The 72,089-nt window shown below is 38.5% G+C and overlaps 2 protein-coding genes and 1 pseudogene across 2 annotated transcripts; 1 reads left to right on the top strand and 2 right to left on the bottom strand.

Moving 5' to 3' along the window:
• Positions 1–17,982: 17,982 nt before the first annotated feature.
• On the bottom strand, positions 17,983–20,430 carry LOC147530688 (peroxidase 12-like). The gene is made up of 3 exons (XM_086647602.1): positions 19,963–20,430; positions 19,323–19,520; positions 17,983–18,827 (listed from the first exon to the last, which is right to left on the bottom strand). The coding sequence occupies exons 1-3, from the start codon at positions 20,212–20,214 to the stop codon at positions 18,186–18,188; spliced, it is 1,092 nt and encodes a 363-aa protein (XP_086503728.1). The 5' UTR covers positions 20,215–20,430; the 3' UTR covers positions 17,983–18,185.
• Positions 20,431–36,530: 16,100 nt separating this feature from the next.
• On the top strand, positions 36,531–37,259 carry LOC147530687 (secreted RxLR effector protein 161 pseudogene; annotated as a pseudogene).
• A 1,062-nt stretch (positions 37,260–38,321) lies between these two features.
• On the bottom strand, positions 38,322–40,638 carry LOC147530686 (peroxidase 12-like). The gene is made up of 3 exons (XM_086649526.1): positions 40,239–40,638; positions 39,590–39,787; positions 38,322–39,165 (listed from the first exon to the last, which is right to left on the bottom strand). Exons 1-3 carry the CDS (start codon positions 40,488–40,490, stop codon positions 38,524–38,526), a joined length of 1,092 nt encoding a protein of 363 aa, XP_086505652.1. The 5' UTR covers positions 40,491–40,638; the 3' UTR covers positions 38,322–38,523.
• Between the last annotated feature and the right edge of the window lie 31,451 nt (positions 40,639–72,089).

The following is a 72,089-nucleotide window of genomic DNA, read 5'->3' as shown; positions in this document are numbered from 1 at the left end:
ACCCTAATAAGAATCCACCTCCTTTTAGGTTTCCTAAAACACCCTTTAGAATAAGATTTAGGGAAATAGTCGAAAATAGCAACTATTGGTATTTTCTCAATTCCCTAAGGAGGAGGTGTCCAAACACCACGAAAATTGGCAGATATAATGTTTATTATATCAGCAACTAACCCTCCAAAATTCAGCCCAATCCGAGTCCTAGAAGTACCCGAACCGGTCTAGGCCCAAAAACCCTTTTTTTGGCCTTTTTGTACTATCTTTGCCTAATTCCTTTTAGGCCTATGAGATATGTTTATGGGACACTCCCATGATTATATCTCACTCCCACTAGTCATATCCTAGATCAATTTGTCACTCTTATGTGTAACCCGTTGTAGGATCCGATCGAAGTTAGCCGCGAATTACTTCGTAATTCGACGATCGTAGTTGGTCTCTAGCTACAACTCTACGATCCCTAAATCAATTGGACTTGATGATCTTCCACATCAATTGTCCTATCCGAAAAATTGTTCGCATTGTCACCTTGGTCGAAGGACATCTCCTTCAACTCCTTCAGACTCCCACTTGGACTTAGAACAAGTGCAATGCCTCGATTCCCGTGTCAATTTAGTATCCCATCTGATACGTCACATCATTCAGACTTTCTTGATATCCGAGTACAACTGTAAAAGACAAACGATTAACTTTTAATCCGTTTGAGCGCGGCCACGCATTTTCAGTTGCTACTCATCAAGTGGCCTTGAGACACTTTGTACCTAATGTGATTAGGGTGACACAATCCATTCTTGCGCTCCCACTTAACTTCATGTCTATCCTGTCCTTCCCAGTATCCGTCTTTATAACCTCCTTTTACGGCGCGGCGTTTAACGGAACCAAAGTCGGGCATTCCTTACATAAGATGAGTGGAGCACTCATGTTTTGAGGAATCTCTCCAATTGTCTTTATGAGAAGTATTGACGTTCATCACGGATGATGTACTTCTCATTTGAGGGTTATCCAGTGTATAAACCTTTTACACACCCACGTAGTCGAATAGAATATACCATTCATATAGCCCATGAAACTGCGCTATCCCATCGACTCCCGTGCTAGTCTTCGTGAGTCATTGTTGTCCATGCAATGACCTGGACCAAGGATTTTTTATAATAATTATTCCAAGTTCACTTAATAGGGTTTCATTCATCAGATCACGTATCTGACAAACTTATTCGGAACGTTTTATTATCGATGGACTGTCGTTTAAACACTAAACCAAGTTTAGACGACTGGTGAAATAATTCTTATTATTTCTGATAACGAGAGTTGTAAATCTGAGCCTCTTCCGTAAAACTCCTTTTACCCACTCAGTTTTACTTGTCGAGGTTTAAAATTTATACCTCATGCCTTAGACTGTGTATGAATCTCATACTATGTCTTAGGTGACAGTTTAGTTTGACTACCGTGGTAGTCGGTTTTAAACTTTGCTTATTATCAATTAATTTGAAGATTACTATCTTCAACCTTGATAATATCTAGTAATCTTTACTAGGGTTAAGGCCTTTAATTCTTTGTGTAGTATTTGCAGCAGTTCCCGGCTTAAAACACTTTTAGCCTACTTTCCTTCCATGTCTGGAAGTTTGCTACGATGACATGTTCAATTTTGTACTACTTCATCCTTTAGCCTTCTAGGATGTACTAAGTAGTGTTTCGGTTTTCCAATCCGAATTCGGATGTTTAAATGCTAATCATGTCCAACATGATTGACTTTATGTTTTCGAACATAAATGTCTCTCTCATGCGTGCTAGCTCATCGGTGTCTTTTAGACTCCGAGTTTTGCAACGCCCTCTGTCATGAGTTTTTGGGTCGAAATTCTTTTAGACTTTCCGAGTCTTAGATTTTCTGTTTCGGATCTCAAGCATCTCAGCGTACTGAGTCTCTCTAATCCTATCATCCTTTTGATCTATGCTTATAGATCTTCAGATGCCCAAAATGGCATTTTATCCTTTTGTGTGTGGTCCTTTATTGAGTCAGTTCGTTACTGTTATACAACACCTTATGTCGTACTCAATCTTTTGTATGTACTCTGCATACGGACCCGGAAGGTTTGTTTACTCCCACTTACCTTCTTGAAACTCGTGATTCAAGATTTTCTTCATTCTCCAGGAATCAAATTTCTCTGATTGCCTTTTGAATCGAAGATTCTAACTCTTGCGTGCTTTTAATCCGTCGATAGATTTCTGAAGCATGCTTGTGGACATAACTTGATTGGAAGAATCTTTATTCTTCTTGTCTCGTTTCGGGAAACACGAATGTTTCTATCCTTCTCAGTTTTCTATTTTGGAAAACCAATTTAGGTCTTTTGTTGACTTAAATTATCAAGCTTCATGTCTTGACGAGATATGGATTCCACGATGATTTTGGGTTCTAGCCAAAATCTAGAGTCAGTTTCCGTTTCTGCGCAGGTCTTTTATCTCTTCAGAAATAACCTTTATTTTCTGTGTCTTTGAGATTTGACCTTTTAGGGCTTTTGAACAACAATTTGGAATTTTCTCAATTACTTTAAGATATTCCTTTAGAGACACTTTCACTTGTTTTGAGAGTTCTCCGGCGAATGACATTCGCTTTTGTGCGGTGGGTTTATAAGATCATGTCTTTAACCTTTCCTTTTCCGAGGAGCCGCAGTTTGTTGCTCTTGGTCGACTTTAATCGTCTTGTACAAGTTTCATGATTGTTCTTCATGACCCTCCATGATTTTTCTCATGATCGAATTAAATCGACTTGTACTTTTCTCCCACTTATTCTTGTAATAATTAGTGTTTTTCTCCCAGACGACCAGGTGTGCTAATTATTAGAAGAATACTATCATGAGCAACAAACACTTTGTTCTCTTGATTGGTTGTGGAAGAAGCCCAAATTTCTTTCAAAAGAAATTGCGTCAGATATTAGCTAGTTTTGTAATGCTTTTACAAGCTTAGCTGTTAGACGGACTTTGGTAAGTGTGAAAACAATCGTTTATAGAATATGTCCCAAAATATTCGGAAGACTGGCTTAAACCCATCTTTGATCGAATTATGCATAGCAATGTTCGATTACTCCCACTGAATCCACCATCCCTCAGATGTGTTCCATGGAGCGAGTTGGGAAACGTTTTCTCAACTCCTTTGATGGTTATTTAGTATTTGACTCAAGTTTTCATCACTCCAATTTAATCGGATGACTTAAACTCTCTTGTCAAAATGATTCTTTTACTTCGGTTTGTACTTTGTTTGAACCTTTCAAACATTCCGACTTATACTTTATGATTTGTACGTTTCCATACTTCATGAAGTTGTCAGAGTACGTATTTGAAGTTTCTCTCGTTAGCTTCTGCAAGTAAACTTATAGGTCTGCATAACACTGTATGAGTCCTAATAGATTACCAGTCTCTATGCCTTTTGAAAAGGGTGACTTTGTCAATTCAGTCCTTAAGACCTAATTGACAATGCTGAAGTTTAATGAGTTTGAATCTCTTGATTTTAGCCATTATCAATGTTAACCTTCAGTTAATTTTACCACTGGTTTAAAACATCATATGTTTCTAGAAGAACAAAATAATCACTATTAAGTTCTAAGCTAGATCAGTGTCTAAAAGAAGACTTTGATCCCTTTCAGCATCCCTAGCATTACTGCTTCTGCTCCCTCTTGGATCTTTACTTCTTTTAGTCAAGTATGTGATTTCCTTGAGCTTTACGGAGCCGCACATCCGGTTTAAAATACCTGATGAAGGAATTTTACGATACTTGTTTTTAACTTTGTTAACAAGGATACGGAACCGGAATTCATAATTCCATTCCTTTTGTCCTGCAGGTGCTAAAGGTAGTTTCCTTTTAAATGGTCTAGCCATTATTTTAGAAACATTCACAGTAATGAGGAATACTCTTGATCATGTACTCGGCAACTGCTTTTCTTTGACCAAATGTTTGTCTCACTTGACTGATCCTTTTGCCCTTTTGAATCTCAAGATCTCTTTCTTAGATTCTTTGTACCAAATCTCAAGAACCTTTCTTAGACTGGATATTCCCGTATGTTCTGCTCAGTTTGTTTGTAACAACCTGAGTGACTCATCTAAGGTCTTTATCAATCTTTGTTCAATCGATATTGAATTGGGTGATAGATGTATTCTGTTGTCTTCCCTTAGGATGACTTTCAGATTGCCTTGAAGGTCTCGTACCTCTCCATTTATGACTTCTGTAAGAATTTCTTCCTTAGTTTGTCTTAATGGTTATGCTAGCATTCAAAGAGAATGTTATACGATTGCTTGCAAATGGCTTTTGACCTTCTCTTGTATGAGTCAACATTGGGATTGGGTATTCTAGTGACCTTCCTTTTGAATCTGAGAACTATTCTCGGATTCATTCTTCCATTCTAGGAAGTGGATCAACACCTCCCTTAGGTGTGATTCAATGTTGAAATCGTTTGTCATCTTAAAACTACATAAAGAAATGGCAAAGTTTTAAAACTCGTTATCGTTTTTGAAAAACTTAGTTTTCCCACATTATTCAATAAAAATCGTCCCCGATTGAATAAGTGATTCCAAGACCCCAGTTCTTCGGAGTAAAGCGGACGAAGGCCCTACCCTTTGACTCCGTCGTTCCGGGTGAGTGAACTACTTCACTGATCATACCTTATGACTCTTGGTTGATAGATTTCATTAATGAATGACTAATCTATCCTTTTGCCTCGAGTATCCAAGACTCTCTTGCTGATCTCGTTGAGTAGAACCATTTAGACGTGTAGGCCTCTTCTATAGACCTACCCGCATTGTCCCAAGGTAGAGGAGGTACTCTGCGAAGGCCGACCCACCTTCCTCGAACAAGGGCGCAACGAGTGTCTTAATCTGGATAGGCGATTACTCAAGATTACTTTTGGGGACTTTTACGCTAGTCTGGCGTTTGTTATAGTGAACTATTTAGCCTAACTAACATCCACGACATAAAGCGTAAATAAGTAAGTAAATGCGCGCGAGAAAGTAAATCAAGCAGACATGGATCCTAGTATGGCCCCTAACCTAGAAGATCTAATCACCCTTGGTTTTCTTCTTGTTTCGCCTTTTGGTTCGTCTTAGATCGCCATCTTTGAACCTCCATTGATTTCTCCCACTCGCCTTTGGATTTCATCCTCGAGTTTCTTCAATGGACTCATAGACCCTAAACTCTAATTACAAGACTCTAACGATTCGCAGATCGTATAAACTTGAAATTAAAATTAATTACAAAGCATGCACCCATCCGTGCTTAAAACAAGAATAAAGAAATAAATCTATGGCCATACTAGTTTCCCGCATTCACATCACATGCAATCATATAATATATCAAGGCTAAGAATTATATATGCATGATTATCTTGGGAGATACTTTTGTTGACATCACATGTCAAATTACGGACCTTAAGTCTAAATTCGAAGAATTCTACTAATGGTGCTTTCCGGTTTTATCTTTTATGATTTCTAAACTCATCTTTAAGAAAAAATCCGTTTTGGGCTCGAGAAAGCCCGGGTCAATTTCGGAAAAAATATTGGTTCGATTCTTAATGATTTCATAAATCAATTTAAAGAGAAATCCGTTTTGGGCTATTGGATGGCCCGGATTGATTTTGGAATTATTTGGTTGGAATCGGAAAAATTTTTGGCAAAAACTCCCACTCGAATGATGGTCCCTTTTCGTGGTCCGAAAAGCCTCGAAAAAGCCCGGGACAAGTCCTAGACAAGTCCCGGCCCAAGCCCAAAAAGGGCTCGGACAAGGTCCGGACATAGCACGGCCCATAGGGCCGGCATGTCCTGCCCGAGGCCTATCAAGGCCTGGTCTCGTCCTGGCCGGAGCCAGGACGCTAGTCCATGTACCAGACGCGTCCTAGACGTGTCTGGTACTGGACCGGACCAGCACTAGGTGTCTCGGACTAGTCCGAGACACCCAGAACCTCCCAGACGCGTCTCCAAGACGCGTCTGGTCGAGTGCTCTGGACGCGTCCTAGACGCGTCCAGGAAGCTCCTTCGCAGCTGCTGGTCGCGTCTTCAAGACGCGTCCTTAGTAGCTGCTCTGGACGCGTCTCAAAAGACGCGTCCAGAAGCTTCTGTCGCAGCTGCTGGTCGCGTCTTCAAGACGCGTCTCAGCAGCTGCTCTGGACGCGTCCAGAGGACGCATCCAGGAGCTTCTGGTCCGGCCAGGACGCTTCCTGGCCGGACACTAGGGTTTTTCAAAACCCTAGTTTCCAAAAAGAAAAAAAAAAAAAAAATTTCTTATGCAACTTTAAGTTGCTATTTTCCAATTTTAAAACTTTTCTTAAATTTTTGAAATTCCTTTTAGAACACTTCTAAAAATTTTCAAAACTTTTAGAAACTTTTTAAATTTTTCCAAATTTGTTTTGAGAGTTTCCCAAACTCAAAACTACTCCTTTTAGAACACTTCTAAAATTCCAAATCTTTGTTTTTCAAAAGTTTCCAAAATTTAAAAAACAACTCTTAATCAAACCAATTTTGGATCAAAATCTAGGTTTTTGAAATTTTTCAAAGAACAATTTTGAAATCAATTTGAAAAATCTTTGAATCCAATTCATAATTAATCAAATTTTATGTTTAAAACCTTTTTAAATATAACTATCAACATAATCAAGCATGGATTAGTTTGAAATTCAATGAAATTGAGTCTTTTAAAACACTTTTAATCATCAATTTGATTCTCAATTTGAAAATTTATTGAATCCCATCAAATTATGAGTTTAAAATACTTTTAAAAAACATCTTTTAAAATACTTTTATAAACTCAATTTTCAAACTATTAAGCATATTAATTAGTTCGATTCTTAGCAAAAACTAGTTAATGGCAAGAGGCTCTGACGCCACTGTAAGGATTTACACCCTTCTACTAGTGTTTATAGCGGAAATATGACATCTAATGTCTACACTAGTATTCCCATGATCACATGCAAAACTAGTAATTAATCTAATGGAGATAGTAGATTACCTTAATCGCTTTTGCCTCGAACTAGTTGAATTGATTGAAGAAGACCAAGAGCTTCAAGTGTAGCTCCTCTACTTGGGACACGAGCAATCAATTTGATCTCCCACCTTGTTGTATAGCTAGCACACCAATGGTGGTTGGATAATAAGAAGACCTTCTTCTTGCTTGACTAGAAGATAGCTTGGGAATTAGCTCACTTTCTCCTCTCTACTTGATGTGGTAGAGTAAGAAAGCTTAGAGAGAAATTCCACACCTTATTCTCTGCCCTAAGAGTGTTTATATAGAACCCTAATAAGAATCCACCTCCTTTTAGGTTTCCTAAAACACCCTTTAGAATAAGATTTAGGGAAATAGTCGAAAATAGCAACTATTGATATTTTCTCAATTCCCTAAGGAGGAGGTGCCCAAACACCACGAAAATTGGCATATATAATGTTTATTATATCAGCAACTAACCCTCCAAAATTCAGCCCAATCCGAGTCCTAGAAGTACCCGAACCAATCTAGGCCCAAAAACCCTGTTTTTGGCCTTTTTGTACTATCTTTGCCTAATTCCTTTTTAGGCCTATGAGATATGTTTATGGGACACTCCCATGATTATATCTCACTCCCACTAGTCATATCCTAGATCAATTTGTCACTCTTATGTGTAACCCGTTGTAGGATCCGATCGAAGTTAGCCGCGAATTACTTCGTAATTCGACGATCGTAGTTGGTCTCTAGCTACAACTCTACGATCCCTAAATCAATCGGACTTGATGATCTTCCACATCAATTGTCCTATCCGACAAATTGTTCGCATTGTCACCTTGGTCGAAGGACATCTCCTTCAACTCCTTCACTCCCTTGCTAGACCATAGAGGCTACTGAAGGCACCCCTCTTATGTTATACGCGGGTGGGCGCATAAGGAAGGCCCAATGCTGTTTTTTGCCAATACAGTATTTATTGCAGAAACCAAACTCTAATTATGTATATACGTAATACTTAGAGTTGTTTATAGATTGTGTCGATGTTTATGAGGCTTTTATATTTTTGTGGTTCGGGTTTCGAACCGAAACGAAGTTGAGTTGTTTAGCTTCTGCTCTATAGTATATTTCTGTGTATGCGAATGTATGGTTTGCATGACAGGTTTACAAGTGTGACCGATTCGATTTATAGAGGAGACTCTGTCTTTTGTTTTGTCTCGTATGTGAATTGTCGGGGCGTGGTCGTGTCTATTTTGGCACACGGGGCGTTACAATGGGCTTGGTAATCGAGTCAGCCCATTATGTATTTTGACCCATACATATATGAGATTCATTTTTAAGGTCGAATCTATGTTTTCTATAATCTAAACGACTATTCGGAAGAAAATATTGACATCTATATACCAAACGGGCCCTAAGTCTATTTTCGTAAATTCAGACTAATGGCGAGTTTCGGTTTTATCCGTAGAGCCTGTTTAATACGTGTGAAAACATTTCGCGTGAAGATCGATTTTTTTCTCGTGGAAAAGAAAATCAAGTTTTTCTTAACATAAAGTCATTTTTGGTGTTTGAGAAAATTGGAGGAAAATGTTTAAGGGCGCCCATCATTGTTTCTATTTACACTTTCTTTTAACATTAAGATAGGCGCCAACCGAAATAATTTTGGTCACCTTCAGAAAATCCTAAAATTAATTACTTCCTCCGTCTCAAAATGAAAGTCCTTTATTCCTTTTTTGGTTGTCTCAAAATGAAAGTCCCATACTATATAGCATATAATATTCAATATTTTAACAAATATACCCCTCCTTAATTCTATCGATATCGAGTACATTTATTAGGAAAGATAATGCATGTACTACTTCTGTCCAATAAAATTAACTGGATTGAAAGACAATAAAGGCTCACATTCTTATAAGAACAATATGGGAACACACAAAACAAATATAAATCGCGTGAGTTTCGATAATGGACTATGAATATGAGACGGAGGGAATAATACCCAATATCCAAATGAACGAGGAAGCAATCTATCATCCATCTCTCGTTTATCTCCCTCTTTTTTCGTCAATCCCGTTCACTCTCTCTCTCTCTTCGAATTAGGTTACTAAGGTTAAGAGAATCAAGCAAATCGGAATGGGAAAATTGAGATTAAAATAAAACTCCATCAAGATACTTACAAATTTATTGTGTATTATGGCTTTGAATATTAGGGTTTAAGGGTGTTTAATCCGACCATGAAATCAAAGGTTTGTTGAAGATGTCCTCTTTCAATTTAATTTGTTCTGGGATGTTTCTTCTTGGGATGATTCTTGTTTTGGAATGATTCTTGTTTTAGTAATGATTCTATCTAGATTATTTTGGGATGATTTTTTAGAATATTCTCTCTACATCGACCTCCTTTGTCAATTTCAATTCTCGTGGGGCTAATTTTGCATCACGTGACAAAGTTCGATTTCCTTTTTTAATTTGATTCTTAAATTGATCTCGTATCAATTAGAATAATGGTGACTGGATCCTAATTAAAAATATTGGTTTAGGTTATATTTTTGGGATTTAATCATCAAAACATGATAATGGTGACTGAACCCTAATAAAAGATATTGGGTTGGGTTACACTTTAATGATTGAATCATCAGACAATAGGTAGTAATCACCCTTTCAGGAGGCAGAGAGAATAAAGGTTGAGAAAGAAACACGGGCGGAAAAAGAGCGTGAAAGTGAAGAGGGTGGAAAATTGATTTCCGACCTATCAAACAGCGGAAAATTGATTTCCGACCTACCAAACAGTGGAAAATCGATTTCCAAAATCAATTTTGAGGAAAACTTTATTTGGGCCTTTAGACGGTCCGGGTCAATTTTGGAAAAATTTGTGTGGAACTGGGAGAAAAATCGATAAAAAGACGAAAAACCTCCCACTCAGGTCAAGGCCCGAAAAATTTAGCCCGTAGTCTGACACGACTCTCGGAATGGTCTGGGACAAGCCTGTATCAAGGACCGAGACGTTCTCGAGTCAAGGCCCATGGGCTTGGTCCGGGCTAGGTCAAGGCATGCCTTGGAATGAGCTGGACATGTTCTGGCCCGTGCCAAGTGCACCTTGTCCTAGACCAGACTAGTTCTGGCCCATTATGGTTGGGATGGGATGCGTTTGGTCATGTGCTGGTGTTCGCGTCTCCGCCTTAGGCCGAGACGCACACAGAATTTCCAGACGCGTCCTTACGCGCACGGACGGAGTCCGAGAGGACTCGGGCTTCCGCCCGAGACGCGCACGGTCGGCCCAGACGCGTCCTGGCCGGCCAGAACACCATCTTCTTCAAAAAAAATTTTGTTCTTGTTCCAGCTACTGTATTATGATGATTCAATCATCCAAAAACTAAAAATTTATGGTCAAATATTTTGAAAACTCTTTCCAAATTGGGATTTGAGACCAATTTGATGAAATTTGAATCTTATTCAAAACAATCAAATTTATGCCCGAAATCTAATTCAAACTCATCTATCTTACAAGGTCGAATTTAGTCCGTCTAGCCAAAATTAGCTCGTGCAAGAGGTTTTGATACCATTGTTAGGTGTTGGTGTCATCTAGTGTCCTAAGCGGAATCTCAAACATCTAATATGCCTAACACTAATTTTCAGGATCACATGCAAGAATTGAAGATGAACTCGATTGGAATAAAAGATTACCTTAATCGCCTTCCCTAAAACTAAAGCCGATGTGTTTATCCCGAGGATGAAAGCTTCAATTGTAGCTCCTCTACTTGAGACATCCGAGCAAGTTGACTTGATTTCCCTTCTTTAATGCCAGCTAGGAGCCTAGGACCTTATTGAAGGTTGAGAAGAAGAAATCTTCTTCTTTTGACTAGATAGACTGGTTGGGAGCCATTTCTTAAAAATCTCTCTCTCCGTTTGATTGCTGTAGAGATTGATTTTCTCTAGAGAAAATTCCACACCTTTTTTGTTCTATAATGATCCTTATATAGAAACCCCTAGAGTCAGAATCATATTCAAAGATTCAACATGGACCACAAAAAAGATAAAGTCAGAAACCCTTTCTGAATGGTATTCCTAGATGGAAGAGATTTCCATCTATAGTTTTCCCTTGATGTGGCTGGCCAGATAAGCCCCTTTATTGGGCTTTGAAGGATATAGTCCTTTGGTCTGAAGGAGATGTCCTTCCGAAGGAGTGTCCTTCGACAAAGATGGCAATGGGTACAATTTGTCAGTTAGGATAACGATGACTTTACCCGGAAGATCATCTAGTCTGGTCAAATTACGGTCGTAATGCTTAGCTAGACGCAGCTTACGATCGTCTGATAACTTCAGTAATCCGCAACTAACATAGACCGGATCCTACAATGGGTTACACTAAAGAATGGTAGATTGATCAGAGAGAGTTGACTTGTGGGAGCTTGCCTATAGATGGATATGATCCAGTTTGATAGTGCCAAAAAGATAGAAAGAATCGGGCTCGAAAGAGAAGCCCGAAAAGTAGTAAAACCCACTTATAGGGTGTCCCGATTAAGCCCAAAGGGGCATTGATCAGGACCATCCATATAAGGTGGGTGGGCCGGCTAGGGTAAGCCCATAATGGGCTTAAGTGGCCGGCCACGCCATATTAGGGTGGAAACCCTAATTCGGGTCAGAAGGAGTTCTGACAGTTTATCTTCTCTACGACACTTTAGATAACCTAATTGGACCCAAGTTCTAATTAGGGTTTGTCTATATAAGGGTCATTATAGAAGAAGAAAAGGTTGTTAGATTTTTCTCAAGAGAAATTAGCTTCTCTCTCATAATATACAACTAAATGGAGTGAGAGGGTTTTAGAGAAAAAGCTGCCAATCTATCTAATTAGTCAAAAGAAGAATGGTTCTTCTTCTCAACCTTCAATGGAGTTCTAGCAGACAAGAAATAAGGGAAATCAAGTTATTTACTCGGGTGTCTCGAGTAGAGGAGCGAGAATTGGAGCTCTCATCTTATTCGGGATAAAGTCATTGGAATCTTATTCGGGAAAGCGAATCCAGGTATTCTTCTTTAGTTTCTGGTTCGTTATTAAATCTTGCATGCAATCCTGGATAACTAGTGTTAATCATATGATGATTGAGAGTCCACTTACAACAATAGTTAGATGATTATGGTAGTCTTAGAGACATGTAATTCCCTACAGTGGCATCACGAGCCGTTTGCATGTAACTAGTTTTGACTAAAACGAAATAGATTCATATTTGATTTATTAGATATATAAGTCATAATAAAGATTCGGACACGTTCTTGATTAGTTTGAATAGTATTTGAACTTAATCAAAACACATATTTGAAAGAGTTTCAATGCGTAGAATCATTAGGTTTTGAGTTTTTTGAAAAGGGTTTTTGAAAACGGATCTAATGGATGATAGATTTTGAAGAACAAGCTTCAAAATCATGAGTTTTGATGATGAAACATCACAAAACAACAATTTTCTTGATGAAAACAGCAGGTTGGATAAGAAAGAAGAAGTTTGGAATAGCAGTTTCCCAAAAATTTGGGAAACTACACATTCTGTCCGGCCAGGACACCTTTGGCCGGTACCGCAAGTCTCGGAAAGCTTCCAGAGACGCGGGAATCTCGGACCGCGATGGAATCCCAGTCCGAGTACTACTGGTAGTCCGAGATGCGAACATCTCGGACATACCAGACGCGTCTGGGAATCCCAGCGCGTCTCCGACCGAGACCTGGACCCGAGAGTGCAGACGCGTCTAGGACGCGTTTGGCTCGTCTCGAAAATCTCGGACACTTATTGTCCGAGATGATCTCCACTCGAGGGACGCGTTTGAGGCATCGAGACGCGACAGGGACGCAACTGATCCATCGAGACGCGTCTTAGTCTACGAGACGCAAAAGATATGCGTCCTTGGTATCGAGACGCGTCTGTGACGCGCTTGTAGAACAAAGACGCGTCCTAGACACATCTGTTGCACCAGGACGCGTTTTGCCTAAGCCAGGGCGCGTCTGGGCCGAGGGTCACAACACGTTATGAACGTGTTGTCCCTTAGTCCGAGAGGTACCAAACCTTGTCTATGGGCCTAATTGGGCTTACCCGCGACTGGCCTATGAATATTTTGACCAAGTTTGACTTGGGTCTTTTGGTTTTATCTCGGGCTCTTTATGGGCCTTGACTCGAGTGGGAGGTCTTGGATTTTCTTCTTCCGATATTAACAAAAAAATTTCGACATCGACCCGGACCATCCGAGGGCCCAAACGAGGTTTTTCTTTGAATCGATTTTAGAAATCATTAAGGAAGAAACGTAACGTGCCATTAGTCCATATTTTACGAAAATAGACTTAGAAGCCCGTTAGACATAAAGATGTCACAATTTCCCACAAAATAGCTATATGGAAGATAGTGAACCTAGAAACGAATCAAAGATACATACTTTATCTTATGAATGTCATATTTTTGTATGTATGTATGTATGTATGTATGTATGTATATGTGAATGCTTAGAATAGTGCTTTAAATAAGTTACTGGTTCTTGTTTCTAAGCACAACTGAGTATGTGCATGAATAATACTTAGAGTATAGGGTTATAGAATCAATTGATGAACCAAACGATGAGATCATGGTTTAAATGAGAATAATCATTGGAGGTTCAAGGACAGAAATCCAAACGAACCATAGGCGAACAAGAAGTAACCTAAAATAATAGATCTTTTAGGGGCTATACTAGGAACTAATTAATAGTTTTCCAACCTTAGTTCATTCCATCAGAAGGAATAAAATGAAACTTATTTCGTTGATTGGATTAGAATTCGAGAAACACTCTCGAATTCGAAACAAATAAAACGTCCGAGAATATCCCATTCTTAATGTTCGCTGCTACTTTAGTTAGTAAAGATAGCTGAAAAGAACATTAAGGAACATTGAATCCAAGAAGCAAGTTCTTAAGATTCAGCAACCAAAGGAACATAAGAAGGGTTCTTATGATTCATACGGACAAAGGGTCAGAGTTTTTAAAAGCAATGGCTAGGCCATTGAAGGAAACTACCCTAAGTACTCGGAAGACAGAAGAAACGGAATTGAAATTTCCATTTCTTGCATCTTTGTTAACAAAGTTAATTTGGCAAGTATAGTAGACTCTCTTCATCAGGTGTTTAACATCAGATGTGCGGCTCAGTAGGAGCTCAAGGGAATTGAATACTTGACTAAAAGGAGAAAAGATCCAAGAGGGAGCAGAAGCAAGTAATTGCTAGGCATGCTAAATTGGATCAAAGTCTTCTTTTAGACACTGGTCTAGCTTAGAAGTTAATAAGTGTTATTATGTTCTTCTAGAAACGTCAAATGTTTTAAACCAGTGCTAAATTAACAAAGTCGGTTCTAGGAGAACTGAAACGTTAGCAATGATACTATAGGCTACGATCAAAGGATTCAAACCGGTCAGCTCTGTATTGTGATTGCGTTAAATTGACATAAAACACATGAAGAAGATCCATTGGTATGGACTTCTAAGTTCAATGATTTATAATCATACGACACATGTGAATTTTGCTCAAGAGGACTATTTGACAAAGTCACCTTTTGGGAAGGAAGATATGACTAGTGAACTAATAGTCTTCATACATACGGATGTATGTAAAACTATTAATACACTAACTAGAGTTAACCGGAATTCACTTGACAAAAATATAAGTCATTTGATTGGATCGATATGATGAATATTTGAGTCAAGAATTTGATAACCATCAAAAAAGTTGAGAAATAGTTTCTCACCTTTCTCCAACAAACACATCATATGGGTGATGAGTCCAGTGGGAGTGATCGAACATGTTAGACATGAGTCGATCAATGATGGGTATAGGCCAATCTTTCGAACACTTTGCCGGATATATTCTCAACACGGTCGTTCTTCCTACCTAACCACGTTATGTCGATAGCTGAAAAGACACCATAAGAGTATGGGGTTGGAATGGTTCCAAAGAGGTATTTTCTCAAGGTCTAGAGATATGAAACTTACGTACATGGTTTCCGAGAACCAAGTTGTCATATTAGACAAAATATTTCTTTATGGGATAAAGAAATATTGAGATTCTGCCACAAACAATCAGAGAACAAGCTAGTTGTTGCTTATGATAGTGTCTTGCTTAAAATAAGAGTTATTTCAAGAAAACAAGTGAGGGAAATTTAGGATATCGAAGATATTCGATATGAGCAACAAACTGACAGTGTTGTACGAATGTCCAAAATCGGGGTTCCTATCTATTTATTGCCAATAGACAAGGAATGAGAGGTAAATCCTCCCGCATAAGTCAAATTAGATTCGAAGGATAGCCCTCAAGAAGTTGAGAGCGTCTCAAAGTTGTTCAAACCCCTCATAGGCCTTGAAGACACATAGATCTGTCTCAAAGGGTTGAAAACCTGTTGAAGAAGAAAATGATCTACCTACACAAAAGCTATGAAGGAATCACTCCGAAATATGGCTTAGAGCCATAACATCAAAATGGAATCCATGTCTGAAATCAAGTTTGGAACTTGATCTATTTGCTTAAAGGAATAGTTCATGTTAAGTTCAAATAGGCTTCTCATAGTGAAAAACAGACAAGGATGTAAATATTGGTGTTTTCCAAAGCAAGACTACGAAAGAAGGTGCACATGACACATTCCGAAGAATGTGCACATGACACATTCCGAAGGAGAGTTGACCTTCCTGAAAGCTAAGTGACAATTGCAAGCTTTAGAAATCCATCGAAGGATTGAAGCATGCAAGTAGGAATCTTCGATTCTGCAAAGTAATCAAAAGTTAGTTTCTTTAAGAATGAAGAGAAATCTTGAATTCAGAGAGTTCAAGAAGGTTAGTGGGAGTAACCCAGTTTTCTTTGGTCCGGTATAAAGACGACATACTAAAAGTTGAGATCAACCTATGGATGTTGAAAGCAGTTTAGAACGGGCTCAACAAAAAGGACCACACACAAAGGTGAAAGGCTTTTGGGCATCAAAGATCTATAGGAATAGAATGAGAACATGATAAGGCTTTTGAGTCATAAAAGCGGTCTCATCTTACGTAAGGAGTGTCAAACTTTGGTACCGCCAAACGCTGTGACGTAAAAAGAGGATATAAAAGTGGATTACCGGGAATGACACGATAGTCTTGAAGTTAAGTGGGAGTACAAGACTGGAATATGTCCTCCTAACTAGGTTAGGATTAGTATCTCCGAGCCACTTGAGGAGAAGCAACTGAAAATGTACGTCGTACTGTAATAGATTAATAGAATCATTAGTTGTCACAATTGTTCTCCAGATCAGGAAAGTCTGAAAAGATATGACGTATCAGATGACATGCGAAGTGACATGGCAATCGAGCATTGCACTTGTTCTAAGTATCAGTGGGAGACTGAAGGATATAGTCCTTACGTCTGAAGCAGATGTCCTTCCAAAAGAGTGTCCTTCGACCAAGATGGCAATGCATACAATTTGTCAGTTAGGATAACGATAACTTTATCCAGAAGATCATCTAGTCCGGTCGAATTAGAGGTCGTAATGCTTAGCTTGAAGCCGCTTACGATCGTCGGATCACTTCGGTAATCCGCGGCTAACCTAGACCGGATCCTACAACGGGTTACACCAAAGAGTGGTAGCTTGATCGGAGAGAGTTGACTCGTTAGAGCTTGCCTATAGATGGATATGATCCAGTCTGATAGTGCCAAAAAGATAGAAAGAATCCGGCTCGAAAGAGAAGCCCGAAAAGTGGTAAAACCCACTAATAGGGTGTCCTGATCAAGCCCAAAGGGGCATTGATCAGGACCGTCCATATAAGGTGGGTGGGCCGGCCAGGGTAAGCCCATAATGGGCTTAAATGGCCGGCCACACCATATTAGGGTGGAAACCCTAATTTGGGTCAAAAGGACTTCTGATCGTTTATCTTCTCAAGGACTCCTTAGGCAACCTAATTGGACCCAAGTTCTAATTAGGGTTTCTCTATATAAGGGTCATTATAATAGAATCAGAAAAGAGTTGGATTTTTTTCAAGAGAAAACAGCTTCTCTCTTGCAATATACAGCTAAGTGGAGAGAGAGAGTTTTAGAGAAAAAGCTCCAATCTATCTATGGAGTCAAAAGAAGAATGGTTCTTCTTATTAACCTTCAATGGAGTTCTAGCAGATAACAAAGAAGGGATATCAAGTTATTTACTCAGGTGTCTCAAGTAGAGGAGTGACAATCGGAGCTCTCATCTTTTTCGGGATAAAGTCATTGGAATCTTATTCGGGAAAGCGAATCCACATATTCTTCTTTAGTTTCTAATTCATTATTAGTTCTTGCATGCCATCTTGGATAACTAGTGTTAATCATATTATGATTGAGATTCCGCTTACAACATTAGTGAGATGATTAGGGTAGTCTTAAAGGCATGTAATTCCCTACAAGCTTGGCCTGGCTGGCCCAGTGCTCCACCCGACCATCACATGTCGACCCATTTAGCTTGTTATGGGCTTCCTTTCTGGCCAGGTTCTTCATATCTTTGTCCGGATCCTATCCGAACCATTTGGGCCTATTTAGTTGGGTCTAATCCAACCTTTTTCCATGTTCCCTCTAGTCAACTCTCTCTCTGATCAAGCCACCACTCTTTGGTGTAACCCGTTGTAGGATCCGGTCTATGTTATCGCGAATCACTGAAGTGACCCGACGATCGTAGTTGGTTTCTAACTAAGCATTACGATCCCTAATTTGAGCGGACTAGATGATCTTCTAGATAGAGTCATCATAATCCTATTTGACGAATTGAGCGCATTGTCATCTTGGTCGAAGGACAATCCTTCAAGAAGGACATCTCATTCAGACCGAAATGACATATCCTTCAATCATGTCATCAACCGCAACGCGAAATCATTGAATCAAAGGTGACGAGGACAATTTTCTGGAAGATAATTGGAAGCCTCTTTCCCACATCACCATTATTAATGTGGAATATAAACCTCATAATCTTATAATCCTTCATCTAATCATTAGTCTCTCCTATTCGGTAAATTTGAATATCGATCTTATAATCTTTCACGAAATAAATAGATTTCGCAACAGATGAAAACCTTCATTTTTTTTATTCATGAACGAAAAAAAGTAAGACATACATATAAACCAAATAACTCTCTTTTACACGGTAATAACCTTAACATGCATTAATTGAAGCTGCATTTTCTCGCCTTTCCAACTCTTGATAATCATCCTTGCAGAACAGATGACGATAAAAATATATATAAGATTCAGTCCAAAGGTTAGTTTTTCAAAAAGCTGCAGCGTGAGCTTCTGTTTGTTCTTGGTCGACAACAACAGATGATAAGAAGGTTGTGGAGGTGTTAGCCGGAGCTGGGTTACGGGCGGAACAGTTTAGCCGAATCTCCCCTTGGGTACCACTCAACACACCCAACTGTGTCAACTTAATCATAGCCGAAGCAAATTTCTCGAAAAACAAAGTCTGGTTCTCAGCATAGGTGGTGACAATTGACCTGGTCCTGTTATCAATAAACAAATCTTGATCCGAAGTAAAGAGACCTTGTCTGTTGACTAGATCGACGTAGTATTGGTTGTCAAAGACATTGGGAGTTCGGACGTCGTTAGGAGCAGTGTTGGTGGAGTTGGAGGTTGGGCAGGTGATTTTGAGGTTGGTTGCTAAGGTTGGGTCCATGGTTGGGTCTTGAGTTGGGGTTAGTCGATCGGTGAAGGAGGGACAATGGGCGCGACCTATGGTGTGAGCACCAGAGAGTGTGACGAGATCATCGGCGTCGAAATTCTTGGCTGACATACCGTCGAGAAGGAAGGTGACATTAGCAAAGGGAGGGAAGAGGTTGTTTAGTGTGTCATCAAGAGTAGCGAATGTTGTTCCGTCACGTCTACCCAGAGGGACTTTGTAATCAGGTCCTCCGGACTGCAAGCGAACATAAATTAATTGTTATTACAAATAACCAATTCAACTTTCTCTTTAGTTTCCGTCGTCTTGTCTTTTTACCTAAAAGTAGATATGACTAATTTAGGCAGATTATGATGGAATTTTCACTCACTACCGTTGAAAACTTTTCATGAACTGAAGGGAGAGGAAAGCTTAGTCATGGTAACATTAGAGTAAACTTGTCTAGCAACAATCTATGTAAAGGGAAACGTCTCTTTATCCCGATAATTGTGTTCAAGAATTAACCTATGTAGCACCATACTAGCCGAATACATACTCTTATCAACTACTTCTTGAAAATCTCAATGATTATGTCCTATCATTCCTATAAGTAAAAGACCAAGAATGAAATTATGGGTGATGTATAATTTTTCTTATTTAAAGGCATCCCCCACTCAAAGAGCTAGGAAAACGCGATACCCTCGTAGATGATGACAGTAGACAAAAAGAGAAAAAGAATATTAGCATATATACCAAGAAAACGGCATCACGAGTAGCAATAGCAATGATGTCTGAACAAGAGACTATAGGGGAGCCACAAGCATTTTGTGCAAGATCACGGAGACTGTTTATGATAGTGAATACTTCTGGCTTCAGAGTGAGATTTGGGATGGCTGACTTCTCACTTGGCCCACTAGTTGATCCATCTAGCAAAACAGACCCATCACAACCCTGCACATGTATGTATATATGATCAAATTACATTACAATCGCGATGAAACCACCGAAAGGTGAGACAGACTCTGGGAAGAAAATGATATCAACGGCCAGGATATCCTCGGGGTCTAATACACGAATCTCAAGAGAGTTGACACTCATATCCTGGCCGTTTATTTCATCTTTTGCCTAGAGTCTGTTTTGACTTTTGGGGCCCAAATCGTTCTCCATAGAAAAACCTTGAAGTTTGTGAATAATGATAGAGAACAAGAAAACTAGGCAGACTCTGGGCAGAAATCTAATGTGGCTTGCAGTGATTTTTTGTTCCCTATCATTTTTGGACCTTTATTCTCCATGGTTGGGCTGGTGGCTTGGCGTGAAACCAGTCCGCCGCAATCCTTCTCCCACCTCTCATTAGTCATTGTCTGAAATTAAGGGAAAAGGGTGGATGGAGTACCTGAACCATACAGTCATGGAACTGGAGACGAAGAATGCCAGCAGCAAGGGAGGTATCACTGTTAAAAACAGTCCTTAGCCGATCCCTAAGTACGGTTTCTAAATTTGGACAGCTTGTGTTGTAGAAACTGAATGACACCCCTGGTACTAGAGCTGGTGTTGCCTGTCCCTCTGTTTTCCCAATTAAAACATTGGATGAACATATCAATACTAAAACCCACATAGGCATACCCAAAAACGAAGAAGAACCCATTCTAGAGAGAGAGAAACAGAGACAGAAATCGAGAGAGAGAAAGAGCTTGCTTCCTATAGCTAGATTGCTCTGTATTAACTAAGTGTTAGATTAAGTGATGATGAAACTGATGAACAAGTAACCTCTCTATTTATAAGTAAAGATATAGGAGATGGGATAATTAGATTATCCATTTTAATTCATCAAGTGGGTGGGACTAAAATATTACACTTAGCCATCTCTTTTCTTTATTGAACTAAAGCTGCCATTAATTGAATCTGGTTTAAGGATAGCCAGCTCCAAAAATCAAAGCCCAAATGAATAATTAGGATGTTAGAAAATGCAAATTGTACAAAATATTTTTAATTAATTTGTGACATAACGACTCACTCAAATAAAAGAACAGTTCAGGTAATAGATTTTTAATCAAAATTTGAATATTTATCTTTTAGTAAAAGTGAGACATGAAGTAACAAACTAAATCAAAATCTTTTATCTACATAATTCTCTCATTATACATTTAGGTCAACATCTACCAAAAATTATGACCGTTCCTGACAAATTTCAGTCAGAGATATCGGCCCACAATTTTGCCCGACCCTAATTTGGCACCACTCTTTGTTTAGGTACAATTTGAGAAGAACCCATTTTTATTGCTGTTGCCAAGTGTTTGAATTTCTTGCGAAAAAAAAAAAAGTGTTTGAATTTCATTTAAAACAGAGAAGTTGATCTTAAAAAACTAATTTATGCTCAAATCATTAGCGTCTTGTTTGCACTATTGTATTACTTCTAATATGAAGAAGTATTTTATTTTTTTGGAGTTTTCTTTACCCACTTTAATTTAAAAAATGGGACTAATCTGGCAGTCTTAACTTATTTTATTTTTATTTTTTTTGTTGAAAGAGGCAGTCTTAACTTCGGTAAGGGTTAATTTATAAATAATGTTCAGTTTTGCCTTTCAACAACTCTATTTTGCTTAGGTGAATACGGAGTCGTTATTTAATGTATATACCATTTTCAGCACAAATGTCAGCAAATGGTGATTCATATTCACCACCTTTATCACTTCGCAAATTTTGATCTTTTTATCGAGTTGATTCTCAACTTCACTCACATATATTTTAAATCTTCTACGGCTTCATCTTTACTTCTTAACAAGTAAAATCTAGTACTATCGTCTATAAACATCGTCGAAGTATTTTTTTTTTCTCACGTCTTGTTTGAATGTTTTTAAGTCACATATGTCACTATATATCAATTCTAACGGTTCTGCATCTCTTTCAACTGAATGAAAAGACGATTTAGTCATTTTAGATTCGACACAAACTTCACATTTATGGTTGGAATTTAAATCGGATTTAGGTATCAGGTCCATGTTAATTGATCTTCTTAATTGACATGTCAACCTCTCATGCCACTTAATACAAGAATCAATAATATAAGCGGAATTATTAATTTTCTTAATCTTAGGAATAACAGTCGTTACATTCATCTTGAATGGACCTTCACTTAAATACCCTTTTCCCACGTACATTCCATATTCTTCGTAAGAATAAAATTATCAGATTCAAATACAAGTTTAAAACCATTCTTACTTAATAAAGAACCAGAAACTAAATTCTTTCGTATGTCGGGTACATGAAGCATATTTTTCAGAGTTACTTCATTGCCATATGTGAATTTGAGTATATTGTCCCCTTGCCTTCAACTTCCGATGTTGCGAACTTTCCGTAAATAATGGTTCAGCATTTTCTATCTTTTTATAAGATGAGAATACTACTTAATTTATCTGAAAATATGACGAGTAGCACCACTGTTTACCCACCATTCTCTTGGATTATTTACCAAGTTTACTTTAGAAATAACGGCACATAAATTAATCTCTTTAACACCATCAGAAAAGTTATCTTTCACTTTGTCTTCCGTCTTTCTCTTCTTGTAATTCTTTTTTCATGTTTTGGAGCAACAATCTTTGTCAAGATGTCCTTTCTTGTTGCAATTATAACAAGTCCATTTGAACTTCTTAGAGTTCCCGTGATATTTTTCTTTACCAGAAAATTTTCTTTTCTTTCTTAGTCCTCCTTCAACCACAATTCACTTTTGAGATTTTAGAAGACCTCTCATTCTTTTTATCGGGAAGACGACTATCTTCTTCAACTCTGAATTTTAAAATCAAGTCCTCCAAGTCCACTTCCTTGCGCATTTATGCTTCAGATAATTTTTAAAATCTTTCCAAGATGGTGGCAATTTTTCAATGATTGCTCCCACTTGAAATGACTCACTAATCACCAATTTTTCTGCCTTTAATTCTTATAAAATTAATTGGAATTCCTGCACCTGACTTATAACAGTTTTAAGGTCTGTCATCTTGAAATCCAAGAACCTTCCTATGATGAACTTTTTCACTCCGCCAGTTTCAGACTTATAGTTATTCTCTAATGGTTTCCATAATTTTTTGCCATTTTTATCGGACTATAAACGTTGTATAAAGAATCATCGAGCCCATTAAGAATATAATATTTCCAAAGGAAATCAAAATATTTCCAAGCGTTTATTGCAGTTACATTTTAATATCAGACCCATCTTCTTTGAGAGCAGGAGCTTCTTCATACAAGAGTCTAGCAATGTTGAGAGTGGTCAAATAAAATAACATCTTTTGTTGCCATCTCCTAAAGTCGACGTCAGTAAACTTCTCAGCTTTTCCCCATGAAAAACAGTCGGAGGAACCGGAAAGAGTTTTCAGTAGTTGCCATTTATCTGTCACATATACAATGGTAAAATATAATAAAGTTCTAGGATGATAACACTCAGTCTTCCTTCTCTACTAAGTTCAACCTATACTTATATAAATTCTAACTAATAAATGAAATGAAACAATCTAAATTCTCAGACATTTTAAATACGGGCTTCAGTGTTGGAACTTCTCGTATTAACGAACACTACCAAATTCTAATCTCAATTGTGTATATAATATGCCTATATAGATATATAATCTAGTCTACATATAACCCGGGTAAAGACAAAAATCAAGGTAGCAATTTAGAAAACAATAGAATATAGACAATTGGAGTAAATATGGTATACCTAGCGGTTCAAATTCCTAGCTATTAACCCAACTTTGTCCCTTCTTAATTAATAGAGAGAAAATAAAATAGACTTCAATAAGTTATCAAGTTTAATTTTCCTTTCAAAATTGAATCAAACTAGACCGTAAGTTTGTCTTACCCTTGTTTGTTATTCAGAACACTATCCCCTATTCAATTTTGTACGACACACTTGGTTGAACTCAAGAAGGAAGAAGGAGCTAACCAACTTAACTAACTTTCAAAGTTAGTAGTATTCTTATGGACACTTCCTGGCACGTGTGTTAGTCATATGTGTTGTTATTAGGTTGTTAATATGTTGGTTAGGTTTGTTAATAATTTGTTAGATGGTGTTAAACAACTAACTAATCTTGTTTCTCGCTCTAGAGTTGTATAATTGACTATATATAGTCTGAGTAGCGATTGAGAGTTTTTGTAATAAGAAATCGTGATCTTAGTGAATGAAAAAAACCTCTGAGATTTACGAAAACTTTCTTGGTACCAGAGCCAAAGATTGTTCTTGATCGAGATTGAAGATCAAATCCAAATCGAAACTAAGAGCTCATAAACAAATTGTTCTTCTGTATCAAAGAATCAGAGATTCAAGTTTGTTTCAAGATGAATACTCCACCACAGAATGCGAACCCTAACTCAGGTCAGAACTCGTACAATCCAAATCTTACAAATTTGATATCTGCTAGGTTAGATGGTTCGAATTTTCTTGTTTGGAAAGATCAAATTGAAAATACCCTAATTGGGAATGACCTTATATGTTACATAGATGGAACATATACTGAACCATCACAATTGACTGTTGTTGATGGAAGAGATGTAGTTAATCCAGCCTACCTTCAATGGGAAAAAACAGATAGTTTTGTTAAATCATGCATCAAAGCCACAATATCATAGTCTATAGCCTCAGATATATTGGGACTAAAATCTCTAGAGAAATTTGGTCCTATCTTGAAATGGTCCTATCTTGAAATGGTTTTCCTTCAAGAATTTGAAACTTAAAAATCCTCGTTGAGAAACAAAATTCAAAACATCAAGAAAGGCTCCAGTTCTGTGTCTGAATACTTGAGTAAGATCAAGACTATAGCTGATTCACTTGTGGTTGTTAATGACAAAGTGAGTGATTCTGAATTAGCAAGAACAACATTACAAGGTCTGGGAAGAGAATACTCTCAATTTATCATAGCAACACAAAATAGAGATGGGGGTCTCACTTTTGCTGAATTAAGCAGACTAATCCATCATGAACAGTGACTTAAAGAGCAAAAATCTCAAGAAGACATGAATGAATCCTATTTTGTAAAAAAATTCAAAATAGAGGAACCCAATTCAGAATAAATCAAAGATTTTCACCTCAAAATCAAAATGTTGAGCCCTCTCAAAGAAACCAAAACTTTGATTCCTATCAAAGAAATCAGTCTAAGCCAAAGCAACTTCAAGGCCAAGTAAGAAATAATTTTTTTGATTACACCACTATTCCATGTGCTATTTGTTACAAATGGGGTACTGCTAGGCAATGCAGGATGAGGTTCAAAGACTTCTCTGAATCATCTAGCAGACCCTCTCAAAGAAACTTTGCTAACCTTCATTTACAAGAAATTGAAGAAGAAGAAGAGGAAGATGATGAGGTGTTTGAAATGCAAGAAAATGAAGAGGAACAAGCACATTTTGGTGCTCAAATTGATTGTAATATGGCCACTATGGAGGAAGCAAATCTGTCATCCCCTTCAAATGTCAAGGACAAAAGATGGATTGCAGATACCGGAGCTACAAGTCATATGACCTTTGCTAAAGACATGCTCAACTGCAGTGCTCCCTATAAAGGTACAAATGGAGTTATGACAGGTGATGGAAATTGTATGAACATTTCTAGCACAGGAGAAGCCACACTCATGGCTGGTTCAAGCCTATTTCATCTTAAGAAAGTACTTCATGTACGTAATACATAGAAGAATCTTATTTCTATATCAAAATTCACAAAAGAGAACTTCTGTGGCGCGGAATTCCTTCCATGGGGTTTTGTGATGAGAGATTTGTGGACAAAGGAAGTATTGGCAGAATGGCCAATGAAAAACAACCCATACAATATTAATTTTGAAATGAATCCTTATTATAGTTCACAACAGGAAGAAGTGGAGGAAGCTCATATTGCTACAGCAACAGCTAATGTGTGGCATCACAGACTAGGTCATACATCTAAAGAGACTATCCTCACATTGGAAAAGGAAAACAAGATCAAAATATCAGAAAAGGACATGGATTTGATTTGTTCCTCATGTCAACTTGGAAAAAACCAAAAACTTCCTTTTTCAAATTCAGAAAGCTCCTCTACTGCCCCAATTCAGTTGATACATTGTGACATATGGGGTCCAGCCCTTATACTCACACCTACTGGAATCAAATATTATATCTTGTTTCTTGATGATTTTAGTAGATTCTTTTGGATATATCCAATGAAACTGAGATCAGAGAGCCTCACATGTTTCCAACATTTTAAGAGACATAATGAGAAGTTGCTCTGACACTCTATCAAGAGTTTTCAGAGTGATGGAGCACCAGAACTAAGCAAAGGAGAATTCCAGGAGTTTCTAAATTAATGTGGCATTCAATTTAGATGTTCTTGACCATATTTGATGGGTCATGAAAATGTCCCATGTGAGTCATTTAATTTAGCCAAGTTAGTTCGTTTCGAGTCTTTATTATAATAAAATGGTTGGTTTTCTTGATTAGGTGTCTTTTGCAGAGATAGGTGTGAAAATGGTTAAAAAAACGAGTAAAAGAGTTACGAAGGGTATTTTGGGTATTTTGAGTCAATGACATTTTGGTAATTGGACAAAAGTCAGTGCATGGGTTAAAAGCAGAGTCCAAGACGAGGCCGTAGGAGAAAACGGATGTAAAATCGGAGTCCGGACGAGGGAATTATGTGAAGTCAAAGTTGAAGTAAATTGAGATGGACCAGGCGGGAGATTTTGGGTTAGTTCGTACTTTCGGGATAAAGCTCGATTACGTGGCGCAATAAGGAGGTTGTCCTATCGAAGTTCCGTACTCCCGCTCAGCATGGAAGTGACCCTAAAGCAGATGATCTGGTGCAACCTGGAGCAACGTACCTTCCATAGTCCCTCAGCATGTTTTAATCTTATCCATCTGTCTCCGCGTTTTCTAGATCCAACGGTTGCTGAGCATCTGTCCATGTTGATGTTCCCGTGTTACTCGAAGTCACTTAACTTCCGTACTCCCCTCGCGCGTGGCCTAACAGAACTGTGCATCCATGATCTAACGGACGCTGCTTGCGGCCGCATCTTAGTTCAAGTGCCGCGTTATACCCTAGCTACCGAAACCCGAATTGTTGTAACCCTCTCTAAAGCCGACACCATTCTGTTTAGGGTTTTTATAAATCCGGAAATGACCCTCCTTTTCCCACTTTTTACCATTAAACCCAACTAAAAACCTGTGGGAGGCGGTTTAACATGGCTGTAGGCGGTTTGGAAATCAAGATGAGGCGGTTTGTGAAATCCAAATTGAGAATGGCGGTTTTTCAATTTGGTAAGTTTCAAATTGGTTGGTTTCTAAATTGACACTAAGTTAACCGGCTTATATTATATATAAATAGGGGTTGAATGCTTTGTGATAACCACATCAACACAAGCAACAACAACTCTTCTTTAGAGAGAGCTAAAGAGAGAGAGCAAGTGAGAGAGAAATTTTTGTTCATAGTTTAGAGCGGTGTTTAATTTCTCGGTCGTCGAAGATTTAGTATAGAAGGTTAATTCTATACGGTACCATCTTGGGACGAACTTGCGGGTTGTGTTAGTCGTCTTCATCTATCCTTCAATAAAGATTTCTTGTTCGCCCGAGGACGTAGGCTTTAAAGCCGAACCTCGTTAAATTTTGTTCGCATATTGATTTTGACTTAGCTTTTCGATTAATCTTCATAATCGGATCAATTTCTAGGATAGGTTCGATAGCTTCCGCGACTTTTAGTAATAACAATTGGTACCAGAGCCTTGTTGAGATTGAACGAAGAGAAGATGGGATCGAGAAGTGGTACGGTCAAATCAGGGAAATATGAGATAGAGAAGTTCAATGGGAAAAACGATTTTTCTTATTGGCGGATGCAGATGAAGAATCTGCTAATCTCGCAGAAATTACACAAGACGTTGACGGGAAAGAAACCAGGAGATATGTCAGATGAGGATTGAGAAGAGTTAGATCTCGAAGCACGGGCTACCATTATGTTGTGTCTTGAAAAGGACGTGGCGTTCCTAGTAGACGAAGAAACAACGGCGGCGAGTGTGTGGTTAAATCTAGAAAGCAGTTTGATGACGAAAACTTTAACGAATCGGGTCTACTTAAAATCCAAATTATTCACATGTAGAATGGAAGAGGGTTCTTCTATTCAGGAATATGTGAATAGGTTTGACAGGATTATCTCAGATTTGAAGGATATTGATGTTAAGGTTGAGGATGAGGACCAAGCCCTCATACTGTTACTTTCATTACCTAAATCCTATGAGAACCTTGTTCAAACTTTGATGCTTGTTGGTGATAGTCTAAGCATGGAAGAGACTAGAAATTCGTTATTAGCGGATGACCTTCGTAAGGTTGCTACTAACAGTATGGCGTCGGGTGGACTAGACAAGGAACAGGCACAAGGGTTGTTTGCAACGAGGGGGAGGAGTAATGAAAGAGGGAAGGGAAAGGGCAGGAAATCTAGATCCAAATCTAGAAGCTCTTTCAAGAAAACGTGCTTTAGTTGTGGTGAGCTTGGCCACTTTAAAGCGGCTTGTCCAAAGAGAAAGTTGAAGCAAAAGAACGAAGGCTACAAGGGGAAACAAGAGATGCAAGAGGCGGGATATGTGTCCGAAGACCCTGACGAATGTTTCTCGGTGACAGAGGTGTCTGAGAAGATCTCCGATACGTGGATGCTTGATTCAGAGGCGTCACACCATATGTGTCCAAATAGGGAGTGGTTTACTACCTATAGGATTATAGATGGTGGTACAGTTATACTGGGTGACGATAGTATATGTAACACTGTGGGACTCGGAACAATACGTATCAAGATGCACGATGGAGTGGTGAGAACATTGACGGACGTAAGACACATACCCGATTTGCGGAAAAATCTAATTTCCCTTGGTGTATTGGAGCGGAATGGCTGTAAGATAATTATAGAGAAATGGCTCCATAAAAGTCGTTAAGGGTTCTTTGGTGGTAATGAGAGGTACTCGTTATGGTAATTTATACAAACTTTTGGGGACAACAATTACGGGAGATGTAGCAGTAGGAATCAATGGAAGGGATCCAACGGCTAGTACGAGGCTTTGGCATATGGGCCTTGGGCATATGTCAGAAAAGGGTCTATCTTTGATGTGCGGGAAAGGCTTGTTGAAGGACATGAAGAAGCCTTGCAAGGAGTTTTGTGAGAATTGTGTGTTCGGGAAGGCACACAGGTGACGTTCTCTACAAGCAAGCACATGAGCAAAGAGGTATTAGACTACGTACATACCGATGTCTGGGGACCGGCAAAGTTACCTTCCAAGGGTGGTTCCAGGTATTTTGTTACATTCGTTGATGATCATTCGAGATTTGTCTGGCTTTATTTTCTGAAGCATAAGAATGAGGTATTCAACACATTCCTGGTGTGGAAAGCAATGGTTGAAAACAAAACTGGTCGAAAGTTGAAGACGTCAAGATCGGATAATGGGACCGAGTACACGGATGGGGCATTCAAGGAGTTTTGTAATCAGGAAGGCATTGTGAGGCACTGGACAGTAGTAAACACACCTCAACAGAATGGAGTCGCAGAGAGATTGAACCGTACACTACTTGAGAAGGCTAGATGTATGCGCTCCAATTCGGGATTAGGCGTAGAATGGTGGGCAGAATCTGTTGCTACAGCTTGTTATATTGTGAACAGGTCTCCACATTCTTCTTTAGATGGCGGCATACCTTACGAGGTGTGGTCAGGTGAACATGCAGATTAGGAGAGACTTAAGGTTTTCGGTTGTACGGCCTATTACCATGTTAAAGGTAACAAACTTGACAATAGAGCAAAGAAGGCAATTTTCTTAGGATATGCTACAAGAGTCAAGGGTTATCGGTTATGGTGTACGGAAGACAAGAAGTTTGTAATCAGCAGAGATGTGGTGTTTGATGAGTCATCTATTGTAGCTATGGCGAAAGCCACGGTGCCTAGTTGTGGTGATGTTGGGTCTACTAAAGCTCAAGTAGTGGAAGTAGAAGCCGAAGACCAACGGATTTCTAGGAATCATGATCAGGTGGAGCATCAAGATAATACTCAGGATGAGGAAATTGATGAACTCGATCATGAGGAGGTTCAAGGGGAAGGTACACAAGTTTTACAACAACAACAGCAGGATGTTTCGGTACACACTAGGCCGAAACGGTTATATAAGCCGGTACAGAGGTTAGGGTCAGACAAACCTCTTAGGCATTACGGGCAGGCAAATGTGGTTGAATATGCACTCTCGGTAGAAGACGACGAAACGGTCACCTTCAAACAAGCTATTACCGTGGCGGAAAGAGAGAGTTGGTTGGTTGCTATGCAAGAAGAGATGGAGTCTCTTCACAAGAACAAGACATGGGAGGTTGTCCCATTGCCCAAAGGTAAGTCTGTTATTGGTTGTAAATGGGTGTACAAGAAGAAAGAGGATTCTTCCGAAATCAAGGGTACAAGGTATAAGGCAAGACTAGTGGCCAAGGGTTATGCACAGAAAGAAGGGGTCGACTACAATGAGATTTTCTCCCCGGTCGTGAAACATACTTCTATTCGGGTGCTATTGAGTATTGTTGCTCACAGTAATCTTGAGCTGGAACAACTCGATGTTAAAACCGCCTTCTTGCACGGAGATTTGGAAGAAGAAATTTATATGGCTCAACCTGAGGGATACAAGGTTGAGGGAAAAGAAAATCAAGTATGTCGTTTGAGGAAGTCTCTTTACGGATTGAAACAATCCCCTCGCCAATGGTACAAACGATTTGATTTTTTCATGCTAAAGCATGGTTTTCGCAGAAGTGACTATGATTGTTGTGTATACATCAAGAAGCTTCGCGAAGGTGACTTTATTTATCTCCTTTTGTATGTGGATGACATGCTTATTGCTTCTCGAAGCATGGTGGAGATAGATAAGTTGAAATCTCAACTCAGTCAAGAGCTTGAGATGAAAGACATGGGCGCTGGAAAGAAGATACTGGGAATGGAGATTAAGAGAGAGCAGTCAAGTAAGAAACTGTACTTGAATCAGAAAGGTTACATCGAACGAGTAGTTTCTCGGTTCGGGATGCAGAACGCGAAGGCGGTGTCAACACCTTTGGCACCACACTTCAGGCTCTCGGGAAAACTTCAGGCTCTCGGGAAAACAATCTCCCACTACTACGGTGGAGAAGGATCATATGGATCGTGTACCGTATGCTAGTGCAGTTGGCAGTTTGATGTACGCTATGGTGTGTACTCTTCCGGATATTTCACAAGCGGTCAGTGTGGTTAGTAGGTTTATGGCAAACCCGGGGAAGACACATTGAGAAGCTGTGAAGTGGGTTTTGAGGTACTTGAAGGGTACTGTTGATACGGGTTTGTGCTTTGGTGGAGACACATGTCAGGTAAGCGGTTATGTTGACTCAGATTATGCTGGCGATCTAGATAGAAGACGATATACTACTGGTTATGTATTTGGGGTACATGGTGCTCCAGTTAGTTGGCGATCGATGTTACAATCTACAGTTGCGTTATCTACTACGGAGGCCGAGTATATGGCTATGGTCGAGGGTGTGAAGGAAGCATTGTGGTTGTGGGGTCTTCTGGATGATCTAGGGATTAAGCAGGAGTGCGTAGATGTATGGTGTGATAGTCAAAGTGCAATCCATTTGGCGAAGAATCAGGTTCATCATGCTCGTACTAAGCATATCGATGTCAGGTATCACTTTGTACGAGATGTCATAGAGGAAGGTGATGTTTCTCTCATGAAGGTACACACAGATGAGAATCCCGCAGACATGTTGACTAAAGTGGTGACGTGTAGCAAGTTTCAGCATTGCCTGGAATTGCTACAAATCGGCTCGTGTTAAGTTGCCCAAAAGGGCGTAATGGCGACAAGGTAAACTTTATGTGAAGGGTTGGTAGAACTACGGTAGGCTTGATCCTGTAAAAGGGTACGTAGGCAGCCATGGTCATATGGCGCAGTCGGAGGAAGTTACAAGAAGCAGATATATCTTACAAGGAGTATCCTGGTGTTCGTCCAAAATTTGAAGAGTATCAAATTGTGTACGAGGTGGAGAATTGTGGGAGGCGGTTTAACATGGTTGTAGGCGGTTTGGAAATCAAGATGAGGCGGTTTGTGAAATCCAAATTGAGAATGGAGGTTTTTCAATTTGGCAAGTTTCAAATTGGTTGGTTTCTAAATTGACACTAAGTTAACCGGCTTATATTATATATAAATATGGGTTGAATGCTTTGTAATAACCACATCAACACAAGCAACAACTCTTCTTTAGAGAGAGCTAAAAAGAGAGAGCAAGTGAGAGAAAAATTTTTGTTCATAGTTTAGAGCGGTGTTTAATTTCTCGATCGTCGAAGATTTAGTATAGAAGGTTAGTTCTATACGGTAGCATCTTGGGACGAACTTGCGGGTTGTGTTAGTCGTCTTCATCTATCCTTCAATAAAGATTTCTTGTTTGCCCGAGGACGTAGGCTTTAAAGCCGAACCTCGTTAAATTCTGTTCGCATATTGATTTTGACTTAGCTTTTCGATTAATCTTCATAATCAAATCAATTTCTAGGATAGGTTCGATAGCTTCCGCGACTTTTAGTAATAACAAAACCCAAACCATATAAATAACCATTTAAGACCAATTATTTGGGGAGACTTGAACAACCCTCCCATTCCCATTCTTTATCCATCTTTCTCTACTCCTTTTTATTTCTTTCCCGTGCCTTCTTCTTCCTCAGCTTTAGTATTAGTAGTAGTAGTAGTAGTAGTAGTAGCTAGTCTTCTTCTTACTACTCCTTCCTCTTCTTACTACTACTACTACTACTACTACTACTTCTTCTCTACCACTATTATTCTTCCATTAATAGTCTTCTCCTTCGGCTACAAGACATCAGCTACAAACTTATGCATTTTCCTTCGACTACTGCTTCGTTTGAGGGGGGATATAAGACACACTTGGTTGAACTCAAGGAGGAAGAAGGAGCTAACCAACTTAACTAACTTTCAAAGTTAGAAGAATTCTTATGGGCACTTCCTGACACGTGTGTTAGTCACATGTGTTGTTATTAGGTTGTTAATATGTTGGTTAGGTTTGTTAATAATTTGTTAGATGGTGTTAAACAACTAACTAATCTTGTTTCTCTCTCTAGAGTTGTATAATCGACTATATATAGTCTGAGTAGAGATTGAGAGTTTTTGTAATAAGAAATCGTGATCTTAATGAATGAAAAAAACCTCTGAGATTTACGAAAACTTTCATGGTTCCAGAGCCAAAGATTGTTCTTGATCAAGATTGAAGATCAGTTCCAAATCGAAACTAAGAGCTCATAAACAAATTGTTCTTCTGTATCAAAGAATCAGAGATTCAAGTTTGTTTCAAGATGAATACTCCACCACAGAATGCGAACCCTAACTCAGGTCAGAACTCATACAATCCAAATCTTACAAATTTGATATCTGCTAGGTTAGATGGTTCGAATTTTCTTGTTTGGAAAGATCAAATTGAAAATACCCTAATTGGGAATGACCTTATATGTTACATAGGTGGAACATATACCGAACCATCACAATTGACTGTTGTTGATGGAAGAGATGTAGTTAATCCAGCCTACCTTCAATGGCAGAAAACAGATAGTTTTGTTAAATCATGCATCAAAGCCACAATATCACAGTCTATAGCCTCAAATATATTGAGACTAAAATCTCTAGAGAAATTTGGTCCTATCTTGAAATTATTTTCCTTCAAGAATTTGAAACTAAAAAATCCTCATTGAGAAACAAAATTCAAAACATCAAGAAAGGCTCCAGTTCTGTGTCTGAATACTTGAGTAAGATCAAGACTATAGCTGATTCACTTGTGGTTGTTAATGACAAAGTGAGTGATTCTGAATTAGCAAGAACAGCATTACAAGGTCTGGGAAGAGAATACTCTCAATTTATTATAGCAATACAAAATAGAGATGGGGGTCACACTTTTGCTGAATTAAGAAGCAGACTAATCCATCATGAACTTAAAGAGCAAGAATCTCAAGAAGACATGAGTGAATCCTATTTTGTAAAGAAATTTCAAAACAGAGGAACCCAATTCAGAATAAATCAAAGATTTTCACCTCAAAATCAAAATGTTGAGCCCTCTCAAAGAAACCAAAACTTTGATTCCTATCAAAGAAATCAGTCTAAGCCAAAGCTACTTCAAGGCCAAGTAAGAAACAATTTTTTTGATTACACCACTATTCCATGTGCTATTTGTTTCAAATGGGGTATTGCTAGGCAATGCAGGATGAGGTTCATAGACTTCTCTGTATCATCTAGCAGACCTCTCAAAGAAACTTTGCTAACCTTCATTTACAAGAAATTGAAGAAGAAGAAGAAGAAGAAGAAGATGATGAGGTGTTTGAAATGCAAGAAAATGAAGAGGAGCAAGCACATTTTGGTGCTCAAATTGATTGTAATATGGCCACTATGGAGGAAACAAATTTGTCATCCCCTTCAAATGTCAAGGACAAAAGATGGATTGCAGATACAGGAGCTACAAGTCATATGACCTTTGCTAAAGACATGCTCAACTGCAGTGCTCCCTATAAAGGTACAAATGGAGTTATGATAGGTGATGGAAATTGTATGAACATTGCTAGCACAGGAGAAGCCACACTCATGGCTGGTTCAAGCCTATTTCATCTTAAGAAAGTACTTCATGTACGTAATATAGAGAAGAATCTTATTTCTATATCAAAATTCGCAAAAGACAACTTCTGTGGTGTGGAATTCCTTCCATGGGGTTTTGTGATAAGAGATTTGTCGACAAAGGAAGTATTGGCAGAATGGCCAATGAAAAACAACCTATACAGTATTAATTTTGAATGAATCCTTATTATAGTTCACAACAGGAAGAAGTGGAGGAAGCTCATATTGCTACAGCAACAGCTAAAGTGTGGCATCACAGACTGGGTCATACATCTAAAGAGACTATCCTCACATTGGAAAAGGAAAACAAGATCAAAATATCAGAAAAGGACATGGATTTGATTTGTTCCTCGTGTCAACTTGAGAAAAGCCAAAAACTTCCTTTTTCAAATTCAGAAAGCTCCTCTACTGCCCCACTTCAGTTGATACATTGTGATATTAGTAGATTCTTTTGGATATATCCAATGAAACTGAGATCAGAGAGCCTCACATGTTTCCAACATTTTAAGAGACATAATGAGAAGTTGCTCTCACACTCTATCAAGAGTTTTCAGAGTGATGGAGCACCAGAACTAAGCAAAGGAGAATTCGGGGAGTTTCTAAATCAATGTGGCATTTAATTTAGATGTTCTTGACCATATACCCCAGAACAAAATGGAAGAGCAGAAACAAACAATATACAAATTACTTCTGTGGGTAATACTCTATTGATCCAAGCATCTATGCCAAATCATTTCTGGTTTCATGCTTGTGCAACAACCACATACATCATCAATAGGACTCCAAGTAAGGTACTATCCTTCTTAACTCCTTATGAGGTCTTATTTCAAAAATGTCCAAATTATGATATGATCAAAATATTTAGATTCTGTGTTATCCAGATCTAGGTAACACTAAGGCTGATAAACTAAGTCCCAAGTCAGCAAAGTGTGCTTTCATTGGATATAGCCCTGCACATAAGGGTTTTAAGTGCCTAGACTTGGTCTCTCAAAAGGAGTATGTGTCCAGACATGTTATCTTTCATGAATCAATATTTCCTTTTGCATCATCAAACACAACTGCTAATTTTCCCAATTTGGTGAGCTCAAAACATGACACTTATAAAGTGTTTCCTCTACCACCACTACCATACAGTACTACTCAAAACATAGTACCAGATTATCATACCACATACTCATCTTTAGACCAAGTATTCTCAGCACCTTCTGTGTTAATTTTAGAATCTATAGAATCATCTTCTGCTCCTAATTAAGAACTTTCACAAACTACATCTCCACAGTCTTCAACTGAGTGTTTTCCCACACAAGATATACTCTCAGCTCAAAATGTTCATTCCATGCAAACTCGTCTCAAAAGTGGGATAAGTAAACCCAAAACTATACCTGATCATGTAGTTCACCTTACTATTCCTCATCCGATACCCATTGCTTATGTTGTGTCATTAAACTCTGAGATTGAACCTAAAAACTATAAAGAAGCCAGTAAGTATGGACATTGGCAATCAGCTACGAATGGTAAATATCAGGCACTTATGAAAAACAACACTTGGTCTCACTCCCAAGCTACCACATACGAATATACTTGGGTGTAGATGGGTCCTTAAGATCAAATATAAATATGATGGCAGTCCGGAGAGATACAAGGCCAGACTAGTAGCTCAAGGCTATAATCAGCAGGAAGGGATAGACTATTTGGAGACCTTTAGCCCAGTGGTCAAAATGCAAACAGTAAGGATACTGCTGACCATGGCAATTTCAAAAGGACGGCCAATATATCAGTTGGATGTATCTAATGCATTCCTTCGTGGGGATCTCTCAGAGAATGTATATATGAAGCAGCCACCTGGGTTTGAAGATGACAAGAAGCTTGGTTTTGTATGTCATGTTTACAAAGCACTCTATGGGCTCAAAGAAGCTCCTAGAGCTTGGTTCCATAAGATAGCTGTCTACCTATCATCTTGGGGATTTATTCAGAATGACTCAGACCATTCTATGTATGTTTTCAGCTCTTCTCAACATATGTTGATCTTTCTCCTTTATGTGGATGACATAATCCTCATTGGCACCTCTCTAACTCTAATAGACAAATTGGTTGGTGATCTCACCAAGGCCTTTGCAATGAAGAAGTTGGGAGATCTTCATTATTTTTTGGGAATTGAGGTTCAGAGGCTTCCTACTCATCTCCAGTTATCACAGACTAGGTATCTACTTGAACTCCTCCAAAATCAGATTTGATAGATTGTAAACCAAGTTTGATTCCAGTCTCATGTGGAAAAAGGATATCCAAGTTGGATGGTGATTTCATAGATAATCCCCTATTTTATAGAAGTATGGTGGGTGGCTTACAATATGCCACAATGACTCGGCCAGATTTCACTTTTAGTGTCAACTACTTGTCCCAATTCATGCAAGAACCAAGGTCCAGTCACTTGATTCTGCTTAAAAAGGTTTTGAGATATCTTAAAGGAACAATTGGTGTTGGTATTATGATTCAAGCAGGAGATCTTTCTAGTTTATCTGGCTATTCAGATTCAGATTGGGCGGGATGCCCAGATACTAGGAGATCCACAAGTGGATATTGCATATTTCTTGGTTCTACACTTGTGTCTTGGTCATCTAAGAAGCAAACCACAGTCTCCAGGTCTTCCACTGAGGCTGAATATAGGGCTCTCTCCCTAGCTACTTCAGAACTCCTATGGATATCTTATTTGCTTAATGAATTGCTTCAGCCAATTCCATTTCTAGTAGACTTGTTTTGTGACAACATGGTAGCAAAATTTCTGCCTTATAATCCTGTGTTTCGTGCCAGGAAAAAACACATTGAAATTGATTTTCATTTCATTCGTGATTTGGTGAAGAATGGTACTTTGAACATTAAATTTGTTGCATCAGATGCAAACTTGGCAGACATCTTCCCCAAAGGATTAGTATGTGCTCATTTTCAAGACATCAGCTACAAACTTATGCATTTTCCTTCGGCTACTGCTTCGTTTGAGGGAGGATGTAAGACACACTTGGTTGAACTCAATGAGGAAGAAGGAGCTAACCAACTTAACTAACTTTCAAAGTTAGAAGAATTATTATGGGCACTTCCTGGCACGTATGTTAGTCACATGTGTTGTTATTAGGTTGTTAATCTGTTGGTTAGGTTTGTTAATAATTTGTTAGATGGTTAGTTAAACAACTAACTAATATTGTTTCTCTCTCCAGAGTTGTATAATCGACTATATATAGTCTGAGTAGAGATTGAGAGTTTTTGTAATAAGAAATCGTGATCTTAGTGGATGAGTAAAACCTCTCTGAGATTCACGAAAACTTTCAAATTTGACTAGGTATGTTGCCTATGTTGTGAATAAGAAAGTTAAAAAACTCATGCATGATGCATTAGTGTAATCAAGAATAATAACAGTAAGTCGATTAGTTTGTTTACTAATTCGTCAAACGAAACTTCTAGCAAGATTAACGTCTTAAGATTGTTGGACAAAATTTTGTATTCGTCCTTCACCAATACACAATTCGATGGTAATTTCGTTCTTCACTGGATACACAATTCGATGGTTATTTGGTTTGTCAAATTATATAGACGGATTAATAATAATATGACCGAGTCGAGTATTGGATACTCTCTCCTTAAGACGTTACTCGTCCCTCAATGGTGCTAAACCATGTCATTACACGAATCATCTCCGGGGATGAAACAGTCTTACCTTCTTAAAGAGCAACACTTCGATCTTCAAGAAACTTCGAATAAAATATGTAGAGAACTCTCTTGATCACTTAGACTTCTAATGCAAACTTTAAACTCATGAAAACTAATTGATTTTTCTATATTGATACAATGAAATCTGAAATATATTTATAGAGACGACGGTGACTATATGGAGAAACATAATCCTAGAGATGTGTCTCTCCTAATTTTAATTCAACCAAGGCAATGGTTCATTATTTCCAACACCCACATCATCAATATTAATGTGGAATATAAACCTCAAAATCTTATAATCCTTCGTCTAATCATTAGTATCAACTGTAGTGTCGCAAGAATATGGTTCCGTTCGGTAAATTTGAGTATCTAACCATGATATTTCAGGAACTAAAAGGAAAAAAAAAACGAGGCAATAGATGACAACCTTCATTTTTTTTTATTCATGAAAGAAGAAGATAAGACATACAAATTCACCAAATAGCTCTCTTTTACACGGTAATAACCTCAACATGCATTAACTGAAGCTGCATTTTCTCACCTTTCCTACTCTTGATAATCGTCCTTGCACCATAGATGACCATGATATATATATAGGATTCTGTCCCAAGGTTAGTTTTTCAAAAAGCGGCAGCGTGTGCTTCGGTTTGTTCTTGGTCGACAACAACAGATGATAAGAAGGTAGTAGAGGTGTTAGCCGGAGCTGGGTTACGGGCGGAACAGTTTACCCTAATCTCCCCTTGGGTACCAGTCAACACACCCAACTGTGTCAACTTAATCATGGCCGAAGCAAATTTCTCGAAAAACAAAGTCTGGTTCTCAGCATAGGTGGTGACAATTGACCTGGTCCTATTATCAATAAACAAATCTTGATCTGAAGTAAAGAGACCTTGTCTGTTGACGAGATCGACGTAGTATTGGTTGTCAAAGATGTTGGGAGTTCGGACGTCGTTAGGAGCAGTGTTGGTGGAGTTGGAGGTTGGGCACGTGATTTTGAGGTTGGTTGCTAAGGTTGGGTCCATGGTTGGGTCTTGATTTGGGGTTAGTCGATCTATGAAGGAGGGACAATGGGCACGGCCTATGGTGTGAGCACCAGAGAGTGTGACGAGATCATCGGCGTCGAAATTCTTGGCTGACATACCGTCGAGAAGGAAGGTGACATTAGCAAAGGGAGGGAAGAGGTTGTTTAGTGTGTCATCAAGAGTAGCAAATGTTGTTCCATCACGCCTACCCAGAGGGACTTTGTAATCAGGTCCTCCAGACTGCAAGCGAACATAAATTAATTAGTTTATGATGTGATTTGGGTAATTTTTTAATGGAGAGATTGCCAGCTTTGGTTTTTTAATTTTTTATACTTTTCCTTTGAGATCAATGGAATTTTCACTCTCCACCATTGAAAGCTTTTCATGGACTGAAGGGCTAGGAAAGCTTAGTCATGATAACATATTATACATCTTTTTCGTTCAACCTATCCATTGGGAAGACATAATTTATCTATATAAAGGGAAATGTTTCTTTATCCGGATAATTTTATTCAAGAATTAACCTATGTAGCATCGTTCTGGCTGAACACTTTTATCAACTACTTCTTGAAAATCTCAATGATTATGTTTTATCATCCTGTATGTGAGACCGAGAATGAAATTATGGGTGATGCAGAATGAAAAAGAATACTAGTATATATACCAGGAAAACGGCATCACGAGTAGCAATAGCAGTGATGTCTGAACAAGAGACGATAGGAGAGCCACAAGCATTTTGTGCAAGATCACGGAGACTGTTTATGATGGTGAATACTTCTGGCTTGAGAGTAAGATTTGGGATGGCTGACTTCTCACTTGGTCCACTAGTTGATCCATCTAGCAAAACTGACCCATCACAACCCTGCACATGTATGTATATATGATCAAATTACATTATAGGGAAACAATTGCGATAAAACCACCAAAAGGTGAGACAGACTTTGGGAAGAAAATGATATCAACCACCAGGATATTCTCGGGGTCTAATACACGAAACTAAAGAGAGTTGACAATCAAATCCTGGCCGTTTCTTTCATTTTTTGCCTAGAGTCTGTTTTGACTTTCGGGACCCAAATCGTTATCCATAGAGAAACCTTGACGTTTGTGAGTAATGATAGAGAATTAGAAAACTAGGCAGACTCTGGGTAGAAATCTAATGTGGCTTGCCGTGATTTTTTTGTTCTCTGTCATTTTTCGACCTTTATTCTCCATGGTTGGGCTGGTGGCTTGGCGTGAAACCAGTCAGCCGCAATCCTTCTCTCACCTCTCATAAGTCATTGTCTGAAATTAAGGGAAGAGGGTGGATGGAGTACCTGAACCATACAGTCATGGAACTGGAGACGAAGAATGCCAGCAGCAAGGGAGGTATCACTGTTGAAAACAGTCCTTAGCCGATCCCTAATTACGGTTTCTAAATTTGGACAGCTTGTGTTGTAGAATGTGAATGACAGCCCTGGTACTAGAGCTGGTGTTGCCTGTCCCTCTGTTTTCCCAATTAAAACACTGTATGAACATATCAATACTAAAACCCACACAGGCATACCCAAACGCAAAGAAGAACCCATTTTAGAGAGAGAGAGAGAGAAAGAGCTTCCTTCCTATAGCTAGATTGCTCTGTATTAGTCTTAGATTAAGTGATGATGAAACTGATGAACAAGTAACCTCTCTATTTATAAGCAAAGATATAGGAGATAGGGTAATTAGATAATCCATTTTTAATTCATCAAATGGGTGGGACTAAAATATTACACTTAGCCATCTCTTTTCTTTTTATTCTTTATTGAACTAAAGCTGCCATTAATTGAATCTGGTTTAAAGATAGCCAACTCCAAAAATCAAAGACCAAACGAGCGGATAATTACCATGTTAGAAAATGCTAAGTGTACTGAGGATTTTTGATTAATTTGTGACATAATGACTCACTCAGATAAAAAAACGGGTCAAGTGGAAAACGGCCTGAAAATCCAAAACCCGACCCTAACCGACCGGTCTGAGAGGACCCGACGCCCGAGAAAGACCCGGCTCCAGCGTACCCGGCCCGAAATACCAGTCGGGTGTGGGCTGGACACGAGTAAGGTCTCTTACCCGAGCCCCGGCCCATTAGATCCGCCCGATATTCAACCGCTTCTTGCCCGCCCGATGATTCATCCGAACCTCCCACCCGTAGTAAGACTCGACCCGACCGCCCGTATTGTATTACCCGACCGCCCGTTAGATAATACGATCCAACGGCTAGGCATCACTAGGGGTGGGAATCGGACGGGTTCGGACGGGCTCGGGCAATACATAGCCGGACTCGGGCGGATCGGGCAAGAGCAAGCCTTGCCCGCGTGGAGTTGGCGGGCGGATCGGGCCGGACAGAACTCTCCCTAACAGAGCCCGTAGCCCGGCTGCCCGAGCGGGTTCCAACGGGCTCGGGTAATTTGATGAGTTAAAATGTATTTAAAAAAAACATTTTTTTTCATATAAAAACAAATAATTACTTAAATAACATTTTGGGTTATTTCCCTGATGGCCCCCTACTTTACGAGAAATACCCATATGGCCCCCTATTTCCGTTAACTTTAACTTTCCGTCACTCTCTCTCCTCTATCTCTTTTTCTCTCTCTGCCATGTCACGCCACATCATCTGTTCTCACGAACTCCGGCGAAGGGTTCCTTCGCCGGAGTTCTTAGAGAGAGAGAGAGGAGAGAAAGAAAAAAAAAATTTATTTTAGTTTGAAGGTCGCCAGCCGGAAATTTGGTCGGCCGGCGACCTTGCCGGAGAAGGTGATGAAGTGGCGTAACAGATGATGTGGCGTGACATGGCAGAGAGAGAAAAAGAGATGGAGGAGAGAGAGTGACGGAAAGTTAAAGTTAACGGAAATAGGGGGCCATATGGGTATTTTTCGTAAAGTAGGGGGCCAGGCGGGAAGCTGGTCACAAAGTAGGGGGCCATTAGGGAAATAACCCTAACATTTTATATACTATGATTTTTTTTTTTCAACAAAATTAACATCTGTTAAGGAAAGAATTAAAAAAATTACTATATCATCATCCATCTTACATTCTTACATCATGATTACACCTCATCAGATCAGATAAAATTTTCATTAATATTTCTGAAACAGATCACGAATCTGTTTGATCAGACAGATCGATGGTTGGTTTCGATCTGTCTGATCAAACAGATCTGACTCATAAATGAGTTCAGATCTGTTTCAGAAACTAACAATCAACCACAAAAATGAAAACATAATACTACATAACTGTTTTTTATTGTTTCTGAAACAGATCTATTTCTTTATCTATTTCACAAAATACAAATCATATACAAAATAAAAACAAAATAAAACAGCAGCAACAATTAAAGTGTACAATCAAAATATAACAAAACTCCTAGTTGATTTCGAACTGTGAAGGCTTAACCTGTACAGTTATACGAACATGATCGATTTTTTGTTGCTTCATGGATGATTTTTGGTTGCTTCATGGTTGATTTTTGGTCTTAAGGATTTAGGGTTAGTTCATGGTTGATTCTAGGTTGTTGTTTGAGTTAGAGAGAAAGAGGCGGAGAGAGAGAGAGAGAGAGCCGGAGAGAGAGGAGAACAGAGATGAGAGGGAAACAGAGAGAAAGGAGGGAGAGAGAGTCGGAGAGAGAAGTGGTGAAGGATGAGAGGGAGGTGGTAAAGATGAGAGGGAGGCAGAGAGACAGGAGGGAGAGGATTTAGGTTTAGACTTTAGGATTATGGTTTCTTTTGTGGGATGTGGACACTTATATAAGAGATAAAAAAAGGCACTAGTGGTTTAGATCCAAGTACCCAACGGGCTCGGGCAATATCGGGCTCGGGTTATCGGGCGGGTTTATCGGGCCGGGACTCGGATTTGAGTCCCTGTCCGTGTCCAGCCCTATACGCCCGAGCCATCGGGCCGGGTAAGCCCGGCTCGGGTAGCACACGGGCAGCGGGTCCAAACGGTCCGGGCGGATCGGGCCGGATCCCGGGTTCCCGGACCGTTTTCCCACCCCTAGGCATCACCATTGGATCATAAATATCTTCTCTATAAATAGGGTTTAAAACCCTTATTGCATTCTTTACAAACCTTAGAAGACAGACCTCGCGGCCTCACCCGTCCTCCAACGTCTTCCACCGACCCCCGTCATCCACCCAAGCCGAAACCCATCTTTCACTGTCCTCCATTACTCCTACCTCCTTGAGTGCAACAATGGTTAGTAATACCTCACAACAATCTCTAATATAAATTATAGACTCTTTAATATGTTATTTCTGTGTTTTTCAAAATGATTCAAAATGATCCTGAAGATTATATTCGGTTGATATACCGATGATATGAGGTGTTTTGATGCTTTAGAATATAACTTTAGGTGATTATCTCTAAATCTCTAATAGACTAAGACTTTGTTATTTCTGTTTTTTTCAACATGATTCTAAAGATGTATATTCGGCTGATACACCGATGATATGAGATGTTTTGATGCTTTAGAATATCACTTTAGGTGATTATTACTGTTCTTAAATTAAAGAATATTTGATTTTATGATTCATGAATTTATTGATTTTCCTGACAAGTAGTAATATTAGGAAAGTGTTTTTTTTCGTTACAAAAGATGAATAAACATCTCTGAAACAGATCCACTTTTTGATCTGTTTCAGAGATGTAACAAAATAAGGTTTTATTTTTTTATAAAAGATGAATAAACATCTTTGAAACAGATTAAAAAGTCTGTTTCAGAGATGTTACGAAATTAGGTTTTTTTTTAATAAAAGATGAATAAAACATTTCTGAAACAGATCTAATTTTTTATCTATAGATCTGTTTCAAAGATGTAACGATATTAGGTTTTTTTTATAAATGATGATTAACATGTCTGTGAAACAGATCTACTTTTTGATCTGTTTCAGAGATGTATTGAAATAAAAGTGTTTTTTTGTTAAAAAATGATTTAAACATGTAATGAAATTAGAATTGTTTTTTTTTATAAAAGATGATGAACATCTCTGAGACAGATCTATTTGATGATTTGTTTCAAATATGTGTAATATTATTATTTGATTTTTTATTTTATTTTATGAGATATAAGATGGTCTAAAAAATGTTCAGTTATTTCAGAAGATGGTTCAAGAAATTTAGAACATACTTGATGTCATTTTTGTTTTCTTTTTTGATAAAAGATGATGAACAAATCTGAGACAGATCTATTTGATGATTTGTTTCAGAATGTTTAATATTATTGTTTGATTTTTTTTGTTTTATGAGATATAAGATGGTTCAAGAAATGTTCAGTTATTTCAAGAGATGGTTCGAGAAATTTAGAACATACTTGATGTCATTTTTGTTTGCTTTTTTGATGTGGACATTGTTAAAGGATGTATGATGATGATCATAGTTCATATAATAAACGAAAGTTGTAGTCTTGTAGATTCGTCTCTGAAACAGATTGATGTACTTTTTTTTTCATGTTGATAGTGTATATGGTAATGGTATTATGGTGTATGATGATAAATCATGTAGATGAATAGATCCATCTCTGAAACAGACCATAAAGTTGTCATCTATTTCAGAAATGTGACCTTCTTTTTTGATGATATTATTATATATGATAAATGGTGATTATATCAAAAATGTGAAACATCTCTGAAACAGATTTTGATCAAACAGATCATGTCTGTTTCAGATATGGAATTACATATGATGTAATTTTTTTGACTCTATGGACATGATACATGAACTTCAAACGATCTATATGAACATAAATTTGTGGCTGATGATGATATATTCGACTCTTGACATGAACCTGCCTGCATTAGATTGACATTTCTTCTGTGGTTGTGGTTTATACCTAGGTTGATCCAACAAACATTCCAATTGAACAAGGTGTTTCTGCTCCTGTTGGATCTTCAGCAGTAGAAGTGGGAGGGCCATAAGGAGTCTAAGAACGATCGGAAATCCGAGGTTTGGATAAATTACCCATTTGTCGATGTTCCTGATACTAAAAATTCGAATATTAAAATTTAATGGCCAAGTGTATATTTTGTGGTGTCATGAGAGATGCCAATTCGAAAAATGGCACCACCCATTTTAAGAGGCACACAACAATTTGTGCAAAGGAGTTAAAGATTGATCTCTTTCAGTCTAAGTTGACTCAAAACAAAAGATTGGAAATTTGTCTTCATTTCAATTTAGCCAAGCAAGAGCAAGAAAGAACACGATTAAACATATAATTCTCCGTGAATTGCCTTTGCAATTTGTAGGGGATCTATTCTTTGAACATTACATAAATGACTCGTTTCACCCTTGTTTTAAGTCGTTCTCAAGAGTTACGGCAAGAAATGATATTTTAAAATATTTCAAAGGGGAGAAAGATGCTTTGAGAGATTCTCTTTTCAGTGCTCCTGGTGGAATATCTCTCACTTCTGACATTTGGTCTTCAAATAAAAAATTGAGTTATCTGTCCATTACGGCTCATTTCATAGATCAAAATTGGTGTGTCCAAAAGAGAATAATCTCTTACATCCTCTTAGACAAGTCGCACACTGGTGAACATATTGCAAGTGTCTTGCATGATAAATTTACAAATGATTAGATGATTTCTGGAAAAATCTTCTCCCTTTCAATGGATAATGCAAGTGCAAATACTGTTTTCGTATCTCGATTGATTCACTTGATGCCTCATTTGCCCTTGAGGGGTGAACTATTTCATGTTAGATGTTGTTGTCATATCTTAAATCTTGTGGTTCAAGATGGTTTAAAGTACCCCAGTTCAAGGAAATGCTTACTCGGGTAAAGGGTAGCTTGGAATATATTGCTTCGTCTGAGACTCGAAATGCCCAATTTCGAGCCCATTGCGAGTCGAAAGGATTTGCGTCTAGGAAATTGCAGTTAAATGTGAAACATAGGTCGAATTCGACATATCTTATGTTGAAAAATGCATTACCATATCAAAGGGTGATAAATTCTTTTTTGTCCGATTGGTCTCCACCTTTTGTTGTATCCGAGTTCGATTGGTTGCACGCTGATATTCTATGTAAATTTTTGAAGCCTTTCTACGATGCAACTACTTTCTTTTTCGGGGTTGAATATGTTACTTCAAATTCAGTTCTTGAGTATTTGGTTGGTATTGGAATGGTTTTCATGATAACCGGAGTAATCCACTGTCTTCCGAAATTATTTTGTCAATAGAATCGAAATTTATTAAGTATTGGGGATCAGAGACTCTGGTTTTATTTGGTGTTGCATGTATTCTTGATCCTCGGATTAAGATGAAAGTTGATATGGTTTTATCTGAGCTTGAGAACTGTTTTCAAAGTTCGACTTATGCTATTAAATGTTTTTTATCTCAGTTTGCCACAATGGTTAGTAAACTTCGTGAATTGTCGCGGAGTATACAACCACTTTGAATATTTCACGACCGCAAACTTTTTCTACAGTTGGTTCCTCCGAGACTTCCGAATCTTCGAACCGAGGTGCATTTTGGAGAAATATAAAGCGGGCTCGAAAAGATCCTTTGGCTACTAATTCTGAAGAGATTTCTCGATATGATTCCGAGCCCAATCCTTTGGTAGATGATCTTGAAAAGTTCGACGTTTTTTGTTGGTGGAGTTAAAATGAGAAAAGATACCCGGTTTTATCTCGAATCGCCCGTTGTTCCGGTTTCTTCTGTTGCTTCCGAGTCTTCCTTCTCTTTGGGAAAGAGACCTTTGGGTGATTATAGAAGCAGTCGAACTTCAGAAATGTTGGAGTGTTGTGTTTGTCTGAAAGATTGGTGGAAACACCAACTTAATGTTAGTATGATGCAATTTGACCCTTTGAACGACGGATTTCCAGCGTCGGTTCCAAAGAATCCATCGTGTTACGTTCAATTTCTGTAATTTTTTGTGAAAAAATCTCTAACTTTTGATGTAACTTTTGCATAGAGATTTTATTATTAATATTATGAATGAAAATCAGTTTAACTTATTTTAGTTAAGTTTATTATTTTATTTTATTTTAATTATTTTTTATTCAAAAAGCCCGCGGTCTGATCCGTCCGAGCCTGATTGGGCTCTCGGGCAAAATCGGGCTGCAGGCTCGACGAGATTCATGTTTGCCCGATCCGAAGTGCCCGATATCTTGATCGGGTAGCTTACTCTTGAGCCTGAACCCGCCCGAGCCCGAAAATCAAGAGCCCGAACTCGCCCGTTTCCCACCCCTAGTACTTACCTTCAAATTTTGACTTTTTTGTCTCTTAGTGAAAGTGAGTCATCAAATAATAAATTAAATCAAAATTTTTTGTGCATATAATACTCCCATTATATATTTAGGTCGACGTTTACCAAAAATTATGACCGTTCCTGACAAATTCCAGTTGGATATCGGCCCACAATCTTGCGCCGGCCCTAATTTTTGTAAGTTATAATATAGTATAAAATTTTCACTTATTATTTAGGTACAAAGGGAGAAAAACTAATTTTTCTTGGTGTTACCAAGTGTTTGGATTCCATTTAAACCAGAGATGTTGATCTTAAAAAATGAATTTATGCTCAAATAATTAGTATTTTGTTTACATTATAGTATTACTTCTATATGAACAATTATTTTTGTTGGAGTTTCCTTTTCTCATTCATATGAATTTATAAGTAAAACATAATAAATTAAGATAAACAGTTTATTAAAAATAAATCTGAATTAAAATTAATAAATACATTGAAAATGGTCATACAGACAATTTTGCACATTTAAACTTGTAGTAGAATGTAAATATGATTGATTAGTATGCAGAGCAATTATGTTGGGGAGATAAAATGATCCTAAAAAAATGAAAAATACTCTAGAATAATCAGAGTACAAAAACAAAAGACGGGAAGCAAGGATGAAAATTTGAAATAAAAGAACAAAGAAGTTTGAAATAAAAAGTAGGTGTGGTGACTGGTGGATATATAATATGTTTTTTCGTGCTAACTACTTTGTTATTATTAGATGTTTACATCGTGTTTTTGTCACTAATTGTTATTATTAATTAAACATTATTGTAAAAGTGTTTCAAGTTGAGTCTATCCAAGGGTAATCATATACTCCCTGTTTACCCTTCTAGGTAATAATAATTTCCAATGGAATTATTTTCTAAACCTCATCAGTAATTTGGGACATAATAGTCATAATTTGGGACATAGTAGTCATCAACAATATGAATATTTTGGACAAAACAAGGATAGACTATTTTTAACCTCTTTTTTCATCTCCCTTTCTCTTTTTTCTTTGTTTTCAAGGACAACACAAATTATTTTAAAGCACGCTGTATTCTAATGTTTCTTTTGTTTGAAAATATTTATTTATTTATTTTTCTCAAATGGGAGAACTTGATTATTATAAAAAGACAAAAAGAAAAAACTAGTTATAGTAGAGAGTGGATGCATTTTTAATTAGCATAGCCGCCTAGGACCCATGAGTGTAAAAGGGTGGAAGGAGTGGTGTTTTTAAGTAAAGTAGGCTGGGTAAATAAAGTTTAAGTTGTCTCCTAAACTAAACCTAATTAATAATATTCGAAGTAAAGTGGAATAAAATCAAACATAGGATTGCCCACCTTCTCCTACAGTCTACAGTCTACAATTACAAATTGGCGTAGGCGGCTGGTTTTTTCCAAACCATTCTTGGTTTTCATTAAACCAAGAGGCAACTAAAAACCACTCTACCTTCACTTTAGTTTAATGTTATTATATTACTACTTTTATCCGTCCATATACAAAACTGGGTGCAACAAAAATATTTAAAGTCAACAATTTTTAGTGGGAGAGGTAAGAAGTTTAGTCTTCCACCTTAGAGATCAAAGGTTCGACGCGTTGACAATTCAAAATATATATTTATATTTATATATTAAACTTGGTTATTATTCGTTTGAGTTATCAAATTCTAGACTCACCTTAGATTGTAATGTTTTTGCTTCTCATTTTGAGAAGAGTAGACTTTAATTTCAGTAATTTTGTCTTAATAAATTAACTGAAAATCTGCTAAAGAAACCAAGAGATTTACCGAAAAACTGATTACGAAAAACCAAGAAATTTTAGCCGTTTGAGTCAAAATAGTGCTATAACTGTTTCACATGATTACTGAAAAGCTAGGAAGGAATTCGATTTTTAGGAAGAAGTTAGAAGGGGTACCCTGGAAAACGGTCTCTGCCGATGTAAAAAAATGACTATCTTGGTTATCAGTCAGGAAAAGAGACTTTGATGCTAAATCGTCTATAGATTGAATGATACTCCATCTAGATGAACCTGCAAAGAGTTCTTGATGCAGGCGCAGCGGAATTAAAGAAGTTAATTGATGCAGGCGCATAACATGTGGGCCCACGTCCACGCGTGCCCACATCCTATTCGGCCATAATAGTAGTCTTAATTAGCATAGGATTAGGAAGTTACTTTAATTTGATATTTCTTTATTTTGAAGTTTCTATGTTTTGAATATTTTATTATTTTAGGAATTTTAGTTTGAGTCTATCTAGGAAAGTTTGTTATCCTATAAAAGGAGGTTTAGTCTATTTTATTATTCATATTGAAGAGAAAAATCATTGAAGTTTATCGAGTTTTAGTTTATTTATCGTTTTCTTTACAGTTCTTCGTTTATTTTATTGTTCTTATTTTAATTCCGCTGCGTCTACATCAAGTGGTATTCAGAGCCATCAAAATTCTGGATTTTTTGTTATTTTTCAAAAAAAAAAAAAATATCTATGGATACATCTCCTCTTAAAATGTTGGAAAAATTTTCCACGTTTATGTTGGGATCCAATTAGAGATACAATTCAATTTTATATGGATCAGAAGGATGAAAGAAAAATTCATCAAGTCTCTAAAATTCCACTCTTCGAAGGTCAATTCCATATAAATTTCTGGATTCAACGCATGGAAGATTGGTTCAGAAATAAAGAAGTTCATGACAATGATAAAGTTTTTTTGGTTGAACAACATATGTCCGAAAGAATTTATGAACAATTCAATGCAATGCAATGGAGACTCATTGACGAAGGAAAACAAATCATAGACGATTGTACGACGTTGAAAAGCATCCTCAGGTATGGTTTTCTTCCTCTCGATGAATGTTTGTCATGTGTAGAAACAAAAATTGAATTGAGAAGACAGTTCTCCGAAGTTACTTCAGTCATTAAGATCGATGATATTGAAGGAGAAGTTCAAGGAAAAAGGAACAAAATTCTCTCAATGACCGAGGAAGAAGAAAGAAGTAAATTTTCTTCATCAAACCTAACTTCTATTCGTGATGTGAATAAACCATGTTCGGACGAATTATTTGATGCATATGCAATTCCGGGAGAAGACATCCTTGTTTCGAATCATAAAATTTTTCCTACACCATATTCAATGCAAAATTCGTCATATTCACCATCACCTCCATCTTCTAATTCTAGTGCTACACGAAATATTTCCGCTACAAAACTGCAATTTTGTCATATATCGGCTAAGTTAGTATATGTGGGTTCTTTCATCGATTTAAAGGACGACGGGCGATGTCTAAATTTATTGGACGTTTATACGTTGGCATTGTTTTTGCGAGTATCTTGGCAATATATGATTCAGCTTATAGTTGGTGGTATGGTCCAAATTTGTCTTCTACGAATTTTCAGCAAATTTCGTGAAAAGTGGGAATTAAGGATAGGTATGGCGAAGTTCATCATATGCGGGTGCATCAAAAGGTTTTCTTCATTGAAAAGGTTCGGGATGAACCTTCTGGGGAACAGGGTGCTGATGCAGGCGCATAACATGTGGGCCCACGTCCACGCGTGCCCACATCCTATTCGGCCATAATAGTAGTCTTAATTAGCATAGGATTAGGAAGTTACTTTAATTTGATATTTCTTTATTTTGAAGTTTCTATGTTTTGAATATTTTATTATTTTAGGAATCCTAGTTTGAGTCTATCTAGGAAAGTTTCTTATCCTATAAAAGGAGGTTTAGTCTATTTTATTATTCATATTGAAGAGAAAAATCATTGAAGTTTATCGAGTTTTAGTTTATTTATCGTTTTCTTTACAGTTCTTCGTTTATTTTATTGTTCTTATTTTAATTCCGCTGCGTCTACATCATTAATAAAAGTAAAGCGAATAACGATTAAAGACGATTAAATAACTGTAAACTTGATTGGATTTTCTCTTCAACATGTAAAATAAAAATACTTTTTATAGGATATTAGACTTTCCTAGATAACGATTAAATAACGATTAAAGAACTTTTTATAGGATATTAGACTTTCCTAGATAGACTGAAACTGGACTTTCCTAAATAATAGAAATACTGAAATAATGTAACTTCCTAAACCTAAATTCAATAAGAATCTTACTAAACTTGGACTCTTTCTAAAACCCTAATGATATGGGCGACTGGCCTAAGAAGTCGAACCGGTCGTGAGGCCCACGGACGGAATGTCTGGCCCGGTCGTGCCTGCATCAACCTCTCCTTATCTCACGAGGTTCGTCCCGAACCTTTTGGTTAAGAAAAGTTTGATGTACCCGCATAAGATGAATTCCACCGAGGTGATTCGTAACTCCCACTTCGAACGAAGGTTGCACTAGAAGTGATGGATAATAAATTGCAAGAAATTGCCAACCTCATACTCAATCTCATATGCCAATGATTCTCGCAAAATTAACTTCAGTGAATGAAGAACGTTCATCTCGCCATCTTCCTAAAATTCGTCACCAAGACCCAAAGTATAAACGTAACCAGCTTCAATTAAGTTGAAACGTGTAGTGTTGATATGACACTCAAAATCTTCCTTCCCACATTCATCTTCATGAAGTTTGTAGAATATAAATCTATCATAACACGTCAACTTATGAAATCCTCGAGTGAATATATCACACTTCTTGACAAGGCTCTTCCGCATCACATTGAGAATCTTGTTATGTTGAAGTATTTCTCTTGAGTAATTGCGGTTTGGACTAGTGAGACAAAACCCTTCAACCTTTTCGAGTTGGTGGACTCTGAAAATACCCAAAGTATCTCTACCAGAACACTGAAGTCGAGATACTTCCTTATTGATCTTATTGAAGTCTTTACGCAAATTATCAAGCTCAAATTAACGTTGTCTCCATTCTTTGTCGAGATGGATAATCTCATCAACAATTTCGACATTTGCAAACCACCGACGTTGAGATTCGCAGATGATTTCTGGATTGTTTCCTTTATCTTCTCTGAATAGATTAATATCCAACATTTTCTCTCTCTTTAATTCTTCTTCTTCTTCTTCAGGAGTAAAATCATTCTTGATACCAAACAGTTGTCTCATCTCCTATGTTTTTTTACTCTTCACCATATTTGCCACAGTTTGGCATGTCCAATCCAACAAATTCTTAATAGTTAGATAATTAGCAGCAAGTATAAGTTCAATTAGGCTTGGTTAATCAACCTTCACGAATTCAGCATCCCACTTCTTCAGTTTTTCATCATTAAGGGCACTATTCTCATGTTGTTTGTTACAGTAGTCGATCACCATTCTTAACATCTTGTTGTTCTGATGCAGGGAGATTTTCATGAGATATTCCAAGTATCTTGGAAATCTTAAAATCTAGTTATTTTAGTAATATAATATTTTGTTCGTAGAGAATTATTATTTTTAGAAGTTTTATATTTTTAGGAAACCTTTTAGGTTTTAGATTCTAGTATTTTATTTATTTAGAAGTTGTTATTAGAATTTGATTAGGTTTAGGAAAGTAGTATTTTATTTATTAGAAATTGTTATTTGAGTTTGATTAGGTTAAGGAAACCCTAAGTCTATATAAAGGGGGATCTAGGAGTTGTTTTATTGATTCAAGTTGATCAATAATATTCAGTATTTTAGTTTATTCTTATTAATTTCGGTTCTATAGTCTTTAGACGGAGTTCTAAGACTTTTATCAGTTTTTTCGTTGCGTCAGTTGGCATCAAGAGCGAGGTTTCTCCTGGCTTAATGGCAGAAGACGAAGCTAGAAACACAAACCTCGACGGTGAACGAGGTAACGCTGCTTTGTGGGTAAAAGTTGACGGTTTGAGTCATCAACTAAATCAGATGATGGAGATGATTAACAACCTGAATGTCAACATAAACCCTAGGCAACCTATTAACAGAGAACGTGCTGAGGGATTCGCCCACAACCAAGTTGTTAATGGAAACGAAGGCAGAGCACAAATACTTCAGCAATATGCTGGCAACCAAGAACGTGATGGTAACTATTATCCTAACCAACATTACTCACGCAGAGATTATGATGAATACAAAACCAAGGCAGAAATTTCAATCTTCAGTGGCTGTTTGTCGATCGAAGAGTTCCTTGATTGGCTACATGAGGTGGAGCGACAAGTGGATATGTCCTATACTGTTCCTGTCGAACAGATGGTAAACATTATCGCTTGTAGACTCAAAGGAAGTGTTGCGATTTGGTGGGATGAATTACAACGTCAAAAAAAGGGGCAAGGAAAGGCTCCAATCCAGAATTGGCCGTCTATGAAAGAGAATATGAGAGATAGGTTCCTACCTCCTGATTATCAACAACAGTTGTTCAGGATATACCAGAACTGTAGACAAGGATTGCGTTCAGTGGGTGAATATTATAAGGAGTTCTTGAAGTTGGCTCAAAGAAACAGTAGAGAAAACTTTACTGAACCTGATAATGTTTTAATAATTCGATTTCTGAACGGATTAAAATTTAGCTTGAGATGTAGTTTGAAAGAAAAGGTAAGGTTTGTTAATTTAAGGACTCTTCAAGACGCATACAACTTGGCCTTAAAAGCTGAAGCTAGTGAGCGGGAAAATAGGAACTTTGGATTTCAGAGAGAAGAACAACCTCGCTTTAATACAAAAAGGATAAAAGAAACACCATTAGAGAATGTTGAACCACCACGAATTGTCACCATAGCCGATTCAAACAATATTATTTATGAAGCAAAATCCGACGTTATCGTGTTCAAGGATAAGTCTTCTAATATCAATATACACAATAAGGGAATTGTTTCTGAAGAATTGGTTCAAGAAATTGAGATAAAAGAAGTTGTTCAAGAAATTGAGTCAAAGAGAGTTGTTAAGAAAATTGAGTTAAAGGAAGTTGTTCAGGAAATTGAAGTGGTTCAAAAATTGAGCCAAAGGAAGTTGATTCAAAAGAAGGAGAGAAGCTTCACAATTTAGACTTTAGTCCAATTAAATTTCCTTCATACGAAGATCCGTTCTCAGAATTTTGCGAATCTCAAATTGTTTCACATAGATTGATAAGTAATTTTATTGAAAAGTCTTCATCGAAGTTCGTAATTTTCAACCACTATATTCGTGATCTATACAAGTATATTTTTGCAGTAAAAAAGGAGTTTGAATCACATCACAATTATAGTTAGAAAATTTTATGTGACTTAATAAAGTCTCCCGTCCAATCTGATAGTTTGGTGATTCCCATGCACAATTCACGACAAAGTTTTCTCATGGGTGTACCATTCAAGACAACCTTCCAATTAATTAGTAAACTCGAGGCGAGTTTCTTTGAAGTGGAGGAGACTGATGCAGGGAGATTTTCATGAGATATTCCAAGTATCTTGGAAATCTTAAAATCTAGTTATTTTAGTAGTATAATATTTTTGTTCGTAGAGAATTATTATTTTTAGCAGTTTTATATTTTTAGGAAACCTTTTAGGTTTTAGATTCTAGTGTTTTATTTATTTAGAAGTTGTTATTAGAATTTGATTAGGTTTAGGAAAGTAGTATTTTATTTATTTGAAATTGTTATTTGAGTTTGATTAGGTTAAGGAAACCCTAAGTCTATATAAAGGGGGATCTAGGAGCTATTTTATTGATTCAAATTGATCAATAATATTCAGTATTTTAGTTTATTCTTATTAATTTCGGTTCTATAGTCTTTAGATGGAGTTTTAAGGCTTTTATCAGTTTTTCCGCTGCGTCATGTTCACGTTTGGTACACAGGGATGAAATCATCTGCACCCTAGGGTTTTGTATGTATCTAATACACATAATCATCTAATTAATGTTGTAAGCGGAATCTCAATCATCATATGATTAACACTGGTTATGAGAAATCCTAATTAGAATTTGGGTCCAATTAGGTTGCCATAAGAGTCCCAGAAAAAGTAAACACGTCAGAACTCTTTCTGACTAAAATTAGGGTTTCCCTAATTAGTGTGTGGCCGGCCACTTAAGTCCACTAATGGCCTCTGCCTGGCTGGCCCACCCTACTCTTATGGGCGATCCAAATCAACTCCCTAATGGGCTTGATCAGGACACCCCATAAGTGGGTTTTTCCACCTTTTCGGGTTCCTCTTTCGAGCCCGATTCTTTCTATCTTTTTGGCACTATCAGACTGGATCATATCCATTTATAGGAAAGCTCCCAGGAGTCAACTCTCTCCAATCAAGCTACCACTCTTTCGTGTAACCCGTTATAGGATTCGGTCTATGTTAGCCGCGGATTACCGAAGTGATCCGACGATCGTAAGCGACTTCTAGCTAAGCATTACGATCCCTAATTGAACCGGACTAGATGATCTTCCAGATAAAGTCATCGCTATCCTAACTGATAAATTGTATGCATTGCCATCTTGGTTGAAGGACAATCCTTCGGAAAAACATCTCCGTCAGACCGAAGGACTATATCCTTCAGTCTCCCACGTGTACTTAGAACAAGTGCACTGCTCGATTTCCATGTCACTTCGCATCTCATCTGATACGTCATATCTTTTTCAGACTGTCTTGATCTGGAGAACAACTGACAAAGCTAATGATTAACTATTAATCCATTAGAGTACGGCCGTACATTTTCAATTGCTTCTCCTCAAGTGGTCCGGAGATACTAATCCTAACCTAGTTAGGAGGACATAATCCAGTCTTGTGCTCCCACTTAACATCATGTCTATCGTGTCATTCCCGGTAATCCACTTTTATAACCTCCTTTTACGGTGCAGCGCTTGGCGGTACCAAAGTTTGACACTCCTTACATAAGATGAGTGAATCACTCATGTTTAAGGAATCTTTCCAATCTTGTCTATGAGAGTTGATGACATATTTCAGTACTCATTGAAGAACTCTCATGTTGGGTTATATATTCCTAATCATACACCCATATAAATGACTCGAATTCCCAATTCGTATAGCCCATGAAACTGCGCTATCAGTCAATCTCACATGCTAATCTTTATAAGTCATTGTTGTCCATGCAATCACCTCGACTAGGTACTTAATAATGAACCTATTCCAAATCCACTTAGTAGGGTTCCATTTATCTGATCACGTATCTGATAAACCTACTTGAAATGCTTCATTGGACTGTACGCTAAATACTAAACCACGATTTAACGACGAAATAATTAAATTATTTCTGATAATAAGAGTTTGTAAATATTGAACCTTCACGTGTAACTCCTTACACCCTCAATTTTACATGTCTGAGCTTTTCAGAAAAGCTCAATGCCTATGATCGTAGTATGACTTCTATACTTAGTCAAAAGTGACAGTCTAGTTAATAGACCTTATCTATTTGGATTTTGCTAGTTATCATCCTGATGATAATCTTTAGTATTTAAATGCTAAATTAAATCTTTTCAAGCTTTAACTATTTTCTTTTATTCGTAGAGTTTGCAACAGTCTCTTCTTGGAACCTTCCCATATTACTGTTCTTCCACGTCAAGATTGTCATCTTATTCTGGAAGTTTGCAATATATGACTGTTTTGTTTTATTTCCTTGCATTGTACAGAGAATCTATCATAAGTCATTCTCAAGTACTTTATGATATTTCTTAGGTGTTATCCAGATCAGCTATCTAGATTTGACTGGTGATGACCATAAATACAACAAGTATTTAAGACGTCAAGGTGAAAGCCAATCATGTCTAACATGACCCATCTTATGCTTTCAGCATAACCATCTTTTCTCATGCATGCTTGTTCATCAGAATATCTCAGATTCTGAATCTTGCCAAGCGATGTTTCCTAAGACTTGGGTGGAATTACTCTTTTGAGTCTTTCACATTATACTTTTCAAGACTTTTCTTGAATAAGTCTTATCATCTTCTCGATTTATTCCTCTAGATCTTTGATGCCTAAAAGCCTTTCACCTTTGTGTGTGGTCCTTTTTATCGAGCCAGCTCTAAACTATTTTCACCATCAGAGTGTTGATCTCAATCTCTAGTATGTCGTCTACATACCTGACAAAAAAAAAAACTGGGTCACTCCCACTAACCTTCTTGAACTTCCTAAATTCAAGATTTCTCTTCATTCTTAAAGAAACCAACTTTTGATTACTTTGCAGAATCGAAGATTCCTACTCCTACTTGCATGCTTCAATCCTTCGATGGATTTCTAAAGCTTGCAATTATCACTTAGCTTTCAGGAGGGTCAACTCTCCTTTGGAATGTGTCATATGCATATTCTTTTGCTTAGTGATTGATCATTATGGTCTTAAGCATCGTGACTTGAGAGATGGTCTTTTCATGGTCTAAACCAAGAACTCTTTGACCTTCTTTTCTAGTCTAGCTTTAGGAAACACTAATGTTTCCATCCTTGTCCGTTTTTCAAACTCTTTCAAAAAACTTATTTGTACTTAACAGGAACTGTTCCCATAAGAAAATATATCAAGTTCCAAACTTGATTTCAGACGTGGATTCCATTCTGATCTTATGACTCCAAGCCATATTTCGGAGTGATTCTGTCATAACTTTTGTGTAGGTAGCTCATCTCTTCTTCAGTAGGATTTAGTCCTCTGAGACAGATTTATGAGCCTTTAAGGCCTACGAGGGGTTTGAACAAATTTGAGACGCTCTTAATTCCTTGAGGGCTCTCTTGCGAATCTAATTCGACTTATGCGGAAGGATCTCCGAGATCTTCTATCTCCTCCTTTATTTTCATGTCTATCGGCTAGAATAGATAGGAACCGTAATTTCTGACATTCGTATACCACTCTTGATGCACCCGAAAAGGTTGCACACCCAAGCGGAGGTATCAAGTAGTAATCCGGCAAAATCGGGATCGATCCAAGGATAGGAAGGTAATTTGGATAACGAAGGAGTCTCGTTCGCCGGTCTAGGTATCACTACCTAACTTAGACTAAGACGGAAAGAAAAAAGATAATGGGGGGTTTTTTTAGGATTGATTTAAGAGGAAATAAAGAAAACAAATAAAACTACTAAACAATCAAAGTAAAACGGGCGAGAGAGATTCGAGAGAAGAGTCGAAGGAAACAAGAGTCGGGAGCCAACAAGAGTCGGGAGACAAACAAGTGAGCGAGGTGTCGAAGTCCGGGAATCCATAATGATAAATCTACGACTATATGTAGTCCGATCTAATGTTTCAAAGTATAATCGATGTTCGACTCTTAAAGTAGATGCCTCTAAGTACTATGTATATCCGGAGATCATACTTAGTCAAACAAACATCTAAATCGGTTTATCCCGAGTCAACGAAAGTGTTGTTTAGTCGCCTAACTATGTGAAGTGCATGACAAGACACATGAAATTATAACTTATACTACGATCGATATTGAATACTTCGTTTCGTCTATTAACTATGCGAAGTGCTTGACAAGACACATGAAAATACGATCAAAACGATAATCGAAATAAATGAACATCAATTTATAATCAAAACATCAAATCATATTAAACATATTCACGAATTCATCACATTTGATCTCATATAATCGACACACTAAAGTTAGTTAAACATGGTGATTAAATAAAAATGGAAAGAAAATGATGAGAGAATCCTCCTTTTTCGATGTGGTTCGAGGCTAAGATCGTCGAAAAATATGAGTCTCTAAGGTGCAGCCGATCTCCCCTTAGCAAAATTCTGGGCTCCCCATAGCGACCGCCATCATCTTCTCCATTTTTACTCAAACTCCATTAAAGCTAAACTCTAGCTTTCTCTCTCTGACAATTTTCAACCAAAATCAAATCAAACCACATAGGTAGCAAGCCAAGATGATGGGGAGTAAAAACCTAAGTTTTCCGGCCAAGAAGATGGCCGGAAAACCTAGAATAATCCGGCCAAATGCATCCATCCCGTGCACATACTAGCCGTCCAGTGCCAAGATCCGCGCTCCCAACTGCGGGCCACGCACGTCCGAGCTTTAAGATCCGTCCCGAGCAAGTCGTGTGTGCTGCTGTCCGTGCACCTTTCCACTGTCCCGAGCTATGAAGCATCACGTCCGGCCAGGAGCAGTAGCTAACCGAGCTGCTTGCACACGTCCTATGTTGCGGGTCGCGACTAGCAAGTGCTGCTCCGGCCTGGTGTTGAAGGTCTCCCGAGCTGCTGCGTGTTGCAGCCCGAGCAACAACGACCAAAGCTAGGTCGGCTTATGCTTTGGCCGGATCCTCCTTCTTCTTGCTGTCTTTTTTTTCTCTTTCTCAAGCTTTCAAACTCAAAAACCCTGGAACTCCTTTAGCCTTCTTTTCTCTCTCTAACTTGTTGCCTCCTTTCCAAGGTAGAAGATGATGAATAGTAGACTCTAACTTGTGTTTACTACTCAAACCCTAGGGTCCCTTGACTTAGTCAATTTCTTTAGACTTTGTTGACTTGGATCCATAAAGAGAGGGTGCCCATATAATTCTTCCTTTTCATTCTTCATTGGGCTCTTGGGCTTTGATTTAGAAACCAAGACATTGCCTCCATTCTTGTCTCTACATCTTCAAATTCTCACAAAGGATTAGAATACCCTCGGACTTTTTTCTTTCATAACTTCCTCGTCCGAACTCGGAATTAACTTTCATTTTCACCGTCGGACTCGTTATTGACTCCACTTGTCATTTGATTTGCTTGATATCTTTTTCTCTCGTTTTGGGCACATGAAATGATAGCGATTAATGCTTCGTTTTATTCTGAATCACACGCTTAACTCCAAAATAAGTACCTACCGTGAAAAACACATAAAATATTATTTATAATACTCGAAAAGAACTAATTGGTCTAAGTTAGGCTCCCAAATGTGACATTTTCATGTCACATCAGTTTGTTATACCATTGTCAGTTTGTTGCTCATATCGAATATCTTCGATATCTTAAATTTCTCCCACTTGTCTTCTTGGAAATAACCATTATTTCAAGGAAGACACATCACGAGCAACAAACGTTTTGTTTTCTGATGGGTTGTAGAAGAATCCCCTATATTTCTTTATTCATAAAGAAATACTTTGTCTTTCAGCTTTTAGACGGAATGTGGTCAGGTATGAAGAACGACCTTGGTTGAGAATATATCCCAAAAAGTATTCGGAAGATTTGCCTATAGCCATCATTAATCGACTCATGTCTAACATGTTCGATTACTCCCACTAGACTCATCACCCATATGATGTGTTTGTTGGAGCAAGATAAGAAACTATTTCTCAACCTTTTTGATGGTCATCAAATTTCGGACTCAAATATTCACCATCTCGATCCAATCGAATGACTTATATTTTCACTCAAGTAGATTCTGGTTAACTCCAGTTAGTGCTCTATTAGTTTTACATCATCCATATGTATGAAGATTATTAGTTCACTAGTCATATCTTACTTTCGAAAAGTTGACTTTGTCAAATAGTCCTTTTGAACAAAATTCACAGGTGTCGTATGATTCTAAACGATTAGACTGTAGAAGTCCATACTGTTGGATCTTCCTCATGTGTCTTATGTCAATTTGACGCAATGACAAAACCAGAGTTGACCGGTTTGAATCCTTTGATTGTAGCCTATAGTATAATTGTTAATGTTTTAAGTTCTCGTAGAACCAATTTTGTTAATTTAGCACTGGTTTAAAACATTAGATGTTTCTAGAAGAACATAATAACACTTATTAATTTCTAAGCTAGATCAGTGTCTAAAAGAAGACTTTGATCCAATTCAGCATCCTACTGAGCTGCACATCTCGTTTTAAACACCTGATGAAGGGAGTCTACTATACTTCCCAAACTAACTTTTGTTGACAAAGGTACAAGAACCAGAATTCTCAATTCCGTTTCTTTGTCTTCCAGGTACTTAAGGTAGTTTCCTGTAATGGCCTAGCCATTGCTTTTAAAACTATGACCCTTATGCCTTATGAATCATAAAAACTCTTCTAATATTTCTTTGGTTACTGAATCTGAAGAACTTGTTTCTTAGATTCAAACGTTCCTCAATGTTCTTTTCAACTATCTTTACTATCTAAAGTAGTAGCGAACTTTAGGTATGAGATATTCTCGGACGTTTTCTTTGTTTCGAATTCGAGAGCGTTTGTCGAATTCAAATCTAATCAAGGAAATAGGTTTCGTTTTATTCCTTTAGATGGAATGAACGAAGGTTGGAAAGCTATTTTCTAATAGTCATATATACTCTACACTAAAGGAAAAAACAAAATCCTAAAACTTATTATCATAGCAAAAACTCAGTTTTTGCCACATTATTCAATGAAAATCGTCCCCGGTTGAATAATGCGATTTAAAGACCCCATTTCTTTGAGGTTAAGCGTACTAGGGCACTACCCTTAACCCCATCGTCCTGTGTGAGTAAGTCTTTACTGGTCATACTCCTAAGACTCTTGGTTGATGAATCGTTTATGTGTTCAATTCATCCTTTGGCTTGAAATCCGAACCCTTTTGCTGACTCGTTGAGAATAACCAGTTAGACATGTAGACCTCTTCATAGATCAACCGTATTGTCCCGAGGTAATAGATGGCACCATGCGAAAGCAAACCCACCATCGATGAACAAGGGCTCAACAAGTGTCTTATTCTGGGTAGGCTTTACTCAAAATTCTTTTTGGGGACGTTTACGTAATTTATCAAATATGTGTTACTGTGAACTCTATCATAACCATTCATGACTTATTACGTAAAGTTTATGTGAGATTGCGTAAGGAATTAATTAGTTCCTAGTATAACCCCTAAAAGATCTAATCTTTTAGGTTACCTCTTGTTTGCCTATGGTTCGTTTGGATTTATGTCCTTGAACCTCCATTGATTACTCCCACTTGAACCATGATCTCATCGTTCGGTTCATCAATGGATCCTATGCCCCTATACTCTAAGTTGTTGGTAAAATATGATAAAAATAAAATTGTTCTTTTATGCAGCAAAAAAAGGATGTTTAGCATGTTCTATAAACATAAAGCAATAAAAAAAATATTAGATCATACCTGAAAGTTCTGGATTGAATAAATAAGAAATAGAACCAATCCGCAACCTATCCACAACCTCTCTGATTTATGCTTAATCTGAGTTGTTGTAGTATTTCAGCTATAACTCTCTGGATATAACTCCTCTCTTGAGTATCTAGGCGATAAGGGGGGCCTTTTATAGGCGATGTTAGGCCGATTGTGATTAGTAACGGTGGTGAGGCGGTTGCCGTCAAACCGAAGGGAAAGTTTCCTCTTTTGAGTATCTAGGGTTTTGATGTTACACGAAAATGTCACATTTGGAGAGCCTAACTTAGACTAATTAGTCATTTTCGAGTGTTATCAATAATATTTTATGTGTTTTTCATGTTAGGTACTTATTTTGGAGTTAAGCGTGTAAACCAGAATAAAGGGAACGAATTGTCACTATCATTTCATGTGCCGAAAACGAGAGAAAAATATTTCAAGCAAATCATATGACAAGTGGAGTCAATGACGAGTCCGACGGTGAAAACGGAATTCAATTCGGAGTTCGGACGGGGAAGATATGAAAGAAAGAAGCCGAAGTCTTTTCTTGAAGGTACTCTCCTTTGTTTCTAGTTGGGAATCAAAGTCAAACCCAAAGAAAAACCAAAAGCCCACAAAGAAAAGGATTAGGGATTTTAGAGGCACCTCTTTAGGGTCCAAGGTGAAATGGTCTAAAGACTTAGTCAAACTTTGACTAAGTCTAGGGTTTGACTCAAGTTAGAGAAAGGGGGTCAAAGACACTATTCATCATCTTCTAGCTTAGACAAGAAGGAGGAGAGAGAGAGAGAGAAAAGGAGGCTAGGGTTTTGTTCTTCATCACTAAGGTTTGATAGAGAGAGAACAAGAGAGCAAGAAGAAGGAGGATCCGGCCAAAGCATAGGCCGGCCAGCACACTAGGCCGGCCTAGCTTTGGCCGACCGAGCAGCAGCTCGGGCTGCACACGAGCTGCTGCTCGGGAGAGCTGCACTGGAGCACGGGAGAGCACGAGACAGTACCCTTCACGGGACGCGCACAGAAGCTCCGACCGGAACACGGGATGCTCCAGCAGCAACAGCACGCACAGCAGCTCGGGTCTTCAACAGGCCGGCACGGGATGCACGGCTGCAGCTCGGGACGGCACTCGGGTAGCTGCTCACGGCTCGGACGTGCAAGGACAAGCAGCTCACGGCTCGGGACAGTGGCCTTTTGGTCGGGACAACACATTTTGGCCGGATTCCATGGATTTTGACCGGATTTCTTCATATTTTGGCCGGACTTATATGAGTTTTCCGGCAACCTTCTTGGTTCGAAACCTTAGGGCTTTTGCTCCCCCATCATCTTGGGTAGCTTCCCATGTATATTGATTTGATTTTGGGCAAGAAATTTCTAGAGAGAGAAAACTAGGGTTAGCTTTAATGGAGGTTGTGTTCTAAATGGAGAAGATGATGGTGGTCGCTATGGGGAACCCAAAAATTGCTAAGGGGAGATCGGCTGCAACTAAAAACTCATATTTTCCGACCATCTTAGCCTCGAACCACATTGAAAAAGGGGGGTTCTCTCACCATTTCCTTTCCATTTCTTATTCAAACACCATGTTTAGCTAACTTTAGTTTGTCGATTATATGAGATGAAATGTGATGAATTCGTGACTATCTTTAATATGATTTGATGTTTTGATGATAAATTGATGTTCATTTATTTCGATTATCGTTTTGATCATATTTTCATGTGTCTTGTCAAGCACTTCGCATAGTTAATAGACGAAATGAAGTATTCGATATCGATCGTAGTCTAAGTCATAATTTCATGTGTCTTGTCATGCACTTCACATAGTTAGGCGACTAGACGACACTTTCGATGACTCGGGATTAACCGATTTAGACGTTTGTTTGACTAAGTATGATCTCCGGATATACATAGTACTTAGAGACATCTACTTTAGGAGTCGAATATCGATTGTACCTCGACACATCAAATCGGACTACACATAGTCGTAGGTTTATCATTATGGATTCCCGGACTTCGACACTTCTCTCACTTATTTGTTGTCCGAATCGAGTCTTAGCATCTCCCGACTCTTGTTTCCTTCGACTCTTCTCTCGAATCTCTCTCGCCTGTTTACTTTTATTGTTTAGTTTAGTTATTTTACTTGTTTGCTTTATTCTCTTATCACCTTATTCGATCAAACCCCCATTTATCTTTGTTTCCTTTCCTTTTTAGTCTAAGTTAGCTTGAAATATCTAGACCGAGGGACAAGACCCTTCGATATCCAAAATACCTTCCTATCCTTGGATCGATCCCGGCTTTGCCAGATTACTACTTGATACCTCCGCTTGGGTGTGTAACCTTTTCGGGTGCATCAAGTTTTTGGCGCCGCTGCCGGGGATAGGTTTAGTAGTTAGGATATCGTTTGTTGTTTTGTTCATTAGTTTAGTGTTATTTGCTTCTTAGACGTCTTTATTTTATTTTGTACTTTCTTAATTTCATTTTCTTTTAGGTACCATTATAAGAAAAGAGCCAAAAGAGACATAAAAGCGAAGGAAAAGGAAGGATTCGAGAAGTTAAGAAGAAAGGCGAACGAAACGAGAGGAGCACTCGATAGTATCGCATTCTATCTCATCTTTTTTTTTACTTGTGTGTGATTGTTTAGTATATAAATGTTAGTTCCCATTTTGTGATTGTGTGTTAGTATCCTTGAACATTGTGAGATCATGGCAAGTTGGTCATTTGATGAGAATGACCTTATGCGAACCCTTTCCAACACTAGTCGACCATCTACAAGTCATCAAGACTACTCAAACTTATATAGGAATGGTCCGACTAGTGATAGGAATAGGCGAGTTGAGCCTGAACGACTTAGGATGACCATGGGTGAATATCGACGGATGTATGGAGTCAGTCAGACTCGTCATGAATATGGTTTTAGAGATTATGAGCATGAGGGTAACCAACCCCGTAAGAGTCTTCGAGACTATCGACAAGAATTTGGGATGACAACACCTTCATGTATGGATTTGTCATTTGATGATAACCGTAGTTCTATTAGTATTGATCGACCCCGTCGAAGTCTTCGTGACTATCGACAAGCATATATGAACGGTTCATTTTATGATGACAATTCCCGACTCGATGATTCCACTCAAAGAGTCGAGTCTAGGTATCTACATGAAGGTAGTGAAGAAAGGACCATGGAGACCATTAGGCCAGTTTGTGCTATTTGTGCGAGCTTAGACCATTTGACCTAGTATTGTCCCATGATTCGTGTTCCGCGAGAGTCTTCGTCTAGTTATACTCATGTGCCTTATTACGAGGAGATGTCTGAAGATACTCTCCAAGCATTGTTAGAGTATCAAACTAGATTCAATCGAGATATAAAAGAGATCACGGAATGGATTCTCAATATTGTTGATAGAATTGAGTCAAAGCCTATCGTCGACGAGGAAGGGGTTTGCGCACCCCAAACTCAAGAGTCTATCCTAGATCTTTGATAGGTGGAAGTTCCTAAGTTCAAAGATTCTCCATAGATATCTTGCCGGTGTGATAGACTCTAAAAGAGAAGTTTCCTCCTTTAGATACGTGGAGTCCAAACTGGCTTAAACACTTCGAGATATGTAGCCGACTGAGATCTTTCTAGTTTTGGGATTAAGTGGGTAGGTCACTTGGTGTTGCTGCCTCCCCAGTTCTGGGCGTAAGACACTGGCCGAACCTATGTGGACCCCCCTCACTCCTTTGAAGACCTCATGGCTGATCTGTCCATGCCATGGGCGTCTTGCAGGGTTGGTTTCTTCTGGCCGACCTCCCAGTTAGGGGAACATTCGGTGGACCATCAGGAGCTTAGCAGTCCTGCTGCCTTAAGCCGGCTTGACCCTGTAGACTTCAGGTCTGATCTTGACTCTTCAGACGTTAGTCAACGTCTGGACATTTTATGCATCATCAACCACCATAACGGAGGCTGTCATGCATCAACTCCCGTTTTCATGCTGATATAACGGAAGGACATTTTTTGACATCAGCAGCGTGTATCCACGATCGACCTAGGATCATGTTGTAGGCTGATGGGAAATCCAGTACCACAAATTTGGTCGGCAAGTTGAGTCCTCCAGCATAGACGGGTAGAGATACTTCTCCCAAGGTCTTCCTCTATTCACCACTAAAACCAATGAGTACGGTCGATCGACGACATATGTTTGTCTCTTCTAAGCCCATACCCTGTAAAGCATGTAGGAGCGGTACATTAGTGGACGCCCCATTGTCTAATAAAATTCTTTTTACTAGAACGTAAGCAATTGTAAGAGATAGGACAAAAGTGTCATGGTGAGGGTTGACCAGTTCTGTGACTTCGTTGTCTACGAAACTGATGATCTGATGAGTACAAGCTGGTGGCGGAGCATCGGTCGAGTGCATCGCGGGGTTGTGAGCTATTCTGGCATTTCTATTTGCAACTGAGTGGCTGACGTCGCTTACTTCCGAACCTCCAGTTATCATCGAGCACGTCCTTGTCGGGATTGGCAGCTCCGGCTCCTTCATTTGTTCATCCTGAGTGCCAGCGCCCTTTTACCTTTGTGTGTTAGTAGGTCCGTGAGGTGCCCTCTTTTCAACAGCTCTGCCACCTCCAATCTCAAGGCTATACAATCTCTTGTGGTGTGTCCGTGATCCGAATGAAATTCACACCACTTGGAGTTGTCCTTTTTGTCGCTTGGAGTTTTGGTCTTACCTGCCCACCTCACGGTATTGCCCATACCTTTCATCGCGGCCACTACCTCGCTGGGTTCAACATTGAGATTGTATGCTGAAAGTCTTGCCCTCAGAGGAGCATGGGCCTTCTCCTCAGGTCGTCTGGAAGCAAGGTCTAGAGGTCTCATGTTCTCCTTGAGATTCGGGCGCCTTGGTAGGTATGGGTCTCTGTTCCCTTAGAGTTATGGTCTTCGATCAGGTCTCTCGGATCGTCGACCGCTGAGCTGACCGTCGTAGGAATATCCTTTGCTTCGGTGGGTCTTGTCTTCTTCCACCCTGATCTCCAACCAAGCTTTGGATAGTACGTCATCAAGGGTCGTACAGTTGAACCTTGTCAGCTCTTTGTACAGCTCTCTGTCATGTAGGAGTCCTTTCTTGAAGGCATCCACAACTGTCTCGGTGTTGTAATATGGGATTGATACCTTCTCCCTATTGAATCTCTCCACGTACTCTCTAAGAGGCTCGCCTCTTCATTGTTGTATTTTGTATAAGTCGCAAGACAACTTTTCAATCTTCTTGCTACTAGCGAACTATTCAACAAAGGTATCAGTCAGTTGTGCGAAAGAGGAATTACAGTTGTTAGGAAGATTAGTATATCACTGCAAGGCTGGGCAAACGAAGCTAGAGCCGAAGCTCTTACACATGCAGGCCTCTCTTAGGTCTCTGGGTAAAGCAGCGGTAAACATACGTTGCTTGTAAGAAGCGATGTGGTCAACTGGGTCAGACGTACCATCATACATCTTCATATTCGGGAAACCAAACTTCCTAGGCATTTCAATAAGAACGATGACGTCTACAAATTGTGAGTTGGCATAAACTCTTTTTAAATAGAGACGGAACCCCAAGGATGCGTGTAAGTAAGGCCTCTAGGTCTGCTAGTCTTTTTGCCAAGCTCTGCTCTAGATAATTATCTCTAGGAGAGTATGGGTGCATGTGTAGGGATGTAGGCCCCATTAGTCTGTAATAGAGGTACAGTAAGTAAAGGAGGAAGAACAGAGGAGTGAGGAGCAGTTGTGGTCTGCGTTGTTGGGCGTTGGTTGTCATCCAGGTCTGGTTGAGTGACTGGTTGGTTGGAGATGCCGCCTACTTCTATCCTGGTTGACTGTTCCATTGCTGTCGAACGAAGGATGGGCTGGTTAGGCGTGTCCCCTTCTTCGTTAGTCCTTTCAGCTCGCTATTCAGGATTCAACTTTATCTGCCTAGGAGCAATTGATCTTCGAAGTGGTACAGTTACAAACAGCTCTGTGATTTTTTCCTGCAATAATTGATTCTCGGCTCTGACCAAGATGTTCACCTCTTCCAAAGCTTTGTATCATTGCGTGTTCTCTTCCATTTGAGATGTTAGCCTTGCAAGTTGGGATGCTACGTCGAGTGGAGCGTTCATCATCTCTTATGCCATCGGGGTAAGCTCAGTAATTAGTAGTCGGGCCCCTCCTTCTAGCGCCAAACTGTGAGGGTAAGAAATTGTGGGTCAAAAAGTCAGCTGGATCGGGTCGTTGACCAAATGTCGAACCTCCACCTGTTAATATTTTTGCTGGCACCGATGATGTCTTTGGGCTTAACCTATGACAAAAGAACACACGTGACCGTATGTCCCTTGGGACAGCGGGATGGTGCCGGCCTAAGGGGAATTCGATGGTTAAGTCAGTAAGCTTACAGGAAAAGTAAAATATACGTGAATAATATTCTTGGAATGTTATCGTTGGTTGGATAATGGTCGGAGTTTAGGCACGACTCGTAGAATGGCCAGAGCTTGATCTCTACGGATAAACTGACTTGGTTGGAGAGAGGTTATGATAGTACTTACAAAGTTTGCCTTGTGGATGAGACAGCCCTGGAGAGGGTTTCCTTGTCCAGGGGTATGTATCGTCAATAAGTGAGAAGCTTTAAGGGTCTGACCTCTAGGAGAGATAAAGTGAGCTAACCCTTGTTGATTATCACGTGGGTGATGTGGGAAGGTCCTGACCAATTAAAAGTAAGCGAACCCCTGATGTAGACGAACCCTTGACAAAGTAGGCGGAGCCTTGATAAAATAGGTATACGAGAGAGAAAATAGGCAGACTATTGATTGGTCCTGTACTTGTACTTTCTTTGAAAAGTATATGTTTGCTTCTTCGAAGGTCATGTACTTAGTTTGACCTTGTGCTTGGTAAGGTCTTTTACTTGACAAAGTCATGTATCTCGGTGAATGGTGAAGAGTCTCATATCTCCTTCTGTGCACAATGATAAGGTCCAGATGATGGATGCAAGACCGCAATAGTAATTCAGTGAGAGGAGGCAAGCGAGATTAGATGATGAAGCAAGACTCTCTCAGAGAACAAGACTCTATGAGAGAGAAAGTGAGTTGATGATCCTCTGTATGAGAGAGAAAGTGATGGGGTGTATTCGTTGGGAATTCGATGACCGAGTGTTTAAGTCGGGAATTGGATGGAAGACGAATATGGGATGTGTTCGGCGATAATCAGATGATCTGTATCATTCTTGGTTCCGTCATTTTATAGTGTCTTGGGTTGATCGTTGCCCAGTGATGAGGTTTCATCTTTAATGGTGGTAATGCATGGGATGTCAGCATTAATACGGACTTCGTAACCCTTTAAAAGAACATATCCGTGATATTGTCGTCATGAATGACTGTAACGCCTCCCCAACGGATATGCGGTGGGAGGTCTGTTTGAGAGTTTATGGCGGACCTATTTATCCAGGGATGGATGAGCTTCCCTATTTTGGTATGTCGAGGAGGTGAGGGCAGACCTCTTTATCCAGGGCTGGATGTGCTTCCATATAAGGAGGTGAGGGTGGACCTCTTCATCCAGGGCTAGAGTGTTTGCGTAATTTGACATTGATTCTGATGATGCATAAAATGTCCAGACGTTGACTAACGTCTGAAGAGTCAAGATCAGACCTGAAGTCCATTGGGTCAACCCGGCTTAAGGTAGCAGGACAGCTGAATCCTTGATGATCCGCCGCATATTCCCCTAATTGGGAGGTTAGCTAGAGGAAACTAGCCCTGTAGCGCCCTCGGCATGAGCAGATCAGCCCTGAGGTCTTTAAAAGAATGAGGGGGATCCGCGTAGGTTTGGTCGATGCCTTACATCCAGCACTAGGGAGGCAGAAACACACTGACCTACTTACTCAATCCCGAATATCTAAGGAGATCTCAGTCGGTTGTAGATCTGGAAGTGTTTAAGCAAGCTTGGGCTTCGAAAGTCTTAAGAGAGGAAATATCTCCTTGAAGGTCTATCACCTCGGCAGGATATCTACGAAATACCCTTGAACTTAGGATATTTCTATTTATCCTAGATACAGGATAACTACGAAGGGAAACCCTAATTTGGTCTATAAAAGGGCCTCATATTACCTTCTTCAAGGTAAGCAAAAACAAGTTTAACAGACTCCACACCCTAAAGGATCATTCGATACTCATTCTTTTACTGTAAAGAGCAATCTGACTAGCTTGAGCGTCAGAGCGGTTTTCTTTCTTTTTGCAGGTTTCTAAGAGATGAAACGGGAATCAATAGAATATCGATCATCTAAACCGAATATTCGATCATAACGGAAGTTGTCATGCATCAACTCCCTTTTCATGTTGATATAACGGAAAGCCATTTTTCGACATCAGCATTTGGCGCTAGAAGGAGGGGATCTCTCCAGCAAATCTTTTCATAGATTCCTTCTACGAAATTAACCTCAAAAAATAATGGCTTCTTATTTTCCTTCTTCTGGGAAAAGTTTGATTAAGAGTTTTTCTCCTTCTACTGATTTTAGATGACTGTTGTTGCTAACAATGGGGACTTAGGTCTCCAAAATCAATACTGTAAGAGAAAAATTACCCTGCAAGGAGAAAGGACGAAATAGAAAAGTCGGTTTATGGGCGATTAATTTTGGAAGGTAGGGTTTTAGTCAACTTCTTCTTTGAAGCAATCTGCTTGAAGTTTGGATTCAAAAAGCAGATGGGCAGCCGAATATTCTCTGGTTCACGTAAGAAAAAATAACAAAGAAAAAGAAACTAGTTGAAGAGGAAATCTAGATGCTAGGGTTTCTTGTGGATGAACGGTAAATTAAGAAACCGGAGAGGGAACAAGTCAGCGTCACTCACGGTCGGAATATCTGCAAGCACTGGTTCAGGGCCGTGTGGTGGGGGGTGCGGGCAGGGCGCTCGCACCGGGCCCCCCACCACAAAGGGCCCAATTCCCATAGAGGTAGTAGTGTTTGTATATATAAAGGCCAATACCAACTTGAACATTAAACGTATCTTAGCTCAGTTAGCAAGGCTTTGTGACTACTAAAGGAGTGATGCGGGTTCGATTCACAGCCTTGCATTACTATCTTTTTTTGTGGTTTTGTTAGGTTGAGAATAATTACTAAACCAATCTTTATTTTTGCTCCGTCACACTCTTATTAACCATTTATTTATTTTAGGTATTTTTATTTTACCATTTAAAGTGTTTCGAAGAAATAGAATCTAAGAATTTTTATAACATTCCAACAATACCGAATTTATATGTGAAAATCATGATATTCAAAAGTCGTTTGGATTTATACTATACGTCGTACAAAGAAACTATATTTCTTTCTATAATTTAAGCTAGTCATGCTCACTAAGTGTTTTGGTTTTGTCTCTAATCATGCTAAGATCCAAACATACCACGAGAACTTAAATTTCATTATGTTAGTATACTTATAATTTATGATTGACTAAACAAATCTTTTTGTCCACAAGTGATTGTGGATTCTTAGTCTACAATAATTATAAAAATCAAATTTTAAAATGAAAAAAATTTCTTACGTCTACTTAAAAAAATCATTTGGATTCGTTTATCCCGTAGTAAGTTATTCTGTAAAAAAAATTTATTATACGAAAGGTCCATAATCAAATTTCGCATAGGGCCCCCAAATTTTCAGGCACGCCCCTGCACTGGTTGAAGCAAGCATCAACCAGGTTATAGCCATTAAAGAACGCGGTCAAAGATTTAAAGGCTCAAAGTCGCACTTCGAAACCAAGCAGCAGCCGAAGACAATAACATCAACGATTTCCATCTTGGCCGGATGTAGTAGACCAACCAAGAACGAAATCCAGCTAAGTCCCTTCTCAATTCAAATTCAATTTCTCTTTTGATATCTTGATGGTCTGTTTTTGATAAATTTGTAGACAGAGAAAGCTTCACAAGCTTCCATGGTATCCGTATCTCTGGCCAGAATCGGTAAGGGCTTAAAAGGGAACGCACCATTATGTTGACTAGAAATGTTGGTTTCGGTGTACCGATTCAACGAGTTGACTCAGCGAGTCTATAACCGAATCACTGGTGAAACTGGTTACTACTTTGATTTTATTTGTAAATCAATCAAAAACA

This window comes from Eschscholzia californica, unplaced genomic scaffold (genome assembly GCF_041429995.1).
Source record: "Eschscholzia californica isolate CP2 unplaced genomic scaffold, dmEscCali1.0.p SCAF_6, whole genome shotgun sequence".
NCBI lineage: Eukaryota > Viridiplantae > Streptophyta > Magnoliopsida > Ranunculales > Papaveraceae > Eschscholzia > Eschscholzia californica.
This window is presented reverse-complemented; position numbering and strand designations above follow the sequence as displayed.

What these genes read in the sequence shown, in the direction of transcription:
- LOC147530688 (XM_086647602.1), bottom strand. Translation starts at nt 20,214, where the DNA reads ATGGGTTCTTCTTCGTTTTTGGGTATGCCTATGTGGGTTTTAGTATTG. An exon ending in TCCATGACTGTATGGTTCAG is followed by an intron (nt 19,521 to 19,962) that starts GTACTCCATCCA and finishes ATACATGTGCAG; the next exon opens with GGTTGTGATGGGTCTGTTTT. An exon ending in CTCGTGATGCCGTTTTCTTG is followed by an intron (nt 18,828 to 19,322) that starts GTATATATGCTA and finishes GTTCGCTTGCAG; the next exon opens with TCCGGAGGACCTGATTACAA.
- LOC147530686 (XM_086649526.1), bottom strand. Translation starts at nt 40,490, where the DNA reads ATGGGTTCTTCTTTGCGTTTGGGTATGCCTGTGTGGGTTTTAGTATTG. An exon ending in TCCATGACTGTATGGTTCAG is followed by an intron (nt 39,788 to 40,238) that starts GTACTCCATCCA and finishes ATACATGTGCAG; the next exon opens with GGTTGTGATGGGTCAGTTTT. An exon ending in CTCGTGATGCCGTTTTCCTG is followed by an intron (nt 39,166 to 39,589) that starts GTATATATACTA and finishes GTTCGCTTGCAG; the next exon opens with TCTGGAGGACCTGATTACAA.